We start from the raw sequence: 72,089 nt of genomic DNA, 5'->3' as shown, positions 1-72,089 counted from the left end.
TGATGGTCCAGCACCACTCTTTGCTTTCTTTGGAGTCAGTTCTATCTCGCCATGGGAATGGACAGTGGCCTGACCAGACCACCACGAACTTTCCCCCTAGAGGAAACATATCAATTAGGCGAAAAGTCCATTCTGCACCCGAGCTCATATGCTCCCGCATGAACAGTAAAATAAAAAATTCAAAAAAAATTCAAAAAATTCTAAGTTTTTTTTGAGAGAAACATTGACAAAAGTTCTAAGTGCCTGCAAAAATTCATCATGAAATCACATTCCTGTAAGGCGTGGCAAAAAAAGCAAATTCAGTGATTCAAAATGCATTTGAAAGTAGCTTTTTCAGAGTACTATTTTTGTTTTTTTTGCCATGCCTTCTAGGAATGTGATTTCATGACGAATTTTTGCAGGCACTTAGAACTTTTATCAATGTTTCTCACAAAAAAATTTTGGAATTTTTTAATTTTTTTGATTTTACTGTTTATGCGGGAGCATATGAGCTCGGGAGCAGATTAGCCGCGTCTTAGTTAGGTCAACTCTTACAGAAATGTACATGATGAAGAGTTCGAAACAGAGGCAAAGGCTGTGCATAGCTATGGCTGTTAGATCATCACAAGATTCTGGAGCTAGCACGACTTTTGAAAGAAAATATTTGCCGGCCCTATTAGAGTAGGAGCAATCCATATCACGTTATTTTCTTTTCTTTTAGTGTTCTTGCCAAATCCATTGATTAGCAAAAGAGGCAAAGTACAAAATACACCAAAAGGGCAATATGTAAATGAGAAAAGGGAAATACGGCACAACCGCTCGAAAAACTAGAGGAAAGCTTTTCAGCCCGGAGCAAACGGGATTTTGGTCCCAGGATGCTATGAACTTCGATCAGTTTGACAAACATCTCTACCGATGGTTCCTCGTGTTGGAAGACGCGCCAATTTCGTTCTTTCCAGATCTCCTGCGCAGTAAGGACAACTCAAATTGTCGCGCATTAAAATACCGCTAAATGTCCACGTATCTTCTTATATCCAACACCATGCATCAAATGTGTCTGGACGTCCAGGCATCCTAATGCCACAAACCACAAGCAAATCTTTTGCACGCGGTCGAATGTTTGCCATGTAGGCGCCCAACTGAGAGGACACATCCAAAACCTTCGCCGCTCATTAGTCTCTCAGAGCAGATGGGACCGGGTGGCCGCCTGCCGCATTCATGCTGGTCAGATCGACATGACCGGACGGTTGACCGACGTTGCTTCAATGGGGGCGCCGCGTCCAGAGTAGCCTCTCCGGCCGTTGTGCCCGCATTGAAGCAGAGCCGGTTAGCCTGCTCCGATTATTTAAGCCAGCCAACCACGCCGTCAAATCTTACCTCCTCTTCTCGACACAATGTCGTGATGGGCAAGTCCAACAATGGAAGCAGGTGGTTCTCCGCGTCAGTGGGAGGATCTGCGGAGAGTTTTGGATCATGGCACCGCCACACACGGTCACCGGCACACCACGATCCACCGCTTTGACGGTCAAGACGGATGCGGTGCTATCGTCGGACGAGGAGGAGCAGCAATATCAGCAAGCCCTCCTCGTTAAGATCTCGTGTACGGATGAGGAGTTTGCGGCGTAAATGTCGCTGCTCCTCAAGCAGTCTTACCACGATCACGGTCCGGCGCCGTCCTCACCACCCAATCGCGACAGCCAAATCAGATGTCACGTCAAGGAGGAGTGATGCGTCTCAAACAGGTTTTGTTTATTTTATGTTGCATGCCATTTTATTATTATTTATATGTGCTCTGGTATGTTTTTCTATCATTTTTTATTGAACTAACATATTAATCAAATGCTCAATGTCAGTTCCTGTTTTCTGATATTTCGTATTTTAAAGAAATTGTTATTTTAACACCTAGAAAAATTAGATTACGGAGTTTTGAACTGGGAGACACCTAGGAGGTGGGGCCCACACCTAGAGATGCCCAGGGGCTCTAGGTGCCCCTGTTGGCACGTAGAGGCTACAACAAGCTTTTAGAGTCCTCCTTTTATCACAAGCTTGTCCATGAAGTTTCTAAACCGTCATAAAATTTCAGATTTCTTCGGAGTTACGGATCTTCGGAAATATTAAAAACACAGCATGGCATTTTAATTCGAGATCATGGCATTTGTAAATTATATTTAAAGGGGACTAGCAAAAGAGCATGTGTGTTGCATCGGGAGAAGAAAATTTTGCCCGGCCCTAACCAAATAACCATGACATGGGTTTTATGCGATATTTCTAAAACCTAGACCTATTTCCAAATCATGCCCACAACCAATTTTCTTGGGTCACACATATTTCAAGGATCCCAAGAAATCTATCCCTTGCATAGATTCATCCCCTAACCCTCTCTATCTCATATACTTTTCCTTTTTTCCTTTTAAAGATATAAAGAAGAGGAGCAGCAGCGCAACACAGAGCTCGGTCTGCTCTGCAATCGGGTCAAGAGCGGCCGACCTAAAAAAACCTTCCTTAACCCTAGCCCAATCCCCTTTTCCCTTGTTACTCTCAAGCGCCGCCTCCAGGAGAGAAAACGTGCCCCGCCAGTGTCGTCGTCTTTCCCCCGCTCTGGTCGTGGCGATCCAAACCGCACCACCCTCTTGCCTCTTTCACGCGCCGTTCCTCGCGCCGCTGCCCCGCCTCTCTCCTCGCGCCCTCCTGCAGCTTCGCGGCCATGAATGGCCACCTTCGCATCCTCTGCTCCGGCTTCCAGCCTTTTAGCTCTTGCGCCACCGTCATGGCTCTTCTCCCATTGGCTGTCACCTGCCATGGCCGGCCATCAAGCGTCGCCTGCTTCCCGGCGCGCGCCACCACCTTCTCGCGCTCGCAGCCCCCTCCTAGTCGGCTTCTTACTACCATCTGCGGCCGTGTAGGGACACACAACATCCTGTATAGCATCGGTGCTCCTCATGCCTTTCCTTGTTGACTCTCGAGGCGGCTTGAAGATTTAAAATCAAATATGTATAACAATTGGTTCATCATGATGTAAGGAGGCGAGGTGGGATTATTAAAGAAGCGGACATATACACACAACGTGACTTGGCTCAGTGGAATGAGTGTAGGTGGGGAATTCGATCTTTAATACCACCTCAGATAACCACACTAGAAATAGAAGAAGGGACCTTTTTGTGAAATTAGCGACGGTGAACCGACAGAAGCAATAGGTGCTTTATTAGTAGATATAGATATAGATATCAATCTTTGTTGTGCTTTTCAACATATACTGTATTAGACAATCATGACTATAGATTTGTATTCGAATACAAAATGAATTTGAATTTAGTTGGTATACTAAACATGAATGCTTGGTCCCCAAAGTTTGAATGTACTGTCAAAACACCCTCTCCTTGGTTGAAATCTCACGCGCCCGATACTCCTAGGCCGAAATCGCCAGTGCCTAACATTTGGGACACGAGAAATTGGTAATGTATCCCCAACGAGCATATATCAACACGATGTCCAAAAATCTAAATGAGGTACTGTCGGTGTCAAAACCGGCGGATCTCGGGTAGGGGGTCCCGAACTGTGCGTCTAAGGCAGATGGTAACAGGAGGCAGGGGACACGATGTTTTACCCAGGTTTGGGCCCTCTTGATGGAGGTAAAACCCTACGTCCTGCTTGATTATTCTTGATAATATGAGTAGTACAAGGGTTGATCTACCACGAGATCGGAGAGGCTAAACCCTAGAAGCTAGCCTATGGTATGATTGTATGTTGTCCTACGGACTAAAACCCTCCGATTTATATAGACACCGGAAGGGGCTAGGGTTACACAAGGTCGGTTACGAAGGAGGAGATATTCATATCCGTATTGCCTAGCTTGCCTTCCACGCCAAGTAGAGTCCCATCCGGACACGGGACAAAGTCTTCAATCTCGTATCTTCATAGTCCAACAGTCCGGCTATCCTGAGACCCCCTAATCCAGGACTCCCTCAGTAGCCCCTGAACTAGGCTTCAATGACGATGAGTCAGGCGCGCAGTGTTGTATTCGGCATTGCAAGGCGGGTTCCTCCTCCGAATACACCACGGAAGAATTTGAATACAAGGATAGAGTCCGACCCTGCAAAATAAGTTCCACATACCACCGTAGAGAGAATAATATTACCACAAATCTAATCTGCTGACACGTTTTGGCAGCATGACATCACGCCACGGCCCGATAATTATTTGAACCGTTTTTCTTTAACCAAGCCCGCACATAACGCGAGACGGTTTCTTGACACGTCTTGTCAAAGCAGAGATCGTGTTCCCCTTATTACGGGATTCTCATCAATACGGACGTGGGTAACCCAACCGTGCCTAGGACTCCTAGATTTTAGGCAAGTCCCAAACGGCCACGAGGAGGACGCTTGATATTCACCCTCTTTATAAAGGGACAAGGTTGTTACTTGTTTCCCTCCCGTGCTCAATCGAATCCCTCCCCCGCCTCGAGTTCTAACACCCAAAGCCAAGGTCAGGTGCTTCGAACCTTCAATCATGTCCGGATCCAGCCTTCAAGGCCGGTGGATGTCTTCCTCCGTCACGGAGGAGGACATCATGAAGTTGAGGGAGGCCAGATATCTGACCGCCGAAATTTCGCATAGGCTTCCCACCCGAGGGCAGGTCGTCCCTACTCCCGTACCCAACGAGAGCGTTGTGTTCGTCTCCCACTTCCTCCGAGGACTAGGCCTCGCTCTGGATTCCTTTGCCAGGGGTCTTATGTTCTATTACGGACTGGATTTTCACGATCTGGCCCCGGACTCCCTTCTTCACATCTCGTCATTTATTGTTGTTTGTGAGGCCTTCCTCTGCATTACCCCTCACTTTGGCTTGTGGCTCAAGACCTTCGATCTGAAGTCGAAGATGGTCGAGGGATAGTATGCAGCGTGCGGAGGTGCTTTAATAAGCAAAATTGCTGATGCTCCATGGCTAAAGGGTTCCTTTCCAGAGGTGTCCGGATTGTGGCAACGGAAGTGGTTTTACGTCACAGCTCCCCGAAGTGCCAAGTGGGTAGCCGCCCCCACCTTTCGCTCGGGCCCTCCACCACGACTGATGTCATGGATCAGCAGGGGACTAAGCTGGGGTCCAGCCAAGGACGTGCCAATACTGTAGAGCCGTATCTGAGATCTCTTCGAGGGAGATTTCGGTCTGGTTATGGTAATGCAAGTCATGCTGGTTCATCGAGTCCAGCCTTGCAAACGCCGACCCCTCCGCATGTGGGAATTCAACCTAGAAGGACCGCGTACTATTCATAATTTCCTCGGCATGACGCACAAGGAGATGTACAAATCGTTCTTTGGACCCCAAATAGAGTGTCCGGACACTACCGAGGACGTGGGCCTGAGCAGCAACCGCACCGCTGCCCAAGTAAGTAATCCCATGGCCGAACACACCATCCTTTTATTTATCATGACATCATTCTGAAGAATCGCTCTTTGACCAGGACTGGATAACAAAGGCGAAGATGATCCGGTGTTCGGCCCCCCTTCCTAAAGGCTTGGATAATCCGGTGCCAGAAAAGATGCTCGAGCCAGCACCTTGTCCGGTGCCCTCAAAGGAAGACAAAGGGGGGAATAAAGAGGGCGAAAGCGGGCGTCCATCGCTACCTATTCCAACCGAGGGAATGAGCGCCTCCGCAAGGGACGATAACCGAGAGGAAGAATCTGACATTCCCTCTCCCCGGGGAAGGAAGAGGACTACCTCCGAAGATCCTGAAATCAAGGTTTCCAAACGGGAGAAGAAATCTCCGCCAGAGGGTCCTGCCTCGAAGGGTGTTCTTGCCGCACAATGTCCGCGCAGAGATCAGCCCTCTAACGAGCTATAAGTAATCAAAAGGTATTTAATAGTGAAGATATCCTACCTTACTTCTGAGGAAAATAACCGAAGTATTTATCTTGCAGTTCGGATCTTAGCCCTTCTCAGCTGAGCTCGTCTTCGGGCGATCTTCTTCCGGAGATGATGGAGAGTGAAATGCCTCCCCCTGCTACACCGCCTTACGAAGCGGGCGACCCTGAGGTGTCGTCGCGGAGGACTTCTCCTGATCCGGCAAGGCCAGAAGGTAATCCTATGGCCACCCGAAGTCCTCAGTATCCGGCTCTCGAAGAGAGCAATCAAAAGAGTCCGGCCTCATCTGGTGCGCGGTCGGATGTACGGAGGGATCTGCTGGAGAAGGCGGCTATCTCAGAAGAGCACCGCACATTGATGGGTACGGTGATTGAAAGGATTTCTTCCGCCGAAAGCGGGCTGCATGAAGCCTTTATGATTCTACTGACAGATTTTGAGGTACGTGAAATGATGTATATTTTTGAAAGTACCGCACATTTTTAGATGTGCCCTGTGTAGATGGTAGCCCCTGAGACTCTGGTTGTCGTCGAGAACGGCGGCAAATAGAGGATCATAGTCCCAGGCAATAACCGGACTGCCTTTATGTGCAGGTGGTGGAGGCTCTGGTGGCTAGCCGGACTGATGGGTATGCCGAACTAAAGCGGCAGCTGGATGCGGCAGATGCCGACATCGTGCTTGTAAACGAGCGGCTTGACGAGGCATAGGGTGAGTGGCCTTTCTGGTAATCGTCGAATAATAAGAGCAGCATGATGCCAGTATCTTTAATATGTTATGACTGCAGATGGAGCGGCCATCATGGAGACCCTTCGGGCGGAGCTTGCCCGAGCCAAGGAGCAAGCAAGGAGTAGTAATGCGGCTGCTTTGCAAGCGGCCGAAGAGTTAAGGGCCGAACAGGCCGCACATTGCGAGAGCGAAGAAAAAATTGCCAAGATGGCCGTGGAGTTAAAAGATGCTGCTGACCGTTACCGGATTCTTAAAGAGAAAAACCGGGCGAAGGCGGCGGACCTGGAGAAGGCCCGGGTGGCTGCCAAGGAAGCCCGCTCCAAAATTAGAGCGATGAAGGAGGAGCTGAATCAAGCTGCAGATATCGTTTCTGGGAAACCCTTCTTGTTGCGGACTAAGTTCGAAGATCCGAAGTATGCTCCTCTGGGCCGGCTATGGAGTTCTGTGGACACGTACATGGATTTGGCTGCCAGCGCTGCTGATGCCGCCGAGTACTTCAAGGATCAGAAAGGTCCCGAAGTGGAGAAGCTGTTCTGGTCACAGTTTCACGCTCCAGTTCGTCCGCTGCTGCTGAATGAGTGACTGACCGGTTGGGTCGAGCTCCATAGATTATCCGTACTGGCCATGAGGTCCGTTGTGGATCATTTGTAGCCAGGAGGGCCAAGGCCGAATAACTACTTTAGCTTAGTGCAACAATTCCTTGGCGCTGTGCCACGCATCGATGCTGTGAAGAGGTCGGCGTGCATAGAAGGCTCGCGGATGGCCCTTGCCCGTGTCAAAACATACTGGGCGGAGATGGATGCCACCACTGTTGCGGCGCAGGGTTCGGCCATAAGCCGAGTGGCTGCCGAGCACTATTTTGAAGAAGTTCTTGAAGGCGCTCGTTCGATAGAGGCCCATTGCTCGAAGAATATTATGTTTGAGTGACATGTATTCCCATTGTAAAACAATGTTTTATTAAGTTTATCAAGGTTGTATTTATACTTTTGCCCGAAAGTATTATGATGCCTCCTGTGCGGCCGTTTATGTATATATGTATACAACCTGAAAGATTGCAGTCGTCGGCTTCAGCCCCCACACATATAATGCGGGGGTGTTCACAGAGGACGCATGTTCACAGTTGATCCAACGTTTTGGTCCATTAAGGAGGTGATAGCACATCGAACTAGGCAACCAGACTAAATGCTTTAACACTTTCACTTAGCCAGAGGAGTTTGACAGTGGGGCTACTATATAGCCCCTGGTGGCTCCGCACTCATCCGAATTCGGGGTGCGTACATGCCTGGCCGAGAAACGACCCTTCGTTAAGGCGGAGGAATCCCGAAGATTCCGATAGGTCATCGAGTGGTTGACCAGTCTCACGCTATATCATGACAGTCAGTTTTCGGCTTTCTCTACTGAGGTGCTCGTCCGGATGAATCAGCGCAGTAGTTCTCCTGGTGTCGCCTTAGTCGATAGAGCAGAACGTAAGGCAGCAAAACACAGGAGCCGGGCAAACCCAACATTTGACCAAAGACATGATTCGGAGCTGATTCATATAAGGCCAAACTCGCGACGCCGAACACTCCATAAGGTATTCGGTCTTTATGGTGTAAACCGGGCCTAAACAGTGCCCTTTGCAATAAGCCCCTGGTGTCTAGGTACGTGCAATATTCTGACGTGGCCACATGCCAATACGTCAACATCCTTCTCAATTGTATTGAGAATCCGAGGGATGTTTATCAACAAGAGACAGTAAAAAAGGTTTGCGCAGGGCCTTAATCTAAAGAGAATCCTTGGAACGGGTCCCTGCTGCACGTCTACGCCTGTGTCTCCGTTGTGCCATATTCTGGACGGGTGTAGCACGATGGTCATCTGAAAAAGAGAGGAACTTAATTTGAAAGTTGCCGTGCAAAAGGTAAGTTATACTAAATAAACAATATGAGTAAAGTTGAGCCTGATTGTCACTTGTGCGCGCGCGTTGAGCCCCTTGTATTATAATAGGGGTATACCCATCAAACCTGTATCAATTACATATAGCAGTACCAGACTCGTCCAACCGTGTCCGTGGTCTTAACGACCTGTTAGATGCTTTAGTTGGTGAGGCCGTTTAGTGTGCGGCTGCCAAGGCAGCCGCACGGTCTTCCGCGCGCAAGGAGCGCTCAATATTTCCATTTACTGTAATGATGCCATGTGGACCGGGCATCTTAAGCATGAGGGAAGCGTAATGCGGTATTGCGTTAAAGCAAGCGAAAGCTTCGCGTCCGAGTAGTGCTTGATAGCCACTTTGGAATGGAGCGATGTGGAAGGTTAAATTTTCACTGCGGAAGTTATCGGGGAAGCCGAATATAACCTCTAGTAGCAGGGGAGCCCGTGCAATGGGCCTCTGGTCCTGGCATTACTCCTTTAAAGGTAGTATTGCTGCGGCTAATTTTTGTTGGGTCTATCCCCATTTTGCGGACTGTGTCCAGATATATCAGGTTTGAACTGCTGCCACCGTCCATCAGGACTCGTGTGAAGTGGTATCCGTCAATTATTAGGTCTAATACCAAGGCATCCCATCCTGCACGCCGGATACTTGCCGAGTAATCCCGATGGTCGAAGGTGATCGGTTGGGACGACCAGTGGCAGAACTCCATTGTGATAGGCCCTGGGACATGTGTCTCTAGGAGTGCCGCTTTGTTTCTCCCCTTTGTCATGTGTAACACGTTTACTGTTTTAACTTCTGGTGGGAATTTCTTCTGTTCCCCAGTGCTTTGCTTGCGAGGCTCGTCCTCGTCTTCGCTTGGTGTATCCTGCCCCTTGTGTTCGACATTGAGCTTGCCGGACTGCTCGAAGACCCAACATTCTCTATGGGTATGGTTTGCAGGTTTATCGGAGGTGCTATGGATCTGACATATTTGGTCCAGAATCTTGTTTAGGCTGGACAGTTCGTCTCTATTGCCTTTGGGGGGCAGCTTTTGCTGACCTGGCCGAGAGCTTTTGAATCCGGCGTTTACCGCTGTGCTCTTCGGGCTGTCTTCTTTATTCTGGTGCTTGTTTTTGCTGCGTCGTGATTTCCCATTTCCGTCCCTGACTTCGGATGTACTTGGGTCGCTGGTGCTGCATCGGTCTAACCAGCTGTCCTCGCTAGCGCAAAAACGGGTCATGAGTCTTGTTAATGCTGCCATTGTTCTCGGCTTTTCTTGGCCGAGGTGTCTGGCAAGCCATTCGTCTTGAACGCTGTGCTTGAAAGCTGCTAAGGCTTCGGCGTCCGGACAGTCGACTATTTGGTTCTTTTTAGTGAGGAACCTGTTCCAAAGCTTTCAGGCTGACTTTCCGGGTTGTTGAGTTATATGACTTAAATCGTCTGCATCCGGTGGTCGGACATAGGTCCCTTGAAAATTTGCCCGAAAGGCGTCTTCGAGCTCTTCCCAGCTTCCAATGGAGTTTTCGGGGAGGCTTTTGAGCTAGTGCCGAGCTGACCCTTTGAGCTTGAGGGGTAAGTACTTGATGGCGTGGAGATCGTCTCCTCGAGCCATATGGATATGGTGGATGTAGTCCTCAATCCAGACCCCAGGGTCTATCGTTCCATCGTACGCCTCTATGTTTACGGGTTTGAATCCCTCTGGAAATTCATGGTCCAGCACCTCATCGGTGAAACATAGGGGGTGTGCGGCACCCCTGTATTTGGGTGTACCATGGTATTGGGATGTTTGTTGTGTTGCATTGCGTGCTGGAGCGCGCTTGCGTGGCCCGTAGATGGATCTGGTTGCGCCGTACTTTTGATGCGAGTCCTCACGTGGATCGCGTACCGGCTTATGTGCGGCGTCGTTTGCCGTTCTATGTTGGCCACGAGGTCGTCTATCCGACTGGATGGCTGTTTTGTTTTTTGATTGCGGGAGATCTAAGGCCTCCTCATCGAATTCAGGTAGCAGCTTTCGCTTCGGGTAGCTCTTGGTGTGGTGATTACCGCCATACTTTACTGCAGTGTTGAGTACTTCACTCCATCTGATTTTGAGTGTGTCTTGTGCAGCCCTGAGCCTTTGCTTCTGCTTTTTCAGAATCCTCGCAGTGGCAACAAGCCTTTGATGCGCATTCTGTTGCTCCGGGTGCCTGTCCGATGTGATGTCGTCCGGACTGTTATCTTCGACGGGGTCGAGTTGTTCGGTTCACTGTTCAAGATATCTTTCGATATGCCGATAAATCAGTCGATTTATTGCTTACCGCTGTCAGACCGATAAGATAAATTGGCCGATTAATGCTCCGATATGGCGATAAATCGGCCGATATGCCGATAAACTGGCCGATTTACCCCTTATCATGGGTCGACTGATAAGTTCCCGATAAGCGATATCCCCAACATTGGTTTGGTTTGATTCTTCGTGTTGCCCTGGTCGGGCGATGGTTCACCCTGCTCTATCGCTGGGTCTATATGACCGCTGTTTCTGCCGAGGCGGGATTTGGAGCGGCGCTTACGCCGCCGCTTTGATTGCTTCTCGAGGGAACAACCCTTTGTTGCGTCCTTCTGTTCCTCGTCGTCGTTTTCTTTGGGTGTGTCCACCATGTATACATCATATGATGAAGTGGGCGTCCAGTGCCCTGCGGGCAGTGGTTCCTGTTCGTCTCCTGCATCGTCGTCCATACCGTCGATGTCTTCGGAGTCGAAGTCGAGCATGTCGGTCAAATCGTCGACAGTGGCTACTAAGTGGGTGGTGGGTGGGCAGGGACTTTCTTCGTCATCCGCATCCCAATCCTGCCGGACATAGTTCGGCCAGGACTCTCCTGACAAGGAGAGAGACCTTAATGAGTTCAGTATGTCGCTGAAGGGCGAGTGCTGAAAAATATCCACGGAGGTAAACTCCATGATCGGCGCCCAGTCAGATTCGATAGGCACAGGCGCAGGCGGTTCGGAGTCCGTGGCCGGGGAAGAATCCGGTAGTTCGGCGTCACGGCTCCCATGAAGGGTAAGGTCGATATTCGGCTCGATCGCCGATGAGAGTGCGGCCTCCGTGGTAGGGTCTATCCACCCGTCCATGGATGGCGCATCTGGCTCCGAATTGAGGGTCGGAGTGGTTGCCGACACAATCTCCTGAACACTGTCCGATGGCAGAGCTACATCATGCTCATCGTGACCGTGTGGCGCACTAGGCAGGGGCTCGAATCCGTCGAAGATCAAGTCTCCGCAGATATCGGCCGTGTAGTTTAACCAGGGGCGTAACTCTCGATCTACTCCAGATGGCCAAGCGAGTTGGCCCGCAGTGCGAAGCCGCCGAACACAAAGATCTGTCCGGGGAGAAAAGTCTCACCCTGAACTGCATCGCTATCAATGATTGAAGGAGCCATCAAGCCTAACGATGACGACACAGAGGAACTCTCAATGAAAGCACCAATGTCGGTGTCAAAACCGGCGGATCTGGGGTAGGGGGTCCCGAACTGTGCGTCTAAGGCGGATGGTAACAGGAGGCAGGGGACACGATGTTTTACCCAGGTTCGGGCCCTCTTGATGGAGGTAAAACCCTACGTCCTGCTTGATTATTCTTGATAATATGAGTAGTACAAGAGTTGATCTACCACGAGATCGGAGAGGCTAAACCCTAGAAGCTAGCCTATGGTATGATTGTATGTTGTCCTATGGACTAAAACCCTCCGGTTTATATAGACACCGGAAGGGGCTAGGGTTACACAAGGTCGATTACAAAGGAGGAGATATACATATCCGTATTGCCTAGCTTGCCTTCCACGCCAAGTAGAGTCCCATTCGGACACGGGACGAAGTCTTCAATCTCGTATCTTCATAGTCCAACAGTCCGGCCAAAGGATATAGCCCGGCTGTCCGGAGACCCCCTAATCCAGGACTCCCTCAGGTACGTTTGTAAGTTTCATCATATTTCAGACAAGCGCATCGCGAAGACATGTTTCCCCATATCGTGGCCTTTTTCTTGATAAAAACGTATAAAATGAAGCATAGATGAGACAATGTTTAGTGAGGAACTTGTGGAAGGCTTGGGCTATCCTCATACTCTTTGGCCTCCAATTCCCTCCCATTCCACCATTCATACACCATGGTCGCCAAAACACCCTCTCCACCAGCTGTCAAACCCCAACCTCCTCCATCTGTCACCCCACTGTTGGGGAACGCAGTATTTCAAAAAAAAAATCCTACGATCACGCAAGATCTATCTAGGAGATGCATAGCAACGAGAGGCGAGAGTGTGTCCACATACCCTCGTAGACCGAAAGCGGAAGCATTTAGTAACGCAGTTGATGTAGTCGAACGTCTTCGCGATCCAACCGATCCAAGCACCGAACGTACGACACCTCCGCGTTCAGCACACGTCCAGCTCGATGATGTCCCTCGATCTCTTGATCCAGTTGAGGACAAGGGAGAGTTCCGCCAGCACGACGGCGTGGTGATGGTGATGATGAAGTCACCGGCGCAGGGCTTTGCCTAAGCACTACGACGATATGACCGAGGTGTGTAACTGTGGAGGGGGCACCGCACACGGCTAAGAGAAGACTTGGTGTCCCTTTGGGGTGCTCCCCTTCCACGTATATAAAGAGGGGGAGAGGAGGCCGGCCCTAGAGGGGGCGCGCCAGAGGGGAGTCCTACTTGGACTCCCGGTCCAAGTAGGATCCCCCTCCTTTCTTTTCCGAAGAAGGGGGAAAGAGGAAAGAGAAGGAGGATAAGAAGGAAAGGGGGGGCGCCCCCCAACCCTAGTCCAATTCGGATTGGGCCTGGGGGTGCGCACGCCTCCACCTGGCCGCCGCCTCCTCTCTTCCACTAGGGCCCATGAAGGCCCATTAACCCCCTGGGGGGTTCTGGTAACCCCCCGGTACTCCGGAAAATGTCCGAACCTTTCCAAAACCATTCCGGTGTCCAAACATAACCTTCCAATATATCAATCTTTATGTCTCGACCATTTCGAGACTCCTCGTCATGTACGTGATCTCATTCGGGACTTCGAGCAAACTTTGGTTCATCAAAACACATAACTCATAATACAATTCATCATCGAACGTTAAGCGTGCGGAGCCTACGAGTTCGAGAACTATGTAGACATGACCGAGACAAATCTACGGTCAATAACCAATAGCGGAACCTGGATGCTCATATTGGATCCTACATATTCTATGAAGATCTTTATCGGTCAAACCGCATAACAACATACGTTGTTCCCTTTGTCATCGGTATGTTACTTGCCCGAGATTCGACCGTTGGTATCATCATACCTAGTTCAATCTCGTTACCGTCAAGTCTCTTTACTCGTTCCTTAATGCATCATCCCGTGGCTAACTCATTAGACACATTGCTTGCAAGGCTCATAGTGATGTGCATTACCGAGAGGGCCCAGAGATACCTCTCCGACACACGGAGTGACAAATCCTAATCTCGATCTATGCCAACTCAACAAACACTATCGGAGACACCTGTAGAGCATCTTTATAATCACCCAGTTACGTTGTGACGTTTGATAGCACACAAGGTGTTCCTCCGGTATTCGGGAGTTGCATAATCTCATAGTCAGAGGAACATGTATAAGTCATGAAGAAAGCAATATCAATAAAACTAAACGATCATTATGCTAAGCTAACGGATGTGTCTTGTCCATCACATCATTCTCTAATGATGTGGTCCCGTTCATCAAATGACAACACATGTCTATAGTTTAGGGCTGCATTTTCTCTTCAGCAGTCCAAACTCCAAAATATGGACTAGTGTACGTTTCCACGTCTTAGGTTTCTTAGAGCATCTCCAACACCGACCCTTAAATCGCTTGCATATGTCTGTACTGTGCGGTCCGGACGTGTTCTAGCGTCCAATGCGGGCCTGTATCGGTCCGCCAAGTGGTCCGGACACACTTTTTCCCATAAATTGGAAGCAAAGTTGGGGGAGGGGGGCTTTGCGAGAGTCCGGACAACAGCCATGTAGGACTCCGACACCCCGGCCCACTAAATCCTCCTCCCGGTCCCATTATTTTTTTCAATTCGCCCATCCCCCCCCCCCTACTTTGCATCCACACCCTCTTCCAACGATGTTTTTGTACCTCTCCGTCCGCCACATAGGCATTGCTGGATGTCTGCAACCAGTACCGACATGCCTGCTTGCCTTTTACGATGGTGTCATCCACCCAGGACCCGTCCTTAGCCAGGTACACTCTGTCCCCCTGTCGACGACGTCCATGGGACGCCACGCCAGACAGGTGTTCAGTCAAATGCCATTGAGCTTATTTTCAAATGTCATGTCGTTTTTTAGAGTACGAAGGATGGCGGGGTACTCGACCATGGAGGATGAGTTGTTGTCTGATGCTTAGTTGGCCGTATCCGCGGATTTAGTAGGCAGGAGCACAAGGGGTTCTTCTAGTCGCGCATGCATGATTGATTTCACGCGTGAAAGCACATTTCGCCCTACGACATGCGCATCATCCAACAACACAACGTGAGCTCGTTATCGTATCGATGGTACGCCATCCAGACCACCGTCATCAAATTTTGTGCACGTGGCAGCGGAGGAGATCGTAAGTTTTGCTTCTTCTTGATCAACTTATTGATTGAATCATTCATTCACTCAATGTTGCTCTACACATTGTGTAGCCCGTACGCGCTGCCGTGGTGTACTACGGAATAGAGGGACGACTATTTACGTATATACACTGTCGGATGAAGTTGAAGGGGCAGTATGTGTGGGACGACATGACCCGTTCATGAAAAACTTGTTGAACAACATGTTAATCTCGTTGAATTTGAACTATTGTTATACTAGACTTATTTGCATACTATGTATAGATGATTTATACTATTTTCTATCCAAACTCTGATGAATTCCTCGGGTTTGCATGAATTTCGTCTGTCTATTAAAATGCGGTTTAAAATGTATGCGGGTAACGTTGGATAGTCGACTCCTGCTTCCGTGTCTGTGGACTGGTCTCCCCTGTCCGTGGACGAATGTGGAAGCAAATTTACAGATCAGCATTGGAGATGCCCTTAATACATGTCTGAAGAGAGGTTTTTCTGCAAGCAGCAAAGAGGACAGATACTTCTCGGAAAGATACACATTTACTCTCTCTGTTCTGAGTTATAAGATGAACTGATGTTGTAGTGTTTTTCTGAATCGGATGTATATTGTAAGTCATATAGAAATATCCAAAACATTATAGTTTGAAATGGAGGTGATGGTTCATTTCATTCATGAGAACACAAGGCACATACATCTTTGACTTTGTCCCACTCCCATCCATAAGCCATTAAACAAAATGGGATAAGATCACGTAACTAGGGACAACATGAGCCCAACATCAGGCTTAAACATCACATCGTCACAACCACCATGGCTGACACTTGCAGCTACTAACATGATCAGGAAAGCTTTCTCACTCTCATACTCGAGGGACCCTTATTTTGCCCTACCATGGAGCAGCACAAACATTAACCAAAGCAAGGAGCCAAAAATCACACCCCCACTCGGACCATTCCAGAACTAAAACCTTCTGGAAAATTAGTGTTCCGCAACGAAAATAAATAAATAGTAAAACCATTCCTGCTCTACTAGTTAGGGCGGCGATATGGCAGACCGCGTCCTACACCTAGATAAAAAGCTGACGCGGGCTTTGCGCAACCTGTGCCGCGACCGCTCTCGCCATGCGGAGCTTCATATCCTTGAGGGCAGGGTCCTCGAGAAGGAGGACCTTGTCCTTGTCCCTCACCCCAACCATGTGGAGGTGGTCGGTGTCCTCCCTCTCCTTCCTCTTGAACAACAACCTCTGCTCCCTCGGCTCCAGCCCGGTCACCATGGACAGCATCACCTTCAGTTCCCCTGCAATTTGATAAACAAGCTTCCTCTTACATTGTGAAACCCAAAATATATCCTAGGCTTTGCACACACACACACAAAAAAAAAAACTGTATCCTAGATAAGGCATAAACCGTTTGCTTGCTCGGAAACAAAAATGCAGTAGGAAGGTTCGACCATGTGTACGGTTCTGTATGCCTCTCATGCGTGTTATCAGCCACCGGCAGATGCATACTAACTAAATGTGTATGCGTGTCAGTTGTATGCATTTTTTTTATTCTCTTCTGCATCAACATTGCGTAGTCCCGCAGGAGTAGTGTACTGTACTGTACTAGTCCTGACTTCTGAAGAAGACGGACTGGGCGGTGGCAAGTATCCTTTTTATTATCTAGAGCAGGACAACCTTGCATTCTGAGTTGTCAACTGTTGGTATTTTTAGAGTAGAATAAAAAAAGAGGGAAAGGTAACGTTATGACTTTCGCTTCAATCTCACACTACTTTTTATTTTATTTTACAGGGAAACAACATGACTCTGCAGCGTATTCATGAGCAACACATCTGGGAGTAAACGGTCCTTTATTTGTCGAATTACGTCGATCTACAGAGGCATTTTTGCAAGTGAAGATGTGAAGTAAAACTTGAGTGGTGCATGCTACTGTATTTGACATTTACTTCACACCAAACTGCTATTATGGGTGATGGGTTCTTCTCAACTGCATCGTGCAACATCTACCAAACAACAACACTCATTGATGCAGGAGAATGAGAAAAAAAGAGGCTGCGACGTTATTTGATTTGTTCTCTTACACTTAAGCTCATACTCTCCAAAATACGGAGCAGGACAAAAATGAAAGATATCTGAAACCTATCAGTTATAAGTTTCAAATACCCAAAAGTACTAAAAAAAACCTGTCAGTTATAGGAACTACTCGCGTAACCTCTAAACCCAAATACTAGAATACAAGAAAAATAAATCGAAAAGAGTTCTCTCAAGAAAACAGATTATGTATACTCACCAAAAGTGCGTGTGGCCCCAATGGAGACATCATGCCATGAGAATCCAGTGGACACCCTCACCATGATCACCTCCTCCGCACGCCCGCCGTCCCTCTTCTGCACCAGCATCCCTCCCGGTCTCACCTCCCACTCTATCTCCCCGCCGCCGCCGAGACCGCCGGCCACATTGCCATGGCCGCCGTCAGTACTCGCCTTCGACCAAGAGCTCCTCTTGAACAGCCTCTTGGAGTACCTCAGCTTGATCATGGTTGCCTTTGTTGGAAAATTAGGCAAGTTCATGATTAATTCCAGTAAATAATTCATGACTAGAAGAGATACTAGCATGCAACAATCTAGCAAACTAGAAGAACAGCAAGACATGCATAACAGCAGCAAACACGTAACAGTAGCTGTAGAAGCAGACATGAACAGAGGATGTTGGACGTACTGATCGTTAGCTATTATAGGTGCGACAGTGTTGATGACGATGTTGGCGACGATCTGCTGCTGTGAATACGACGATGAGTAGCACCGCCCGACTTGGACGGAAGACGACCCGTGATGACGAATTTGAGCAGTCGCGCACAGCGCTTCCCAAAAACCTAATTCGTCCTCTCCCGGTGCAGGATCGCAAAGACGAAAGGTTCCGGAGACCTGCTCTCCCACGCGCCGATGCACGCCGGCGTTTGGGATGGAGTAGACTATGATGGCGGCGCAAGTTGTGAGATGAGGCAAAACCCTAGGTGTTTTTCGGTGTGTCTCTGGCCGCAGCCGGTAGCTGTATATATATTAGGACCAGAGGCGGTATTGTGTCGCGACCACAATCCCAAACCGACTCGGTTTCTAATTCGTATACTTACCGGACAAGAAATCAAAAGAAACTTGTCTGCCAAGACATAAAAATAAAACGGCAAAAGGAAGCTGCGCTCCTGCAAGGAGACGGACCGGATTTCGGCGGACCATTCACGCGCATGTCGCATGTACGCGCCGCCTCGCCTCGCCTCGCCTCGCCACGGCCCGGCCCGGCCAGGCCAGGCCAGGCCAGGCGAGCGAGCCGCGCGCGTGTGGTTTTCCCTTTCTCTTCTCACACATCACTTAGAGTGGTAGAGAGAACCCACTATATAAAGAGGTCCAACTCTTCTTCAACTTCCAAGGTGGGACTAAACTTAGCACCACCACTTGCCATTTTACACATGGGCTTTGAGATTTCAGAAATTGCTATGGGCCTAGCCCATTAATTCTAACAATCCCCCACCAGATCTCAAATACCCATTTAGAGATTTGCCTTCTCTCACCACTTGTTTAATATACCAGTGTTTCAGCAGAGACTGTTAAGTTGAACTTCTGCCTAGAACTTTAACCTACATCCATTCACAACTTGACAATGGACTATGCCTTGAATTGCTAGTTTTGTGTGAACAGGTTTCACTCAAAGTCTTAACCAGTACCTGACCGCCAGTAGGCTACCCCGCGGTTTGGAGCTTATACGTCATACTCCCTGGTCTCTTCGTGAGTTTACTAGAGATCACCCAAATCTCATAGACTGCGACGTTTACAGTCAGAACTCATATAGGTGTGTTCTTTCAAGACTGCTCTGTAGGATAGCATCTTTGCTAATTATAGCCAATAGAACCACATTAAGGCATGTTGCCGACCTGCCTTACAGATCTGAGCCTTACAGCTCTGAGAGTTTTGCATCTTCACTTGGAGACGATCATAAGTTATTACTCTCCTCAGTTAACCAATAGCTTGTTCTTCCCAGATCCTAATTCACGGGATCTCCGATCACAAAGGTTGGGTTACTACTATGGTGTAACATCTATGGGTCTCATACCCATCTCCCTCGATGCAAACGTCTTTTCACGTGTCTTGATGACTTTGCATTATCTTTAGAATTGTTCACTTTAGCGATAACCGTTTGGTTATCACAATTCATAAGAATAGCCGGTACAGGTTTTTCAACAACCGGCAAGTCCATCAAGAGCTCACGCAGCCATTCTGCCTCAACAGTAGCTGTGTCCAAAGCAGTTAATTCTGCTTCCATAGTTGACCTCGTCAATATGGTTTGCTTGCAAGACCTCCATGACACTGCGCCACCACCATGAGTAAATACATACCCACTTGTTGCGTAAAGTACATCAACATCGGAGATCCAATTTGAATCACTATATCCTTCTAGCACAGCAGGATGCCCTGAATAAGTAATTCCGTAACTCATAGTACCTCTCAGATAGCGCAAGACCCTTTCTAGTGCATGCCAATGATCATCACCCGGGTTGGACATGAACCTACTCAGTTTGCTCACAGCAAAAGAGATATCTGGTCTTGTAGCGCTAGCTAAGTACATGAGTGAACCGACAATTTGAGAGTATCTTAATTGATCTCTCGTTTCTTTCTTGTTCTTTCTGAGTGTCACGCTGGGATCATAAGGTGTTGGAGAAGGCTTGCTATCCATAAAACCGAATCGGTTCAAGACCTTCTCAACATAGTGAGATTGCGTTAATGTAATCCCACTCTCATCCTTAATAAGTTTGATGTTTAGAATTACATCGGCTTCTCCCAGATCTTTCATGTCAAAACTTTTTGATAGAAAAGACTTGACCTCATTAATTGCATTAATGTTTGTACCAAAGATCAGTATGTCGTCCACATACAAACATAATATGACACTATTGCCCCCACCATGGCGATAGTAAACACACCTATCAGCCTCGTTAATGACAAATCCTGGAGAAGTCAAAGTTCTTTCAAACTTCTCATGCCATTGCTTAGGTGCCTGTTTCAGACCATACAAAGATTTTAACAACTTGCACACCTTTCTCTCTTCACCCTTTACCACAAACCCGTCAGGCTGATCCATATAGATCTCCTCCTCCAACTCTCCATTGAGAAAAGCTGTCTTTACATCCATTTGATGAATGATAAGACCATAAGAGGCAGCCAAGGAAAGTAACACTCGAATGGTGGTCATTCTAGCAACGGGTGAATAGGTGTCAAAGTAATCTTCGCCTTCTTTCTGAGTGTAGCCCTTGGCCACTAGCCGCGCCTTGTATTTATCAATAGTACCATCAGGCTTTAACTTCTTTTTGAACACCCACTTACAGCCCACAGGTTTACAACCATATGGTCTATCAGTTAGTTCCCAAGTTCCATTAGAAAGAATTGAGTCCATCTCATTATGAATAGCTTCTTTCCAATCATCTACATCCGGAGATGCATATGCTTCTGCAATCGTCTTGGGTGTGTCGTCCACAAGGTATACAATGAAATCATCACCAAAGGATTTTGCAATCCTTTGTCTCTTGTTCCTTCTAGGAACTTCATTGTTATCCTCCTCAAGGACTTCCTCATGTGATTGTTCGAAATATTCATCAGTTGTACTAGATTCAGGAATTATCTCAGAAGAAAATCTAGCAATGCTATGCATATCTTTCATAGGAAATATGTTCTCAAAAAATGTTGCATCACGAGATTCCATTATAGTATCAACATGCATATCAGGTACTTCAGATTTTACCACTAAAAACCTATAAGCAATGCTCCGTTGAGCATACCCTAGAAAGACACAATCCACTGTCTTTGGTCCAAGTTTGCATTTCTTAGGAATAGGAATATTGACCTTTGCCAAACATCCCCAAGTGCGCAAATAAGAAAGTGATGGTTTTATCCCAACCCACTCCTCATAAGGGGTTTTCTCTTTATTATTGTTGGGAACTCTATTCAGGACATGACATGAAGTCAATAGAGCCTCCCCCCACCATGCCTTAGATAAACCAGCAGTGTCTAACATGGCATTCACCAAGTCAGTCAAAGTGCGGTTTTTCCTCTCGGCCACTCCATTTGATTGAGGTGAATAGGGAGGCGTCCTCTCATGAATAATACCATGTTCCTCACAAAATTCATCAAAAACTTTTGGAAAATACTCTCCACCACGATCGGACCTAAGACGCTTGATCTTTCTCTCTAGTTGATTTTCAACTTCAGCTTTATAGATTTTAAAGTAGTCTAATGCTTCATCTTTAGTTTGCAACAAATAAACATAGCAAAATCTAGTCGCATCATCAATCAAAGTCATGAAATATCTCTTTCCACCTTTTGTCAACACACCATTCATCTCACAAAGATCAGAATGTATGAGTTCTAGAGGTGCCAAGTTTCTCTCCTCGGCAGCCTTATGAGGCTTTCGAGGTTGCTTAGATTGCACACAACTATGGCACTTAGAACCTTTGGCAACTGTGAAGTTCGGAATTAAACTCATGCTGGATAGCCGAGACATTAAACCAAAATTAATATGACATAAACGAGAGTGCCAAATACTTGCATCATCATTAACACTAGCACAAATTTGGTTTATTGACTTATTGCAAAAATCTGAAAGAGAAAAGCGGAACAAGCCTCCGCACTCATAGCCTTTTCCTATAAATTTTCCAAATCTTGACACGATTACTTTATTGGACTCTAAAACTACCTTAAATCCATCTCGACATAGAAGGGAGCCGCTAACTAGATTCTTGTTCATAGTAGGGACATGCTGCATGTTCCTTAGTTGCACGATCTTTCCCGAAGTAAACTTCAGATCCACCGTGCCAATGCCACGAACAGAAGCATGTGACCCATTCCCCATTAGGACGGAAGAATCCCTTGCGACCTGATATGAAGTAAACAGGGAGATGTCAGCACACACATGAACGTTAGCACCCGAATCAATCCACCACGAAGATGATTGAAATACTGAAAGCACAATAGGTAAATTACCATACCCATCAGTATTGCTAGCGGTCACCATGTTGACAGTCTTGGAGCTTGTTTTCCCTCTGCGGTCTGCACGTTCAGGGCATTCCTTGGAAAAGTGTCCAGGCTTCCCACAGGCGTAGCACTCTAGCTCAGCCTTGTTGAACTTCTTCTTCTTGAAGGTAGTAGTCTTGGTAGGCTTGTTGGAAACAGGTTTGTTCTTCCCTTTGTTCTTGTTCTGTGGGTACCTCTATACCATGTTAGCAGTAGGCTGAACCTCACCTCCTTTTTCAGTGGTATCTTTAGCCCGAGCTTTTTCTTCAACATCAAGAGATGCAATCAGATTTTCAACTGATATCTCCTGTCTCTTATGCTTCAGAGTTGTGGCGAAATTCCTCCATGAAGGAGGCAACTTTGCAATCATGCACCCAGCCACGAATTTGTCGGGTAGAACACACTTAAGGAGTTCAAGTTCCTTCACAATGCACTGTATCTCATGAGCTTGTTCAACCACAGAACGGTTATTCTCCATCTTGTAGTCATGAAAACTCTCCATGATGTACAGTTCACTGCCTGCATCTGTTGCACCAAATTTTGCATTCAGTGCATCCCACAAAATTTTTCCGTCGTTTATGTGCATGTACACATCACACAGACGGTCAGCAAGAACACTCAGAATGCATCCCACAAACATAGTATTGGCTTCCTGGAATTTTCTCCGATCTTCGTCGGTCATTCCCTCTGGAGCACCAACACTAGCGTGGAAAACTTTCAGAGCAGTAAGCCAGAGCGTGGTCTTCACCTGCCACCTCTTAAAGTGCACACCGGTAAACTTATCCGGCCTCAGTGCATCAGCAAATCCAGCCATAGTTAACTCAGGGAATTGCCTACAATTAGGTTTTTTGGATTGTTGGAAAATTAGGCAAGTTCATGATTAATTCCAGTAAATAATTCATGACTAGAAGAGATACTAGCATGCAACAATCTAGCAAACTAGAAGAACAGCAAGACATGCATAACAGCAGCAAACACGTAACAGTAGCTGTAGAAGCAGACATGAACAGAGGATGTTGGACATACTGATCGTTAGCTATTATAGGTGCGACAGTGTTGATGACGATGTTGGCGACGATCTGCTGCTGACGGCGATGAATACGACGATGAGTAGCACCGCCCGACTTGGACGGAAGACGACCCGTGATGACGAATTTGAGCAGTCGCGCACAGCGCTTCCCAAAAACCTAATTCGTCCTCTCCCGGTGCAGGATCGCAAAGACGAAAGGTTCCGGAGACCTGCTCTCCCACGCGCCAATGCACGCCGGCGTTTGGGATGGAGTAGACTACGATGGCGGCGCAAGTTGTGAGATGAGGCAAAACCCTAGGTGTTTTTCGGTGTGTCTCTGGCCGCAGCCGGTAGCTGTATATATATTAGGACCAGAGGCGGTATTGTGTCGCGACCACAATCCCAAACCGACTCGGTTTCTAATTCGTATACTTACTGGACAAGAAATCAAAAGAAACTTGTCTGCCAAGACATAAAAATAAAACGGCAAAAGGAAGTTGCGCTCCTGCAAGGAGACGGACCGGATTTCGGCGGACCATTCACGCGCATGTCGCATGTACGCGCCGCCTCGCCTCGCCACGGCCCGGCCCGGCCAGGCCAGGCCAGGCCAGGCGAGGCGAGGCGAGGCGAGCGAACGCGCGCGTGTGGTTTTCCCTTTCTCTTCTCACACATCACTTAGAGTGGTAGAGAGAACCCACTATATAAAGAGGTCCAACTCTTCTTCAACTTCCAAGGTGGGACTAAACTTAGCACCACCACTTGCCATTTTACACATGGGCTTTGAGATTTCAGAAATTGCTATGGGCCTAGCCCATTAATTCTAACAGCCTTAACTTTCTGTATCATGCAGCAATCGATTAAAGCTGCGTGTGGTCGTAGTGGTAGTCATGGTGCCAAGGCATGTGTGTGTATATATAGGACGAGGACGAGGAGCCAGGCTTGCAAAAGGGCGAGGGCGAGGGGGAGGCTTTGGAAGCGTGCGTCTACGCAAAGAGGCCGGCCAACGAGGAGGATGCAGGCAATCTTTGGGAAGTCCATAGTGGGACCCGATGAACAAGCAAAGGAGGACCCATGTTACAGTTCTTGCGATGTGTTCTGCATGGAAAGGGCTGCACATGGGAGGGTTGGCGCCAAAAATGACGAGCTTTTGATGACACGACCGGGGCAATGACATGATAATTGTGGTGGTCGGTTTAGCTTAGGTAGCTAGGCATAAGCCTTTCTTGATTACAGTATTGCCCATCATGCATGGCTGGCCACCACAAGTTGGATAGTTTAAGGGGCCGTGCTCGCTTGGTTGCTGTTGTTTGGAACGCAAGGAAAGATGGTGACGATGATGGCGAGCGGTGTACGTGCACAGTGTGCGTGTTTTGAGTAGCCCCAAAGGTATGTGTGATCTCAGTTTCTGGTGACGCTTTAGGGGTTGTTAAGGTGGTTTTAGCGAGGCCTTTGAACCGTTTTGGGATATACTTTCTCCATCACAAATTAGTTAACACTCAAACGGATGTATCTAGATGAGGAAGTCAAAGATTTTAGAGCACAGTTAAAAAATCAAAAGTGATGGGGACAACACTTCTGACATCCATGGTGGTGCTACTCGAGCACACGGTCTCGAGTTCCGGGGTGAAAACCTAGGGCTGACCCAAGTTGGTTATACCTGGCAATGGCGACGTTTTTACATCGTTACCTTGTCGAAGGCATTGTTCGGATATACTCAGACTGATTCTTCAGGGTGAAAACCTAGATTCTGACCTTGATTGGTTGAATCCGGTGACGGCGGCGAAGGCGTTGCTGTTGAAGAACCACGGAGTCCGTGTGGTGACATGAGATAGTTGGTGCGGATATGATCATTGTTATAGTTTGCCAATTGCTGATCTGATCGCTTTAATCTTTCTTTCTTTTTTTCCCTCGCCTACACATAGCTTTGATCATATATGATTTTGCTATTTGTTGGTGTGTGTTTTGTGCGCGTGTGTTGGTGTTGGCTGTGTGCATCTTAGTTATGCAGAGGCCGGATGCGTGCTCATTGTGTTTGTATCCACTTGATGCTTCATTTTGAGTTAATAAAATCCATCCTTTATCGAAAAAAGTTAAAAAATCAAAGAAGGATGAAACCCTCGCCTTCTGCATTATAAAGGTGAAGTACAAGATTCAAAGCCGACTTCATCTTGAAGGGAGACAGTAACACATGATACTTTCAATTGGTCGCCAATGGTCGGCATAGGAAGAAGTGCATTTTTAGTCTCCAACAAGATGAAGGGCGGATCAAAGGTCAGGAAGAGCTCAAGAGTTATATCACCAAATACTACAAATCTCTGTTCGGGGCATCGGAAGAATGGAATTTCACCCTTGATGAGACCAAAACAGATGATACTCCACAACTCACAACACAAAAGAACGATTTCCCCACGACACCTTTCTTGGAAGAGGAGGTGAGAGTCGCGGTGTTCCAAATGGAATATAACAAAGCTCCAGGTCCTGATGGCTTTTCCGCAGAATTCTATCAGAATTTCTAGGATGTCATCAAGACTGATCTTTTGGAATTGTTCAATTCTCTTCACGCCGACCAACTTGACCTATTTAGACTTAATTTTAGCGAGATTGTTTTGTTGCCAAAAATTAAGGAGGTTGCGCATATCCATTAATATAGACCCATATGTCTCCTTAATGTCATCTTCAAAGTGGCTACTAATAGGCTCAACACGGTTGCCGACCATGTCATCCGACCATCTCAAACAGCTTTCATGCAAGGAAGAAATATACTCGAATGGGTAGTAATCCTACATGAGACCGTTCACGAGATGCACTGGAAAACATGAGTGGAGTAGTTTTCAAGATTGACTTTGAAAAGGCCTATGACAAGGTCAAATGTTCATTTCTTCAACAGGCCCTGAGAATGAAAGGTTTCTCCGATAAATGGCAGAGTGGATCCAATTTTTTTTATTGGAGGTAGTGTGGCTGTCAAAGTCAATGATGACGTAGGCCATTACTTTCAAACAAACAAAAAGGACAATGTTAGGGCGACCCCATGTCTTCAATGTTATTTAACATTGTTGCTGACATGTTGGCTATTCTGATTGAATAGGCCAAGTAGGACAGTTAGATTGCAGGATTAATGACACACCTCATGGATGGTGGCCTCTCTGTTTTTCAATATGCTGATGATACGATTCTTTTATGTAACATGACCTGGATAAGGCTCGAAACCTGAAGCTTTTGCCTTTAGCATTTGAGAAATTGTCTGGTCTTAAAATTAACTTCCATAAAAATGAATTGTACTGCTTTGGAGAAGCCAGTGAGGTGGCGGCTGATTATTCTAACCTATTTGGTTGTGCGCAAGGCCAGTTCCCTATTAAATATTTGGGAATCCTAATTTATTTTCGGCGTCTCACTAACGCGGAGTGGAAACATGTAGAGGAGCGCTTAGAGAAACAGTTGATTAGTTGACAAGGCAAGTTACTCTCTTTTGGAGAACGACTGGTCTTGATAAATTCTGTCCTAACAAATATGGTTCTCTATATGCTTTCCTTTTTCCAACTCCCTAAAGAGGTCTTGCAAATGTTGGATTATTTTAGATCCAAATTCTTTTAGCAAGGAGATAGTGAACAGAAAAATGCAGGCTGGCCAAATGGAGTGTGGTTTGTAGGCCAAAACACCAAGGTGGTCTTGGTATTCATGACCTTCAAGTCAAGAATGGTGCCTTACTTAGTAAATGATTGTTCAAACTTCTTACAGAGGATGGCGTTTGGCAAATCCTGTTGCGTACGTAATAAGTGGCCAAAAAGTTGTTACGGGCCTATGGAAAACATGGTGACTCGCACTTTTTAGCTGGTCTAATGGCGGCAAAGAAACATATTTTCCCCTTTGGATCCTTCGCTATAAAAGACGAGTTGGAGGTTCATTTCTGGGAGGACAACTGGTTAGGCAATGCCAGCCTCTGGGAATAATATCCATCTTTGTACGGCATTGTTTATGATAAGAATGATACTCTTGTGCAGGTGCTCAATTCTTTCTTGCGGGATATTTCTTTTAGGCGGGATTTAATTGGCCGCCGTCTTATGTCATGGCAAAATCTCCTATCCCGAGTCATTTCGATTAACCTTACACAAGGGCGGGGATGTTTTTCGCTGGAACCTCACTACATCTGGATCCTTCATAGTCTACTCTATGTACCATGTGCTCATGCAGTCAGAGGTCCTAGTGGATAATAACGTGAAAGTCTGCAAGTCCAAGATTCCACTAAAATTTAATTTTTTTGTGGTATCTTCAAAGGGGAGTTGTGCTAATGAAAGACAACCTCGCCCGCCACAACTAGCAAGGAAGCAAGAAGTGTAGTTTTTGTACTCACGATGAGACAATCAAACACCTATTTTTTTTCAGTGGTTTGTGTGTTCTACATGGTGAATCATCCAAGTAGCATCCAATTTGTATCCGTCCACAAGTGTTGTCAATATTTTTGGTCATTGGTTGGACAGTATTCCAAATAGGTTCAGAATGCTAATAAGGGTGGGAGTGCGTATGGCTTATTATGATCGCTGTGACTATGGAAAAATGATTTTTTTCAATGGCAAAAGCTCTGCTCCTTTGCAGGTAATTTTCTGTTGTACACACTGCTTCGTACATAGTTTATGCTACACTGAACGGAGTACCAACTGTTATTCAAGATGGTGTGTATGCGGTCGGAGCGGGTGGTCGGGGAGGTTTTCACCCAACATGGGTGGTAGCATAATCTCCGGACGGTCCACCACCTTCTTAGACATAGGCATAATGTTGGTCTTTTACGACTTTATTTTTGCCAATATGTTGGTTTTTTTCTTTCTTGTGTGAGACTTTCCGCCATTGGTTGTGTGCATTCTAGTTATGTAGAGGACGGGTGTTACTCATTATGCTTTGTACCCGCTTGATGCTGCATTTTGAGTTAATAAAAGCGCCCTTTATCAAAGAACAAACATAACACCTATGACAAAACCATTACAAGAAATGAATTTAACACCTATGACTAAGTCAGACTTTTTCTACAACACACCTCAAAAGGGATAAACACCCTCGAGTCACCGTTGTTCCGTTCTGCAGGATACGACCAGGACAAGGATTTTCATGCTGGTTGCCAAGATCAACCATTGAAGGCCAACATACCAGTAAAGATACAACACCTTCAATAGGGTAATAGCGTAAGTTTGTCTGTTGGGCCCGACCAGCGGTTTCTGAACCCCCCCTCCCCCACACACATAGAGGAAGATATAAAGCAGTGTTCCAATCAACATCATAAAGAAGGGTCTTCTGGAAGTAACATTAGCTACTACTCCATGCAAAGCCCAAGTGGGCTAAAGGATTGGTGGAATGTAATCCCACCATAGACCATCACCAAGCCCATTGGAAGGTTAGCAGATGAGGGCATGGTTATCTTGGATACGACCAAAAATATTACATATGTGTATATTAATTCATGAGGTGATTTCTAATAAAAATATGCAATAATTATTGTGTTCATCCAGAACAAAAGTACTTCATCTATTTTTATTTCATGCCTAATTACAGAATTATTGGACACTTGTACAAACCACATCTGAAGACAAAAGGAAAATGAAATGATTAGGTGTTTTCTGAAAAGTCCTCCCACACACTTTTCGCTCAAGAGAAGTTACAGGACAAATCCCCCACATTCTGGACTCAAACTCGGACTAACAGACATACCGACTTCAAACGCTTGGAACTTTTGCATCCGGGCTCAGAATTGGGTGAATACTTTTTGTTGGAAAGCTTATCTCGTGTATGTTCCAACACAATTTCATTCACCTTTAAATTCTTCCGGGTGTGGAGCTAAAGAAAAAAATGATGTGACGCCGCTGCAAAATCCAAGACAAAATTCAAGTCAACAATTATTCTGTCACCTCCACTTGGGCCCATGGGCCTTGTACGAGACAGGGTTAGGTTTTGGTTGCCTTGGGATGTGCTTCCACCCCCTTGGTCATCATCCCTTAGTCCTATATAAGTTGATCAATCTAGTAGCATTTTCTTTGGGTTTTTGCTTAGTTAAAAGTTAGCCATTGCAACTTTGTGTACTTCGTTTGTGTTCAACGACCAAGCAAAGACAGCTTTTCCAACCCCACTTTAATCAATACTTCATCTATATTCGCAATATTCAGATTGCTTTTTATCATATTGTTTCTCATTCTTCAATTGCTTAAAGAAATGGACCTTCATGGTCATGCTCCCAGCATCGTCAATAACCTCTAGGAGATTGGTTTAGCGATTGCTAAGGTGCAACGTCATTGCACATTTGTACTCTAGTCGTGAAAGTTGACCCCCACCAAATCGATAGTTATCATCTCATTGAAAGATCGGAACATCATTGCCCTATCACCGGTCATGTCGCGATGCGGATCTGATTGCCACCATTCCACACTGGCATGCCTCAATCTGCACCATCCACCATGCCCTCGTGGTAGTTGCCACAATCATCCTCCATATGAACAAAGGTAGATGCCATACTGTTTGATGTAGACGGGAGACCTCTAACGCATCCCATCCTCATCAGCACTAGGTGATTGCTTCGGAAGCCACATGTTCGCCCACACCCACCAAACGTGGCCACGCTGCCACCCGACGTCAGATTTGCCACACACAAGACCACTATTGTCACCACCACAACATCTCGACTCGTCTGAGCTGCTGCTCGCAACCAACGTGTGCGTCGTTGTTGAACTCAAGAACATTGGATCCCATCGCAATGCACTACCCAGCAGGAGCTTCGTTGTGATGATCGCCACGGACCCGACCCAACTGCAAGCCCATGGGGGCTCGGGTCTGGCCCAATAGCTCCTCCACACTGCTAGCAGGCACTCGACGCGTCAACAATATGCCTCTGCTCATAGCAGGGGCTCAGTTTCAGAACGACTTGGCACTTCCTAGGGAGAATCTCATGGAGTTATATGGCCGGAGGACCCTGTCCTTGTTGGCAGCATCACTAGGCTTGCCTTTTCGAAAGAAACACTATAGTGGATTGTTCTTCTTCCCTGGAGTGTTCCTGCACATCATTGAGGACCTCACTACCACTGCCGACAAAAGGGTGAAGGAGAGGGGTGAGGAGAGAGGCGGGGAGGGACATGCGGCAAAGCCCCAGAGTCGCCAAGAGCATCACGGGGGAGTGCTGAGAAAGGGGAGAATGGTCTCTCTGTATATTTTGGATCGGGCGATTTCTTCTCACAATGGGAAAGATACTTGGGCTTGGGGAGTCAGTCAGCATCAACCCATTACAATGCACATGCCTTTGCAAGGGTGTCACCCTTGTGCTTATAGGAAAAATTCAACCTATTAACCAAGACTGCTTTTATTCAAAGTTACAAGCATGTTAACCTATGATGCAAATGTTTAATGGGAGAAATAAAAACTGAGCTACATATGTTCCTTTTTATTCTTTGAACAAATAAATTCTAGATATCTTAACTTACTAAAAATCCTTACGTCTAAATGGTGCTAGTTGAAATAATGTTGCTGTGTAAATGCTCCTTGTTCTTGTACAAACAAGTATTAAAATGGGTCGGACCATGCTGCCCTATGGGATGTGAGACCACTCCATATTGGACCATTAGGTCAGCTCCATGTCCCTGGAGAGAACAGAGGCGCAGACAAGGACCATGTCCAAGATGGAGCAGGCCGACCCATTCCCACCTTGAATTTCTTCATCCCCCACTCCCCTTGGCTCTTCTCATATGAAGGACGGCATGAATTGATTTAGTTTAGAGACAAGCTTAGCTCATCTAAGTGTGAGAGTGAATGCACAACTCTAGCACCAGGTTCAAATCCTCACGGATTCAAATTTTAATTTTTATTGTTAACTATTTCCTAAGAAATGGTTTAACATATTACAGGAAGAAAATCATCATGTTTTGTGGTAAAAAAATGAGTCATGAAATCCTAGTGGTTGAAGTGTTGTTTTCATTGTCCTCTATGTTTCAAATGATTCTCCTTAACCGCTAGCGGCTCACCCAGCGACGGAAGCGAAGGAAGCATGGATGAACTCTTGGAGCCAGGGTGAGTCATGAAATCCTAGCCATTGAAGCATCATCTTCATTGTTCTTTAAATTTCAGGTGATTCTTCTCACTCTAGCAGCTCATCCAGCGGCAGGAGGCGAGAGAAACCTGGATCAGTTCTTGGAGCCTAGATTATATTTCACCCATGTTAGGATCTATCACTGCCCGGGTGTGGCCATTGCAGCCGATGCCTACACCAGGGAGTCAATGGTGTTTTGATCCATTAGATCGACAACTTTGAATCCAATGTATTGTTGTTCCCTTTTTTAGCCTCGGTTGGTAATGGTGGTGCCAAGTGATACGTCTCCGTCGTATCTATAATTTTTGATTGTTCCATGCCAATATTCTACAACTTTCATATACTTTTGGCAACTTTTTATACTATTTTTGGGACTAACATATTGATCCAGTGCCCAGTGCCAGTTCCTGTTTGTTGCATGTTTTTTGTTTCGCAGAATATCCATATCAAACGGAGTCCAAATGGGATAAAAACTGACGGAGATTTTTTTGGAATATATATGATTTTTGGGAGGAAAATTCCACGCGAGATGTTGCCCGAGGTGGCCACGCCTGCCCCCCTGGGCACGCCCCTGACCCTCGTGGGCCACCCATAAGGCGGTCGATGCCCTTCTTTCGCCGCAAGAAAGCTAATATCCAGATAGAGATCGTGTTAAAATTTTGAGCCCAATCGGAGTTACGGATCTCCGGGAATATAAGAAACGGTGAAAGGAGAGAATCCGAGAACGCAGAAACAGAGAGAGACAGAGAGACAAATCCAATCTCGGAGGGGCTCCCCTCCCGTGCCATGGAGGCCATGGACCAAAGGGGAAACCATTCTCCCATCTAGGGAGGAGGTCAAGGAAGAAGAAGAAGAAGGAGGGGGTCTCTCTCCCCCTCGCTTCCGGTGGCACCGGAGTGCCATCGGGGGCCATCATCATCACCGCGATCTACACCAACACCTCCGCCATCTTCACCAACATCTCCATCACCTTCCCCCCCTCTATCTACAGCAGTCCACTCTCCCTCAACCCGCTGTACCCTCTACTTGAACATGGTGCTTTATGCTTCATATTATTATCCAATGATTTGTTGACATCCTATGATGTCTGAGTAGATTTTTGTTGTCCTATTGGTGGTTGATGAATTGCTATGATTGATTTAATTTGCTTGTGGTTATGTTGTTGTCCTTTGGTGCCCATCATATGATTGCGCGCGTGGATCACACCATAGGGTTAGTTGTATGTTGATAGGACTATGTATTGGAGGGCAAGAGTGACAGAAGCTTCAACCTAGCATAGAAATTGATGCATACGGGATTGAAGGGGGACCAATATACCTTATTGCTATGGTTGGGTTTTACCTTAATGAACATTAGTAGTTGCGGATGCTTGCTAATAGTTCCAATCATAAGTGCATAGAATTCCAAGTCAGGGATGACATGCTAGCAGTGGCCTCTCCCACATAATACTTGCTATCGGTCTAGTAAAGTAGTCAATTGCTTAGGTGCAATTTCGCAACTCCTACCACCACTTTTCCACACTCGCTATATTTACTTTATTGTTTCTTTATCTAAACAGCCCCTACTTTTTATTTACGTACTCTTTATTATCTAGCAAACCTATCCAACAACACCTACAAAGTACTTCTAGTTTCATACTTGTTCTAGGTAAAGCATGCGTAGAGTTGTATCGGTGGTCGATAGAACTTGAGGGAATATTTGTTCTACCTTTAGCTCCTCGTTGGGTTCAACACTCTTACTTATCGAAAACTGTTGCGATCCCCTATACTTGTGGGTTATCAAGACCTTATTTGGCACCGTTGCTGGGGAGCAATAGCATGGGGTGAATATTCTCGTGTGTGCTTGATTGCTTTATCACTAAGTAATGTTTATTTGCTGTTCTTAGTTGTTCTCTATCTTTAGTTATGGATATGGAACACGAAATACCAAAAAAAATAGGTGTACTTGCTACTCATGGAGACGGGGAACCTCCTAAAACCCTCGATGTTGGTTATGTGAAAAATATTATGTACTACTTTAATAATCCTGAGAAAACCCCATTCAATTATGTAATGGGAGTAACGTTGGATCAACATGAATACTTTAGGGATTACCGCTTGACACAAAAAGGGAAACTATTATGGGATCAAATTCATATATTGAATTGGTATGCTAGGCAACTATGCTTGATATATGATTATACTTGTTGCTCTAAGGTGAAGGCTCCACACCTTCCCTTTTCATGTGAATTTAATGATAATGAAACCTTAGCTTCTTATGCTAATGGTATATATGATTACTATGATGTGGAACAAATAGAAGAATTTGTTGCTTTTAAGGGTGCTTATGAAATTGAATCTTTGTTTGAAAAGCATGAAGCTTATGATGATGATGTTTATAGGCCTGAAAATTTAGCTATCTTAAAATATTGCTATGATAATTATGAATATAATTCCTATATTAATGCGCTTATTGAGAAAGTCTCCGCTGTCCAAGAAGAGACTAATATTTTGCAGGAGTCTATGGAAGAAGAAATTGATGAAACTGTGAGCTCATTGGATGAAAAAGATGAGGAGGAGAGGGAAGAACAAAAGGAGGAAGAGCGGATTAGCTACCTGTGCCTACCTTCAAATGAGAGTAACTCTTCAACTCATACATTGTTTAATTTCCCTTCGTGCTTACCGAAGGATGATTACTATGATGATTGTTATGATCCTGTTGATTCTTTTGAAATATCCCTTTTTGATGATGCTTGCTATGCTTGTGGCCAAGATGCCAATATGAATTATGCTTATGGATATGAACTTGCTATAGTTCCCTATGTTAAACATGAAATTGTTGCTATTGCACCCACACATGATAGTCCTATTATCTTTTTGAATTCTCCCGACTACACTATATCGGAGAAGTTTGCCCTTATTAAGGATTATATTGATGGTTGCCTTTTACCGTTGCACATGATGATTTTGATGAATATAATATGCATGTGCTTGCTTGCAATTATTATGAGAGGGTAACTATATCTCCACCTCTCTATGTTTCCAATATGATAAAATTGTAAGAAACTGCTTATGCTATGCATTGGCCTTTACTTTGTGTGCATGAATTGTTCTTTTATGACATGCCGATGCATAGGAAGAGAGTTAGACTTCGTTTTTACATGATATATGTTACTTTGTGCTCACTACTAAATTACAAATCACTGTTAATTAAAATTGGCTTTGATATACCTTGGGATCCGGGTGGATTCACTACTTGAGCACTATATGCCTAGCTTAATGGCTTTAAAGAAAGCGCTGCCAGGGAGACAACCCGGAAGTTTTAGAGAGTCATTTATTTCTTTTGAGTGCTTTTATATTGTTTAAAAACAACAAAAATAAAGAGGCGAACCCAAAACTTTTTCAAAAAGGAAAGTGAAAGTGAGAAAGACAAGCATTGTTGAAGTGGGAGAGCTCCTTGAACTTTGTTCATGCTCATGGCAACTTTGTGAATCTTGATTACAGAAACTTTTCAACAAAAATAATTATTCACCTGTACAATTCCATTGTATTATAAAAATAATGTGCCAAGGTTTGCCTTTAGAATGTTTACATTTGCTTGATGGTTTGTACGGTGCAGGATAGAAACTTTGGCCGTAGTGCACGATTTTACATTTTTAGCTGGAACATCAAATGGTTCTGATTCTTTTTGCACTGTATTCCTATACAAATTTTTTATTTTTCCTAATTGTGGTAGAATTTTTCAAGTATCAGAAGTATGGTGAATGTTCAGATTATTACAGACTGTTCTGTTTTAGACAGATTCTGTTTTTGATGCATAGTTTGTTTGTTTTGATGAAACTATCGATTCATATCAGTGGATTTAGCCATGAAAAATTTATATTACATTAGACACAATGCAAAAACAAAATATGAATTGGTTTGCAACAGTACTTAGAGTCGTGATTTGCTTTATTATACTAACGGATCTTACCGAGTTTTCTGTTAAAGTTTTGTGTGGATGACGTGTTCGATGATCGAGAAGGTCTCGATGTGAGAAGAAGGAAGAGAGGCAAGAGCTCAATCTTGGGGATGCCCGAGGCACCCCAAGTAAATATTCAAGGAGACTCAAGCGTCTAAGCTTGGGGATGCCCCGGAAGGCATCCCCTCTTTTTTCAACAAGTATCGGTATGTTTTCGGATTCGTTTCGTTCATGCGATATGTGCAATCTTGGAGCATCTTTTGCATTTAGTTTTCATTTTTCTTTTATGCACCATGCTGGTATGAGATAGTCCTTGGTTTATTTATAGAATTCTCTATGCACTTCACTTATATCTTTTGAGTATGGCTTTATAGAATGCTTCATGTGCTTCACTTATATCATTTGAAGTTTGAATTGCCTGTTTCTCTTTACATAGAAAACCGCCATTTGTAGAATGCTCTTTTGCTTCACTTAGATTTGTTAGAGCATGGGCATACCTTTTGTAGAAATAATTAAACTCTCTTGCTTCACTTATATCTATTTAGAGAGATGACAGGAATTGGTCATTCACATGGTTAGTCATAAAATCCTACATAAAACTTGTAGATTACTGAATATGATATGTTTTATTCCTTGCAATAGTTTTGCGATATAAAGATGGTGATATTAGAGTCATGCTAGTGGGTAGTTGTGGATTAGTAGAAATACTTGTGTTGAGGTTTGTGATTCCCGTAGCATGCACGTATGGCGAACCGTTATGTAACGAAGTCGGAGCATGATTTATTTATTGATTGTCTTCCTTATGAGTGGCGGTCGGGGACGAGTGATGGTCTTTTCCTACCAATCTATCCCCCTAGGAGCATGAGCGTAGTACTTTGTTTCGATGACTAATAGATTTTTGCAATAAGTATGTGAGTTCTTTATGACTAATGTTGAGTCCATGGATTATACGCACTCTCACCCTTACACCGTTGCTATTGCACCTACACATGATAGTCCTATTATCTTTTTGAATTCTCCCGACTACACTATATCGGAGAAGTTTCCCCTTATTAATGATTATATTGATGGGTTGCCTTTTACCATTGCACATGATGATTTTGATGAATATAATATGCATGTGCTTGCTTGCAATTATTATGAGAGGGGAACTATATCTCCACCTCTCTATGTTTCCAATATGATAAAATTGCAAGAAACTGCTTATGCTATTCATTGGTCTTCACCAAGCAACTAGTTATATCCCCACCTTCCTTTACTTTTCAGTTTATCTTCATGAAGTCATTGCTTGCCTGTCTAATCTGACTAACTTCACTGTGTGAAGACTATTACCTGTTTGGCTTCATACTGTCTTCCATTCTGATCCTTTTTACCTAGCTGTTGATAGTCTTCATACTTTCACTTTATTGCTTACCTGACTATCTTGTCTAGTGTAGTCTATCTTCCGCTGCATATCAATAGGTTCATTTCATCTATTTGTCTTCAAAGACCTTGTGTTTTGAAGACTTTCATAAAAATCGCCTATTCACCCCCCTCGATAACTAGCACTTTCAATTGGTATCAGAGCAAGGTGCTCCCCGATATGTCCATTTTGCGTCATGCTTTTATATCGATATTTATTGCATTATGGGCTGTTATTACACATTATGTCACAATACTTATGCCTATTCTCTCTTATTTTACAAGGTTTACATAAAGAGGGAGAATGCCGGCAGCTGGGATTCTGGGCTGGAAAAGGAGCAAATATTAGAGACCTATTCTGCACAGCTCCAAAAGTCCTGAAACTTCACGGATGATGTTTTCCAAATATATAAAAAATACTCAGTGGAAGAAACTCACCAGGGGGCCACACCCTGCCCACGAGGGTGGGGGGCGCGCCCTACCCCCCAGGGCGTCCCCCTACCTCGTGGGCCCCCTGGTGGCCCTCCGGTGTCCATCTTCTGCTATATGGAGTCTCTCGATGGGAAAAAAATAATAAGCCATCTTCTCGGACGAAACTCCGCCGCCACGAGGCGGAACCTTGGCGGAACCAATCTAGGGCTCTGGCGGAGCTGTTCTGTCGGGGAAACTTCCCTCCCGGAGGGGGAAATCATTGCCATCGTCATCACCAACACTCCTCTCATCGGGAGAGGGCAATCTCCACAACCATCTTCATCAGCACCATCTCATCTCAGAACCCTAGTTCATCTCTTGTATCCAATTCTTGTCTCCAAGTCCGGGATTGGTGCTAGTAGGTTGCTAGTAGTGTTAATTACTCCTTGTAGTTGATGATAGTTGGTTTAATTGGTGGAAGATCATATGTTCAGATCCTATATGCATATTAATACCCCTCTGATTATGAACATGTTTATGCTTTGTGAGTAGTTACTTTTGTTCCTGAGGACATGAGAGAAGTCTTGCTATTAGTAGTCATGTGAATTTGGTATTCGTTCGATATTTTGATGAGATGTATGCTGTCTCTCCTCTAGTGGTGTTATGTGAACGTCGACTACATGACACTTCACCATTGTTTGGGCCTAGCGGAAGGCATTGGGGAGTAATAAGTGTTGGGAACGTAGCAATAATTCAAAATTTTCCTACGTGTCACCAAGATCAATCTAGGAGATACTAGCAACGAGAGAGAGGGAGTGCATCTTCATACCCTTGAAGATCGCTAAGCGGAAGCGTTCAAGAGAACGGGGTTGATGGAGTCGTACTCGTCGTGATCCAAATCACCGATGATCCTAGCGCCGAACGGACGGCACCCCCGCGTTCAACACACGTACGGAACAGAGAGACGTCTCCTCCTTCTTGATCCAGCAAGGGGAGAGGAGAGGTTGATGGAGATCCAGCAGCACGACGACGTAGTGGTGGAAGCAGCAGGATCTTGGCAGGGCTTCGCCAAGCACCAACGAGAGGGAGAGGTGTCACGGAGGGAGAGGGAGGCGCCAGGGACTTAGGTGCGGCTGCCCTCCCTCCCCCCTACTATATATAGGACCCCTAGGGGGGGCACCGGCCCTAGGAGATCCAATCTCCAAGGGGGCCGGCGGCCAAGGGGGGGACTTGCCCCCCAAGTCAGGTGGGGCGCCCCCACCCCTAGGGTTTCCAACCCTAGGCGCAGGGGTAGGCCCATGGGGGGCGCACCAGCCCACTAGGGGCTGATTCCCCTCCCACTTCAGCCCATGGGGCCCTCCGGGATAGGTGGCCCCACCCGGTGGACCCCCGGGACCCTTCCGGTGGTGCCGGTACAATACCGATTACCCCCGGAACTTTCCCGATGGCCGAAACTGGACTTCCTATATATAAATCTTCACCTCCGGACCATTCCGGAACTCCTCGTGACGTCCAGGATCTCATCCGAGACTCCGAACAACTTTCGGGTTACCGCATACTAATATCTCTACAACCCTAGCGTCACTGAACCTTAAGTGTGTAGACCCTACGGGTTCGGGAGACACGCAGACATGACCGAGATGACTCTCCGGTCAATAACCAACAGCGGGATCCGGAAACCCATGTTGGCTCCCACATGTTCCATGATGATCTCATCGGATGAACCATGATGTCGAGGATTTAATCAATCCCGTATACAATTCCCTTTGTTTATCGGTATGATACTTGCCCGAGATTTGATCGTCGGTATCCTGATACCTCATTCAATCTCGTTACCGGAAAGTCTCTTTACTCGTTCTGTAATACATCATCCCATGATCAACTCCTTGGTCACATTGTGCACATTATGATGATGTCCTACCGAGTGGGGCCAGAGATACCTCTCCGTTACACGGAGTGACAAATCCCAGTCTCGATTCGTGCCAACCCAATAGACACTTTCGGAGATACTTGCAGTGCACCTTTATAGCCACCCAGTTACGTTGTGACGTTTGGTACACCCAAAGCATTCCTACGGTATCCGGGAGTTGCACAATCTCATGGTCTAAGGAAATGATACTTGACATTAGAAAAGCTTTAGCATACGAACTACACGTTCTTGTGCTAGGCTTAGGATTGGGTCTTGTCCATCACATCATTCTCCTAATGATGTGATCCCTTCATCAACGACATCCAATGTCCATGGTCAGGAAATGTAACCATCTATTGATCAACGAGCTAGTCAACTAGAGGCTTACTAACATGGTGTTGTGTATGTATCCACACATGTATCTGAGTTTCCTATCAATACAATTCTAGCATGGATAATAAACGATTATTATGAACAAGGAAATATAATAATAACTAATTTATTATTGCCTCTAGGGCATATTTCCAATAGTCTCCCACTTGCACTAGAGTCAATAATCCAGTTCACATCGCTATGTGATTAACACTCCAGGTCACATCCCCATGTGACTAACACCCAAAGAGTTTACTAGAGTCAATAATCTAGTTCACATTACCATGTGATTAACACTCAATGAGTTCTGGGTTTGATCATGTTATGCTTGTGAGAGATGTTATAGTCAACGGGTCTGAACCTTTCAGATCCGTGTGTGCTTTACAAATCTCTATGTCATCTTGTAGATGCAGCTACCAAGCTCTTTTTAGAGCTATTCCAAATAACTGTTCTACTATACGAATCCGGTTTACTACTCAGAATCATCCAGATTAGTGTCAAAGATTGCATTGGCGTAACCCTTTACGACGAACTCTTTTACCACCTCCATAATCGAGAAAATTCCTTAGTCCACTAGTTACTAAGGATAACCTTGACCGTTGTCCTGTGATCCATTCCTAGATCACACTTGTACCCCTTGACTGACTCAAGGCTTAGCACGCTTCAGGTGCGGTACACAACATTGCATACTTTAGAGCCTACGTCTAAAGCATAGGGGACGACCTTCGTCCTTTCTCTCTATTCTGCCGTGGTCAGGTCTTGAGTTTTACTCAATATTCATACCTTATAACACAACCAAGAACTCCTTCTTTGCCAATCTATTTTGAACTCCTTCAAAATTTTGTCATGGTATGTGTTCGTTTGAAAGTATTAAGCGATTTTGATCTATCCTTATAGATCTTGATGCTCAATGTTCAAGTAGCTTAATCCAGGTTTTCCATTAAAAACACTTTTCAAATAACCCTGTATGCTTTCCAGAAATTCTACATCATTTCTGATCAACAATATGTTAACAACATATACTCATCAAAAATTCTATAGTGCTCCCACTCACTTCTTTGGAAATACAAGTTTCTCATAAACTTTGTATATACCCAAAATATTTGATCATCTCATCAAAGCGTACATTCCAACTCCGAGATGCTTACTCCAATCCTTAGAAGGATTGCTGGAGCTTTGCATACTTCTTAGCATCTTTCAGGATTGACAAAACCTTATGGTTGTATCACATACAACCTTTCCTCAATAAAAACGTCGAGGAAACAATGTTTTGACATCCTATATGCAAGATTTCATAAATAATGCAGTAACTGCTAACATAATTCCAACAGACTCTTAGCATCGCTACGAGTGAGAAAGTTTCATCGTAGTCAACTCCTTTGAACTTGTCGGAAAACATCTTAACGACAAGTCGAGCTTTCTTAATGGTGACACTTACCATCATTGTCCGTCTTCCTTTTAAAATCCATCTGCACCCAACAGCCTTACGACCATCAAGTAGTTCTTCCAAAGTCTATACTTTGTTTTATACATGGATCCTTTCTCGGATTTTATGGCCTCGAGCCATTCGTCGGAACCCGGGCCCACCATCGCTTCTCCATAGCTCGTAGGTTCATTGTTGTCTAGCAACATGACTTCCAAGACAGAATTACGTACCACTCTGAAGTAGTACACATCCTTGTCGACCTATGAGGTTTGGTAGTGACTTGATCCGAAGTTTCATGATCATTATCATAAGCTTCCACTTCAATTGGTGTAGGTGCCACAGGAACAACTTCATGTGCCCTACTACACACTAGTTGAAGTGATGGTTCAATAACCTCATCAAGTCTCCACCATCCTCCCACTCAATTCTTTCGAGAGAAACTTTTCCTCGAGAAAGGACCCGTTTCTAGAAACAATCACTTTTGCTTCCGGATCTGAAATAGGAGGTATACCCAACTATTTTTGGGTATTCTATGAAGATGCATTTATCCGCTTTGGGTTCGAGCTTATCAGCCTGAAACTTTTTCACATAAGCGTCGCAGCCCCAAACTTTTAAGAAACGACAGCTCAGGTTTCTCTAAACCATAGTTCATACGGTGTCATCTCAACGGAATTGTGTGGTGCCCTATTTAAAGTGAATGCGGTTGTCTCTAATGCCTAACCCATAAACGATAGTGGTAATTCGATAAGAGACATCATGGTATGCACCATATCTAATAGGGTGCAGTTATGATGTTCGGACACACCATCACACTATGGTGTTCCAGGCGGTATTAGTTGTGAAATAATTTCCACAATGTCTTAATTGTGTGCCAAACTCGTAACTCAGATATTCATCTCTATGATCATATCATAGACATTTTATCATCTTGTCACGACGATCTTCAACTTCACTCTGAAATTACTTGAACCTTTCAATAATTCGGACTTGTGTTTCATCAAGTAAATATACTCAGCATCTACTCAAATCATCTGTGAAGTAAGAACATAACGATATCCACTGCGTGCCTCAGTACTCATTGGACTGCACACATCAAAATGTATTACTTCCAACAAGTTGCTTTCTTGTTCCATCTAATTGAAAATGAGGTCTTTCGGTCATCTTCCCATGTGGTATGATTTGCATGTCTCAAGTGATTCAAAATCAAGTGAGTCCAAACGATCCATCTGTATGGAGTTTCTTCATGCATATCTACCAATAGACATGGTTCGCATGTATCAATCTTTTCAAAAACGAGTGAGTCCAAAGATCCATCAACATGGAGCTTCTTCATGTGTTTTACACCAACATGACTCAAATGGCAGTGCCACAAGTACGTGGTACTATCATTACTATCTTATATCTTTTGGCATGAACATGTGTATCACCACGATCGAGATTCAATAAACCATTCATTTTAGGTGCAAGACCATTGAAGGTATTATTCAAATAAACAGAGTAACCATCATTCTCCTTAAATGAATAACCGTGTGGCGATAAACACAATCCAATCATGTCTATGCTCCATGCAAACACCATATAACAATTATTTCGGCTTAACACCAATCCTGATGGTAGAGGGAGCGTGCGATGTTTGATCACATCAACCATGGAAACACTTCCAACATATCGTCATCTCACCTTTAGCTAGTCTCCGTAGCCTTTTATTTCGAGTTACTAACACTTAGCAACCGAACCGGTATTTATTACCCTGGTGCTACTAGGAGTACTAGTAAAGTACACAATAATATAATGTATATTCAAAATACTTCTGTCGACCTTGCCAGCCTTCTCATTTACCAAGTATCTAGGGTAGTTCTGCTTCAGTGACCATTCCCCTCATTATAGAAGCACTTAGTCTCAGGTTTGGTTCAACCTTGGGTTTCTTCACTAGAGCAGCAACTGATTTGCCGTCTCATGGAGTATCCCTTCTTTCCCTTGCCCTTCTTGAAACTAGTGGTTTAACTAACCATCAACAATTGATGCTCCTACTTGATTTATACTTTCATGGTGTCAAACATCGCGAATTGCTCAAGGATCATCATGTCTATCCCTGATATGTTATAGTTCATCACTAAGCTCTAATAGCTTGGTTGTAGTGACTATGGAGAACTATCACTATCTCATCTGGAAGATTAACTCCCACTTGATTCAAGCGATTGTAGTACTCAGACAATCTGAGCACATGCTCAACAATTGAGCTTTTCTCCCTTAGTTTGCAGGCTTAAGAAACTTGTCAGAGGTCTCATACCTCTTGACGTGGGCACTAGTCTGAAATCCCAATTTCAGTCTTTGGAACATCTCATATGTTCTACGACGTTTCAAAAACGTCTTTGGTGCCACAATTCTAAACCGTTAGTATTACGCACTGAACTATCACATAGTCATCAAAACGTGTATGTCAGATGTTTCCCAACATCTACAGACGACGCTCGAGGTTCAACACACTAAGCGGTGCATTAAGGACATAGCCCTTCTGTGCAGCAACGAGGACAATCCTCAGTTCACGGACCCAGTCCGCATAATTGCTACTGTCAACTCTCAACTAAATTTTCTCTAGGAACATATCTAAAATAGTAGAACCAAAGCATGAGCTACGACATAATTTTCAAAGACCTTTTGACTATGTTCATGATAATTAAGTTCATCTAATAAAATTATTCAATGAACTCCCACTTAGATAGACATCCCTCTAGTCATCTAAGTGATACATGATCCGAGTCAACTAAGCCGTGTCCGATCATCACGTGAGACGGACTAGTCATCATCGGTGAACATCTTCATGTTGATTGTATCCACTATACGACTCATGTTCGACCTTTCGGTCTTCCGTGTTCTGAGGCCATGTCTATACATGCTAGGCTCGTCAAGTTAACCTAAGTGTATTGCGTGTGTAAATCTGGCTTACACCCGTTGTATGCGAACGTTAGTACCTATCACACCCGATCATCACGTGGTGCTTCGGAACAACGGACCTTAGCAACGGTGCACAGTTAGGGGGAACACTTTCTTGAAATTATTGTGAGGGATCATCTTATTTATGCTACCATCGTTCTAAGCAAATAAGATGTAAATATGACAAACATCACATGCAAATCATAAAGTGACATGATATGGCTAATATCATCTTGCGCCTTTGATCTCCATCTTCAAGGCGCGGCATGAACACCATCGTCACCGGCATGACACCATGATCTCCATCATCATGATCTCCATCATCGTGTCTTCATGAAGTTGCCTCGCCAACTATTACTTCTACTACTATGGCTAATGGTTAGCAATAAAGTAAAGTAATTACATGGCGTTTTCATTGACATGCAGGTCATAAATAAATTAAGACAACTCCTATGGCTCCTGCCGGTTGTCATACTCATTGACATGCAAGTCGTGATTCCTATTACAAGAACATGATCAATCTCATACATCACATATATCATTCATCACATCCTTTTGGCCATATCACATCACATAGCATACCCTGCAAAAACAAGTTAGACGTCCTCTAATTGTTGTTGCATGTTTTACGTGGCTGCTATGGGTTTCTAGCAAGAACGTTTCTTACCTACACAAACCACAACGGTGATATGCCAATTGCTATTTACCCTTCATAAGGACCCTTTTCATCGAATCCGATCCGACTAAAGTGGGAGAGACAGACACCCGCCAGCCACCTTATGCATCAAGTGCATGTCAGTCGGTGGAACCAGTCTCATGTAAGTGTACGTGTAAGGTCGGTCCGGGCCGCTTCATCCCACGATGCCACCGAATCAAGATAAGACTAGTAACGGTAAGCAAATTGAACAAATCATCGCCCACAACTACTTCGTGTTCTACTCGTGCATAGAATCTACGCATAGACCTAGCTCATGATGCCACTGTTGGAGAATGTAGCAATAATTCAAAAATTTCCTACGTGTCACCAAGATCAATCTAGGAGATACTAGCAATGAGAGAGAGGGAGTGCATCTTCATACCCTTGAAGATCGCTAAGCGGAAGCATTCAAGAGAACGGGGTTGATGGAGTCGTACTCGTCGTGATCCAAATCACCGATGATCCTAGCGCCGAACGGACGGCACCTCCGCATTCAAAACATGTACGGAATGGAGAGACATCTCCTCCTTCTTGATCCAGCAAGGGGAGAGGAGAGGTTGATGGAGATCCAGCAGCACGACGGCGTGGTGGTGGAAGCAGCGGGATCTCGACAGGGCTTCGCCAAGCACCAATGAGAGGGAGAGGTGTCACGGAGGGAGAGGGAGGCGCCAGGGACTTAGGTGCGTCTGCCCTCCCTCCCCCCACTATATATAGGACCCCTAGGGGGGCGCCGGCCCTAGGAGATCCAATCTCCAAGGGGGGCGGCAGCCAAGGGGGGGACTTGCCCCCCAAGTCAGGTGGGGCGCCCCCACCCCTAGGGTTTCCAACCCTAGGCGCAGGGGGAGGCCCATGGGGGGCGCACCAGCCCACCAGGGGCTGGTTCCCCTCCCACTTCAGTCTATGGGGCCCTCCGGGATAGGTGGCCCGACCCGGTGGACCCCTGGGACCCTTCCGGTGGTCCCGGTACAATACCGATTACCCCCGAAACTTTCCCGATGGCCGAAACTGGACTTCCTATATATAAATCTTCACCTCCGGACCATTCCGGAACTCCTCGTGACGTCCGGGATCTCATCCGAGACTCCGAACAACTTTCAGGTTACCGCATACTAATATCTCTACAACCCTAGCGTCACTGAACCTTAAGTGTGTAGACCCTACGGGTTCGGGAGACACACAGACATGACCGAGACGACTCTCCGGTCAATAACCAACAGCGGGATCTGGATACCCATGTTGGCTCCCACATGTTCCATGATGATCTCATCGGATGAACCATGATGTCGAGGATTTAACCAAATCCCGTATACAATTCCCTTTGTCTATCGGTATGATACTTGCCCGAGATTCGATCATCGGTATCCCGATACCTCGTTCAATCTCGTTACCGGCAAGCCTCTTTACTCATTCCGTAATACATCATCCCGTGATCAACTCCTTGGTCACATTGTGCACATTATGATGATGTCCTATCGAGTGGGCCCAGAGATACCTCTTCGTTACACGGAGTGACAAATCCCAGTCTCGATTCGTGCCAACCCAACAGACACTTTCGGAGATACCCGCAGTGCACCTTTATAGCCACCCAGTTATGTTGTGACGTTTGGTACACCCAAAGCATTCCTATGGTATCCGGGAGTTGCACAATCTCATGGTCTAAGGAAATGATACTTGACATTAGAAAAGCTTTAGCATACGAACTACACGTTCTTGTGCTAGGCTTAGGATTGGGTCTTGTCCATCACGTCATTCTCCTAATGATGTGATCCCTTCATCAACGACATCCAATGTCCATGGTCAGGAAACCGTAACCATCTATTGATCAACGAGCTAGTCAACTAGAGGCTTACTAGGGACATGGTGTTGTCTATGTATCCACACATGCATCTAAGTTTCCTATCAATACAATTCTAGCATGGATAATAAACGATTATTATGAACTAGGAAATATAATAATAACTAATTTATTATTGCCTCTAGGGCATATTTCCAACAATAAGTAGATGATGGGTTGCTAGAGTGACAGAAGCTTAAACCCTAGTTTATGCGTTGCTTCGTAAGGGGCTGATTTGGATCCATATGTTTCATGCTATGGTTAGGTTTACCTTAATACTTTTGTTGTAGTTGCGGATGCTTGCAATAGAGGTTAATCATAAGTGGGCTACTTGTCCAAGTAAGGGCAGTACCCAAGCACCGGTCCACCCACATACCAAATTATCAAAGTACCGAACGTGAATAATATGAACGTGATGAACACTAGCTTGACAATATTCCCATGTGTCCTCGGGAGCGCTTTACATCATATAAGAGTTTGTCTAGGCTTGTCCTTTTTTACAAAAGGATTGGGCCACCTTGCTTCTCTTTATTTACTTTTGTTACTTGTTGCTCGTTACAAATTATCCTATCACAAAACTATCTGTTACCACTTATTTCAGTACTTGCAGAGAATACCTTGCTGGAAACCGCTTATCATTTCCTTCTGCTCCTCGTTAGGTTCGACACTCTTACTTATTTAAAGGACTACGATAGATCCCCTATACTTGTGGGTCATCAAGACTCTTTTATGGCGCTATTGCCGGGGAGTGAAGAGCCTTTGGTAGGTGGAATTTGGTAAGGAAAAATTTATATAGTGTGCTGAAATTTACTGTCACTTGTTACTATGGAAAGTAATCCTCTGAGGGTCTTGTTCGGGGTATCTTCACCCCGACCAGTAGAGCAAAGAGTTGCTCCTCAACCTAATGAACCTACTGAAAATGAATATGAAAATGAAAATGCTTGCTTTGAAGTTCCTGCGGGTATGATAGAAAAACTGCTAGCTAATCCTTTTCTAGGAGATGGAACAAAACATCCTGATGAACATCTGATATATGTGGATGAAGTTTGTGGATTATTTAAGCTTGAAGGTGTACCCGGAGATGTTGTTAAGAAGAAGGTCTTCCCTTTGTCTTTGAGGGGAGCTGCATCGACATGGTATAGGCTATGTGATGATATGAGGTCTTGGAATTACAAACTATTGAAATTGGAATTTCATCAGAAGTTTTATCCTATGCATCTTGTTCATCATGATCACAATTATATATATATATAATTTTTGGCCTCGTGAAGGAGAAAGCATCGCTCAAGCTTGGGGGAGGCTTAAGTCAATGTTATATTCATGCCCCAATCATGAGCTCTCAAGAGAAATGATTATTCAAAAATTTTATGCTCGGCTTTCTCGTAAGAATTGCACCATGCTTGATACTTCTTGTGTTGGCTCTTTTATGATGAAGACTATTGAATTCAAATGGAATTTATTGGAAATAATTAAACGCAACTCTGAAGATTGGGACCTCGACAATGGTAAGGAGTCGGGTATGACACCTAGTTTGATTGTGTTAAATCTTTTATGGATACCAATATTTTTCGTAAATTTAGCACTAAATATGGACTTGACTCTGAGATAGTAGCTTCTTTTTGTGAATCTTTTGCTACTTATGTTGATATCCCCAAGGAGAAGTGGTTTAAATATCATCCTCCCATAGAAGTAAAAGTAGCCGCACCTATTAAAGTTGAAGAAAAGACTGTCACTTATAATGATCCTATTGTTCTTACTTCTTATGTTGAGAAACCACCTTTCCCTGTTAGGATAAAGGATCATGCTAAAGCTTCAACTGTAGTTCGTAAAAGCAATATTTAAACGTATACACCTCCTGAGAAAGTTAAAGTTGAACCTAATATTGTTATTGTTAAAGATCTCTTGTCTGATAATATTGATGGGCATGTTATTTATTTCTGTAATGAAACTGCCAGAATTGCTAAACCCCTGATGATGATAAACCTTGACCTGTGGTAGGCATGCCTGTTATTTCTGTTAAAATAGGAGATCATCGTTATCATGGCTTATGTGATATGGGTGCTAGTGCTAGTGCAATACCTTATTCCTTATACCAAGAAGTTATGCATGATATTGCACCTGCTGAAATAGAAGATATTGATGTCACAATTAAACTTGCCAATAGAGATACTATTTCACCAATGGGAATTGTTAGAGATGTTGAAGTCTTGTGTGGGAAAACTAAATATCCTACTGATTTCCTTGTTCTTGGTTCCCCTCAAGATAGCTTTTGTCCCATTATATTTGGTAGACCCTTCTTAAATACTGTTAATGCTACCATAGATTGCAAAATAGATGTTGTTACTGTCGGTTTAGATGATATGACTCATGAATTTAATTTCTCTAAATTTAGTAGACAACACCGTGAAGAAGAATTACCTAGTAAGGATGAAATTATTGGTCTTGCTTCTATTCCGTGCCTCATAGTGATCCTTTAGAACATTATTTGCTAGACCATGAAAATGATATGCTTATGAATGAAAGAAGGGAATTAGATGAAGTATTCTTTAAACAGGAACCTATTCTGAAAAATAATTTACCTGTTGAAATCCTAGGGGATCCTCCTCCACCCAAGGGTGATCCCGTGTTTGAGCTTAAACCGTTACCTGATACTCTTAAATATGCTTATCTTGGTGAGAAAAGGATATATCCGGTTATTATTAGTGCTAACCTTTCAGAGCATGAGGAAGAGAGATTATTGAAAACTCTAAAGAAGCACCGTGCTGCTATTGGGTATACTCTTGATGATCTTAAGGGCATTAGTCCCACTTTATGTCAACATAAAGTTAATTTGGAAGAAGATGCTAAACCAGTTCGTGATCATCAACGCCGGCTGAATCCTAAAATGAAAGAAGTCGTAAGAAAGGAGATACTAAAGCTCCTTGAGGCAGGTATAATTTATCCCGTTGCTGATAGTCAGTGGGTAAGTCATGTCCATTGTGTCCCTAAGAAGGGAGGTATTACTGTTGTTCCTAACGATAAAGATGAATTGATTCCTCAAAGAATTATTACAGGTTATAGCATGGTAATTGATTTCCGCAAATTAAATAAGGCTTCTAAAAAAGATCATTACCCCTTACCTTTTATTGATCAAATGCTAGAAAGATTGTCCAAGCATACACATTTTTGCTTTCTAGATGGTTATTCTGGTTTCTCTCAAATACCTGTGTCAGCCAAAGACCAATCAAAGACTACTTTTACATGCCCTTTTGGTACTTTTGCTTATAGACGTATGCCTTTTGGTCTATGTAATGCACCTGCTACCTTTCAAAGATGCATGATGGCTACATTCTCTGACTTTTGTGAAAAGATTTGTGAGGTTTTCATGGACGACTTTTCCGTCTATGGATCTTCTTTTGATGATTGCTTGAGCAACCTTGATCGAGTTTTGCAGAGATGTGAAGAAACTAATCTTGTCTTGAATTGGGAAAAGTGACACTTTATGGTTAATGAAGGTATTGTTATCGGTGTCAAAACCGGCGGATCTCGGGTAGGGGGTCCCGAACTGTGCGTCTAAGGCGGATGGTAACAGGAGGCAGGGGACACGATGTTTTACCCAGGTTCGGGCCCTCTTGATGGAGGTAAAACCCTACGCCCTGCTTGATTATTCTTGATAATATGTGTAGTATAAGAGTTGATCTACCACGAGATCGGAGAGGCTAAACCCTAGAAGCTAGCCTATGGTATGATTGTATGTTGTCCTACGGACTAAAACCCTTCGGTTTATATAGACACCGGAGGAGGCTAGGGTTACACAAGGTCGGTTACAAAGGAGGAGATATCCATATGCGTATTTCCTAGCTTGCCTTCCACGCCAAGTAGAGTCCCATCCGGACACGGGACGAAGTCTTCCATCTTGTATCTTCATAGTCCAACAGTCCGACCAAAGGATATAATTCGGCTGTCCGGATACCCGGGACGTAGTCTTCCATCTTGTATCTTCATAGTCCAACAGTCCAGCCAAAGGATATAATCCGGCTGTCCGGATACCCCCTAATCCAGGACTCCCTCAGTAGCCCCTGAACCAGGCTTCAATTACGATGAGTCCGGCGCGTAGTGTTGTCTTCGGCATTGCAAGGCGGGTTCTTCTCTAAATTTCGAACGTTGGCTAAGCAGTGTCCGGTCCCATAAATGTTGAACCTCTTGGCTTCTGCGCCCAATAAGGGCTATATTCCACACGTCGAATGAATGCGAGGTGCCAGGGCATTTTTACATTCGCCCCCCTAGCCAGATAAATAAATTGTCTATTAAAGGGATGGGGATCCTTTGATCCAATCCATACCATCCTCCGCCAGCGAGAATCCATCGGAGCGTGCTTCGCAAAGATCTACTCCAGCATGGCCGACCTCCGCAGCTCCTCATCCCGCCCCCGTAGCCCTAAGCCCGGTGATTGGGAGAGGTGTTCAGTCCCACACAGTCAATTAGTCGAACTGCAGACTAAGGGATTTCTCCCTCCGGCATATATGGTGCCTGTCCGAGCCGGGCTCGCCACCTACAATGGCGGGGAGCAAGCGGAGAGCTTCCCCAGCCCCTCTACAGGGGAGCGGGTATGCCTTGTCCCTTACTTATTGAGGGGACTCAGATTTCCGATTAATTCGTTCCTCCGCGGGCTCCTAGAGTTTTACGGCCTCCAACTGCATAATTTCACCCCTACTTCCATTTTACACATCACCGGCTATGTTGCTCTCTGCGAGTTATTCCTGGGCTGCGATGCTCATTTCGAGCTGTGGAAAAGGTTATTTTGCCTCGTCCCTCGCACACAGAAGGGGTCACTTTATCAAGTGGGCGGAGGCGAAATATGGCGCATCGCCGAAACCGGATACCTTTCCGGTACTCCGAAGAAGATGTCCGAAGACTGGCCTTCGGAATGGTTTTATATGGAGGACGTCCCCCTTCTGGACCCTGTTCGGTGGGCTCTTCCTGAGTTCAACAATGCTCCTCTGAAGAAACGCCGAAGTTGGCGCCCGCGGAGCCCCCAGGAGGAAGACAACGGAGAGGTCCTCTACCTGATGAACCATATTAAAGCACTGGCTCAATCAGGATTGACAGTAATCGAGGTTATGTCAATATGCATAATGCGGGGAGTGCAACCACTTCAATATCGGGGGCACCCCTTGTGGTGTTTTAACGGGGAAGATGACGCCACCCATTGCGGGCGTAAGGGTCCGGACAACGCTGCCGCCTTAGCAAAAATTCTGTCTGAATTGTTCAAGGGAGAGGAAGAGGAGTTCATCCGCCTCAAGCCACGAGATGGATTCTCCATGTACAACCCTCCAAGTTGGGTGAGTTATATCTCCTTACTCCCATTCTTCCCGCATTCTCTGTCATAGGTACTCACCTTGCCATTTTGCGGCAAGAACTGCGAAGAGCCATAAGGGAGGTCAGCAGCCCATCTCCACAACCAGAGGACCCTGACAGGGCCCTCGGTCCCGGACTCGAAGAAGATCCGAACATATTCATGGAGCTGATAGACCGGCAGTTCTATCAACTAAGCTATGATGACGCCATGGTGGCCATTACGGCCGACTATCCCGGACTTCTTCCTGCGTCGCATGTAAGAAAAACCAAAAATCCCAACTCCAAAAACTAGGATCCCCTTTTAGACACTTCACCTACCATATACATATGGTGTTTTGCAGGGAAGGCATTCGGGACGCCACGCCGAACCCACAGCAACTCGCCAACAAGAGGCACCGAGGCCGGGCAGGACAAAAAGGAAGGCGGTCAGGACGGAGACGCCGGCGCAGAGGTATGACAGAAACCCCGCTCCGTGGTTGTCGTCTTTCTTGAAATGTAATGACGTCCATGTTTCTTTAACAGAAAAAACGCTCGCCGGAATATGTCCGGTGAGGCTGCCGATCACGCTTCCACCAGTCGGGCTCCAGGACCAGACATAGAGGCGGAAGCCGACATGGGGCGGACGCCGGATACTCTCCCTGTAGAGGATGCGGATAGGCTATCCGCTACAAATAAGTGGAGAGCGCCATGAATCATAGGCGCCATCAGGCCGTACTCCGCGATGCTTGCTTCTCACTAGAGGCATTTGATGCTTTCAATTCTGGAGAGGCGTACCTCCGTGCTGCTCAAGATGGTCTAGCCAGAGCCACGGACCAGTATGTAAAGGATGTACGGGTAAGTAAATCTGATGTTATATGTATCAGTAGCCCCTGAGACTTGAAACAGTTAGCAGAACTGATTTAAGGATCATCTTATTGTGCAGGCTCTTACAGAGAAGAATAGTCGACTGTCACAGGAGCTGGAGGAATGCAAGACCCAACTTTGGGCCGCTGTTGCTGCATTGAAGGAACCGAGAAAGTCCCCAGCTGGTAACGTTTCTTTCAAAGAATGATAGGTGTCGTATAGCATGCGGCATGGTTGCAGGTCTAACAATAGATGCTTTGCAGATGAATCCGGAGAGAATCCGAAGGAGCAGCGTGCCGTACGACAGCTAAAGGCTGGCGAACGCGTGCTGACTGAGGTCAGGCGGGAGAAAAACAATCTCCAAGACGCCAATACCAAGCTGAGCGTGGAACTGAAAGATGTTCGAGCCCAGCTTGCAGACTCCGAGAAGGAGAATAAGCGGCTTCGACGCGGCATATTTAGTAAGTGCTTGAACGAACCCTTAATAAAGGGGACGGCGGAGAAGCCGGCTAACAGAATTATGTCTGCAGGTATGCTGATGGGTCATCCCGCGGAAGAGATGCCCGGGTCTGCAGGTGATCTTCTATCCGAGCTCTCACAACTGCACGAACAAGTTCGGTAGGTGATGCAAGGCATTGCCCATGCCTTGTGGCCATCCGTCTCCCTGCCAGAAGGCGTTGGAGAGCTTGTGGAGAAGCTCAAGGGAGCGCGGCGGCACTTCCGATTATGGAAGATATCTGCCTGTCGTCAAGGTGTCAGGGAAGCCTGGGCCATGGTGAAGACGTGGTATACCAAGGCTGACCCAAATCACATGGCCGAGGTCGGACCTGTGGGGCCCGATGGGAAAGAGATCCCCGTTAGCTTAGTCTATGGGCAAGTAGAATTAGCCGCAAAATATTCCCAATAGGATTGTAGGCTAGACCGCCTGTTGGATGGTATAGAAGAGGAATTTAGTCAGTCTACATGACTATGTAATCAAAGTGACATGTATAATGCTTTCTAGCCGGATTGTAGATCATTTGTCATGGCGGACCTTTTCGCTTAAACCTCGGGACCCGATAGTCCGGAGTGTATCCAAATACCCGCTCTGTTATATAAGAACCGGGGTATGCGTGGAGACTAGGCGTAGGGGTCATTAGTGCTTGAACAGACAAGTGCCCAACTAGTTATGTTATATTACATGGGTAGTAAGAAACATCTTCCACGGAGAATAGTTCCGTTAAGGGTTCCTTTCCCTGGGTACGCATGCCCTAAAGTGCATGTCCGGACTGCGAGAGGAAACGCAGGAAAAAACATCTGGGGGCACATATGGAAAATAAATAAATAAAAATCATCTTCTGTTCACCGACCGAATATTCCCTTAAGAACGCTAGCTTTCGGCTTCACCCAGTCTGAGGTACACATCCGGCTGACCCGGCAGTAACAATCGCAGAGGTGCTCCCCTTATGCCCTAACCAAATTAACGGGAACGTAGGGCACAAATACAAGAGCCAGGCAACCCAGCTTGGCCAAAACTTAAGTCATATCGATGCATATAGTGGCGAAGAAAAGGTACATGCGGAAGAATAACACATGTGCGGGGCGTGAAGCCCAGATAGATAATTAAGCTTCTATCTAAGAAGCCCCCAGGTACAATGAGCGCGGTTAGCGCATCTATAATGTGCAAGCGAGGCACAAGGTGGCCCTTGAAGGCCTAGAGAAAGAGTAGAAGAAAGAAAGAGAAATAAGACAGATAATGTATATGCAAAAAATGGACAGAGGAAGGAGACGGACATAGAGTCCGGCGCTAGGCGTAGAATCTTCGGAGTCTGGCTGCGTTCCATGGGTTCGGCTCAAGTCTATTATTCGATGCATCCCGCAGACGGTACGCTCCACCGGTCAGAACTTGGTCAATAATGAAGGGACCTTCCCATTTGGGCTCGAGCTTGGACTTTTTCTTCTTCGGCAGGCGTAGAACTAACTCGCCAACGTTATAAGTTTTGGCCCGTACTTCTCTGCTTTGGTGTCTGCAAGCCTGTTACTGATAAAATGCGGAACAGGCTTTTGCCACGTCGTGCTCCTCCTCCAGGGTGTCCAGACTGTCCTGCCGATCGAGCTCGGCTTCTCTTTCATCGTACATGCGCACTCGATGTGAGTCATGAATTATGTCGCGGGGAAAAACTGCCTCTGCTCCGTACACCTTAAAGAAGGGTGTATATCCGGTAGTGCGATTCGGTGTGGTCCGCAGCCCCCAGAGTATGGAGTCGAGCTCCTCTACCCAGTGCGTGTTAGAATCCTTTAAGGACCGCACTAATCTGGGTATAATGCAGCTCATGATAAGACCATTTGCTCGCTCAACTTGGCCGTTGGTTTGTGGGTGATAGACAGAAGCATAATCGAGCTTGATGCCCATGTTGCTGCACCAGAGTTTTACCTCGTCGGCCATGAAGTTCGTGCCGTTGTTAGTGATGATGCTGTGGGGGACGCCATAACGGTCTACAAACCCAAATATGAAGTCTATCACCGGTCCGGATTCAGCTGTTTTAACAGGTTTGGCTTCTATCCATTTGGGGAATTTATCTACCATGACCACTAAGTATTTTTTTCTTATGGGTTCCCCCTTTAAGGGGTCCAACCATGTCAAGCCCCCAGACCGCGAAAGGCCAGGTAATGGGGATTTTTTGGAGGGCGGTGGGTGGTATATGGCTTTGGTTTGCAAAAAGCTGGCAACCAGCGCAGCGTTGGACCAAGTCCTGCGCGTCTGCCTGGGCCATCGGCCAATAAAAACCTGTACGGAAGGCCTTGCTTACAAGGGCCCGGGCTGCGGCGTGGTGGCCGCCGAGTCCGGCATGACTTTCTGCCAAAAGCGTCCGCCCTTCCTCTTCGGAGATGCACCTTTGAAGGACTCCGGTACTGCTTTTCTTATATAGCTCTCCCTCATGGACCCTATAGGCTTTAGATCGCCGCACTATGCATTGTGCCTCGTTTTGGTCCTCGGGAAGTTCCTGCCTAGTTAGGTAGGCCAGGAATGGTTCCTTCCATGGGGCAATGACGACCATTATTACATGGGCTGAAGGTGTTATTCCGGTGGCAGAGCCTCCGATTATGTCAGAGTGTTCGGTATCGGGCGTTTTGGCCGGGTCCGGACTATTGTTACCGGTGTCCCCTTCCCATACCACCGATGGCTTAAACAACCTCTCCAAAAAGATGTTGGGGGGACCGCGTCGCGTTTTGTGCCGATGCGGGCGAGGATATCCGCTGCCTGATTGTTTTCCCAAACCACATGGTGAAATTCGAGCCCCTCGAACTGAGCTGGCATCTTTAGGATGGCGTTTCGATAGGCCGCCATCTTCGGATCCTTGGCATCAAAGTCTCCATTTATTTGGGATATTGCGAGGTTCGAATCCCCATGCACCTCCAGGCATTGAATGCCCATGGAGACTGCCATCCGAAGACCATGCAACAGGGCTTCATATTCGGCTGCTTTGTTGGAGTCTATATACAGTATCTGCAGTACGTACTGAACGGTATCTCCGATTGGGGACGTTAGGACGACGCTAGCCCCCAGACCGGCCAGCATTTTGGAGCCATCGAAGTGCATGATCCAATTGGAGTATGCGTCGTACTCTTTAGGGAGTTCGGCTTCCATCCATTCGGCGACAAGGTCGGCCAATACTTGCGATTTAATGGCTCGACGAGGTTTGTATGTTATGTCGAACGGGAGGAGCTCAATGGCCCATTTGGCAATCCATCCCGTGGCGTCGCGGTTGTTTATAATATCATTAAGTGGCACTTCCGAGGCTACTATAATTGAACACTCTTGAAAGTAGTGTCGCAGCTTCTGAGATGCCATGAATACCGCATAGGCTATCTTTTGATAATGTGGGTACCGTGATTTGCATGGAGTGAGGACAGTGGATACATAGTATACCGGCTTTTGAAGAGGGAATTTATGTCCGTCAGCTTCTCGTTCGACGACGAGCACTGCGCTTACAACTTGATGAGTTGCCGCAATGTACAACAACATTGGTTCGCCGATGTTTGGCGCGGCCAGGATTGGGTTGGTCGCCAGTATGGCTTTTATTTCTTCCAATCCGGTTGTGGCAGCGTCCGTCCACTCGAAGTGTTCGGTGTGCCGAAGGAGGCGATAAAGGGGTAATGCCTTTTCTCCTAAGAGGGAGATAAAGCGGCTTAAAGCCGCCACACATCCAGTTAGTTTCTGGATTTGTTTGAGGTCCGTTGGGATAGCCAACTGTGACAGAGCTCGGATTTTGGCCGGATTAGCTTCAATTCCTCTATTGGAGACAATGAAGCCCAGGAGCTTTCCGGCTGGTACACCGAAAACGCATTTTTCCAGATTGAGCTTGATGTCGTATGTTCGGAGGTTGTCGAATGTGAGCCTCAAGTCGTCTATTAGAGAGTCGACGTGTTTGGTTTTAACGACCACATCATCTACGTATGCCTCTACTGTTTTGCCGATATGTTTCTCCAGACATGTCTGGATCATGCGCTGATATGTTGCGCCGGCGTTTTTGAGCCCAAAAGGCATTGTGTTGAAACAGAAAAGGCCGTATGGTGTGATAAATGCCGTTGCGGCTTGGTTGGACTCCGCCATCTTGATTTGGTGGTAGCCGGAGTATGCGTCGACGAAACACAATGACTCGTGTCCTGCGGTAGCATCGATAATTTGATTGATGCGGGGGAGGGGGAAGGGATCCTTTGGGCAAGCCTTGTTGAGGTCCTTGAAATCGACACATAGGCGCCAGGATTTGTCCTTCTTTGGTACCATCACCAGGTTTGCTAGCCAGTCCGGGTGTTTTATTTATCTAATGAACCCGGCCTCCAATAACTTGGCTAGTTCCTCTCCCATAGCCTGTCTCTTAGGTTCAGAGAAACACCGAAGAGCCTGCTTGACTGGCTTGAATCCCTTTAGGATATTGAGGCTGTGCTCGGCCAGCTTGCGTGGGATTCCTGGCATGTCTAAGGGGTGTCAGGCGAATATGTCCCAATTCTCGCGCAAGAACTCTCGTAGTGCGGCGTCCACGGTGGGGTTTAACTGTGCCCCGATGGAGGCTGTTTTTGTAGGGTCCATTGGGTGGACATGGAATTTGACTATTTCGTCCGCTGGTTTAAAAGAGGTGGACTTGGATCTCTTGTCAAGTATTACGTCGTCCATGTCCACCGTTGAGGGTAGCGCAGTTAATTCCTCGGCCGAGAGGGCTTCGGATAATGCCTCGAGGGCCAATGCGACTGTTTTGTTTTCGGCGCGGAGTGCTGTGTCCGGATCACTAGCGAGAGTGATGATTCTGTTGGGCCCGGGCATTTTGAGCTTCATGTACCCATAATGGGGTATGGCTTGGAAGATCGTGAACGCCTCCCGTCCTAAAAGGGCGTGGTATCCACTACTGAACGGGGCCACTTGGAATGTAATTTCTTCGGACCTATAGTTCTCCGGCGTGCCGAATACCACATCTAGTGTGATTTTCCCAGCACAGCGTGCTTCCCTACTAGGGATTATTCCTCTGAAGGTTGTGCTGCTTTGATCAATGCGGTTCCAGTCTATTTCCATTTTTTGAAGAGTTTCCTCATAGATGAGGTTTGATCCACTGCCGCCATCCATGAGTACTTTGGTGAGTCGAAAGCCGTCCACAATTGGACTGAGGACCAGTGCAGCTGGTGCTCGGGCAGTTTGGAATTTAGTTTCGTCACTGGTATTGAAGGTAATAGCCGTGTCACTCCATGGATTCATTGCTGCTACGTGGCAGATTTCGGCGAGGCTGTGGAGTGTTCGCTTGCGCCTATTATTTGATGCGAAGGTTTCAAAAACTATTAATACCGTATTGTTATCCACGGGATGGTGCTCTATGGCATTTTGGATAAGAAGATCTTCACCACTTTTGGCCACCTGCTGGAGTATCCAACATGCTCTAAGGCTGTGCGTTGGTATGGTATCCGTTGTGCTATGAATTTTGCAGGGTCCGTTAAGCCATCCCTCCAATACGGTTCCATGCCCTGTAGAGGGTTTTTGTTTCTTTGTAACAAACTCGGGTGTCTTATGATAGTGCACCCTTTTACTTCGGACTGGGTGTATATTCTTAGCCGGATTATCCCAAAATTTGGTTTCGGCTTTCCAGGTGCTTTCCATCGCACAGTACTTTCGTACTATGGATGCCAAGTCAGTGAAGCATGATATGTCACGGCGACTTAAGGCATTAAGGATTCCCTTGTCCGTGCAATTATTGCAGAAAAATGAGACTGCGTCTTCCTCGCGACAGTCCTTAACCTTGTTCATCACAAGGAGGAATCTGGCCCAATAATGATGTACTGTTTTATGGGGCTCTTGCCTGATGTGGGAAAGATCGTTTATGTCTGGGTGGGTGGGTGGAATTAAGTCCGAACCCCTGCCCAATCTGAGACCCAGGGGCCGAGGTGTTTCCAATATTGGAATTTCAGGTTCCGGTATGTTGCCCGATAAGTCTGGCCCGCTGCCTGACTCTAGGTTCAGGGCCTGGGTGGTGTCCTCCCGTAAACGGGTATCCGGCTCGGAGAGCTCAAGAATCCGGACATAGTTAGTCCTCAAGATAGAATAAGAATCGCCGCATTGTTCCTCCACCACCGCAACATGGTGGGTGACCGGTGGAGAGTTAATCTCCCTTTGATCGGGTTTAAGCCCAATCCGATCATAGTCCATAGCGACTCCCAAGGCAGCGATGCGATCCAAGAGCTCGTTTAGGGAAGAGAGATCCATTGGATCCATCTGCTCGGCGAATTCCGAGCCGACGTGGAGGTTGTTTTTGATGACCCGAGAAGTCATCGTCGGGGCAGCAGCCGAACGGGCGGTCATGATGAAACTTCCTAGCCGGAGAGTTTGGCCAACATCCAGGGCTCCCCCGGCGGTGATGTTGTTCTTAACAACAAGATGAGGCATCCTTCCTTATGGTGACGGCACAGAGGAACTCTCAATGAAAGCACTAATGTCGGTGTCAGAACTGGCAGATCTCGGGTAGGGGGTCCCGAGCTGTGCGTCTAAGGCGGATGGTAACAGGAGGCAGGGGACATGATGTTTTACCCAGGTTCGGGCCCTCTTGATGGAGGTAAAACCCTACGTCCTGCTTGATTATTCTTGATAATATGTGTAGTACAAGAGTTGATCTACCACGAGATCGGAGAGGCTAAACCCTAGAAGCTAGCCTATGGTATGATTGTATGTTGTCCTACGAACTAAAACCCTCTGGTTTATATAGACACCGGAGGGGGCTAGGGTTACACAAGGTCGGTTACAAAGGAGGAGATATCCATATCCGTATTGCCTAGCTTGCCTTCCATGCCAAGTAGAGTCCCATCCGGACACGGGACGAAGTCTTCCATCTTGTATCTTCATAGTCCAACAGTCCGGCCAAAGGATATAATCCGGCTGTCCGGATACCCCCTAATCCAGGACTCCCTCAATTGTCTTGGGGCATAAATTTTCTGAAAGAGGTATCGAGGTTGATAAAGCCAAGGTTGATGCTATTGAAAAGATGCCATGTCCCAAGGACATCAAAGGTATAAGAAGTTTCATTGGTCATGCCAGATTTTATAGGAGGTTCATTAAGGACTTCTCAAAAATTTCTCGGCCTCTGACTAATTTATTACAAAAGGTATATCATTTGTCTTTGATGATGATTGCGTAGAAGCATTTGAAATACTTAAGAAAGCATTGATCTCTGCACCTATTGTTCAGCCACCTGATTGGAATTTACCCTTTGAAATTATGTGTGCTGCTAGCGATTATGCCGTAGGTGCTGTTCTAGGACAAAGAGTTGATAAGAAACTAAATGTCATTCAATACACTAGTAAAACTCTAGACAATGCTCAAAGAAATTATGCTACTATTGAAAAAGAATTCTTAGCAGTTGTATTTGCTTGTGATAAGTTCAGACCTTATATTGTTGATTCTAAAGTAATTATTCACACCGATCATGCTGCTATTAAATATCTCATGGAAAAGAAAGATGCTAAACCTAGAGTTATTAGATGGGTTCTCTTGCTACAAGAATTTGATTTGCATATTGTTGATAGAAAAGGAGCTGAGAACCCCGTTGCAGACAACTTGTCTAGGTTAGAAAATGTGCTTGATGACCCACTACCTATTGATGATAGCTTTCCTGATGAGCAATTAAATGTCATAAATGCTTCTCATACTGCTCCATGGTATGCTGATTATGCTAATTACATTATTGCTAAGTTTATACCACCTAGTTTCACATACCAGCAAAAGAAAAAGTTCTTCTATGATTTGAGGCATTACTTTTGGGATGACCCACATCTTTATAAAGAAGGAGTGGATGGTGTTATTAGACGTTGTGTACCTGAGCATGAACAGGAACAAATCCTACGCAAGTGTCACTCCGAAGCTTATGGAGGACACCATGCTGGAGATAGAACTGCACATAAGGTACTGCAGTCTGGTTTTTATTGGCCTACTCTCTTCAAGGATGCCTGTAAGTTTGTCTTATCTTGTGATGAATGTCAAAGAATCGGTAATATTAGTAGACGTCAAAAAATGCCTATGAACTATTCACTTGTTATTGAACCATTTGATGTTTGGGGCTTTGACTATATGGGACCTTTTCCTTCCTCTAATGGTTATACACATATTTTAGTTGCTGTTGATTATGTTACTAAGTGGGTAGAAGCTATTCCAACTAGTAATGCTAATCATAACACTTCTATTAAAATGCTTAAAGAAGTTATTTTTCCAAGATTTGGAGTCCCTAGATATTTAATGACTGATGGTGGTTCACATTTTATTCATGGTGCTTTCGTAAAATGCTTGCTAGGTATGATGTTAATCATAGAATTGCATCCCCTTATCACCCTCGGTCTAGTGGTCAGGTAGAATTGAGTAATAGAGAGCTCAAATTAATTTTGCAAAAGACTGTCAATAGGTCTAGAAAGAATTGGTCCAAGAAACTTGATGATGCATTATGGGCCTATAGAACTGCATATAAAAATCCTATGGGTATGTCTCCTTATAAAATGGTCTATGGAAAAGCATGTTACTTACCTCTCGAACTAGAACACAAGGCTTATTGGGTAATTAAAGAACTTAATTATGATTTTAAACTTGCCGGTGAAAAGAGGTTATTTGATATTAGCTCACTTGATGAATGGAGAACCCAAGCCTACGAGAACGCCAAGTTGTTTAAAGAAAAAGTTAAAAGATGGCATGACAAAAGAATACAAAAGCGTGAGTTTAATGTAGGTGATTATGTATTGCTATACAACTCTCGTTTAAGATTTTTTGCAGGAAAACTTCTCTCTAAATGGGAAGGTCCTTACGTTATCGAGGAGGTCTACCGTTCCAGTGCCATAAAAATCAACAACTTCGAAGGCACAAATCCGAAGGTGGTGAACGGTCAAAGAATCAAACATTATATCTCAGGTAATGCCATAAATGTTGAAACCAATGTTATTGAAATCGTAACCCCAGAGGAATACATAAGGGACATTTTCCGGAACGTTTCAGACTCCGAAAAGGAATAGGTATGTGGTACGGTAAGTAAACCGACTCCAAAACAGTTTTTAAGGCAATATTTCTCTGTTTTGGAATATTTAGAAAAATAGAAAAATAAGCAGCAGTCCGGGAAGGACACGAGGGCTCCACGAGGGTGGAGGGCGCGCCCTACCCTACTGGGTGCGCCCCCTACCTCGTGGGCACCTCGTGTGCTCTCCGGACTCCATTTTCGTACATGACACGTATTTTGGTCAGTGAAAATTCATTATATAACCTCCCGGGGGTTTTGACTCCCGTATCACGCAAAAATCTCTTGTCTTTATTTCGAGCTGTTTTTCTGACAGATCTAGATTATCATGGCATCTCCAAGTGTTTCCAAGGACAAGTTCTTTGAGAAGGTCATCAACCCTTACCTCGCGGAGGTGCAGCGACACCCTCAAACCATTGAGATGCGTGATGGGTTGCTGCACATCCGTGATGCTGAGGGACCGAAGGGGACCGAAAGCGTGGAGACGAGGCTCGAAGCAATGGAGCAACAAGTTTTCAAGTGTCAGGGGATGGTGGAGCATGGACTCAACTCCAACCACATGATGATCGCAGAATTCACCAACAAACACAAGCTGGATGCCGACAACATCGGGGAGACCATCTTCAAGCTTCACGAGAAAATTGAGCACCTTCAAGCTCAAATCTATGACCTGCAAAACCAAAACTGTGAGTATGAATATATATTCAAAAGGATGAGTTTGGCTATAGATTTAAGGATCCCGGAGACCCGACCATCTTTCTATGATGGTGAGCCTATGCCTTGGAAGAAGGACGACAAGCTTACGCCATCAACAAAATCACCACCGTCTCCACCAACAAAGAAGAATTGAGTATCTGGTATGGGCACTCCACTTGGCAACTGCCAAGCTTGGGGGAGTGCCCCGGTATCGTATCACCATCACTTTTATCTTTACCGTTTTTCTTAGTTCGATCCTTTTGGTAATATCTTGATCTAGTAGAGTAAAAGTTCTTAGTATGATCTAGTCGTGAGTTTTGCTTTATTATCCTTCTATGTAATCGAGTCCGTGAGCTATATAATAAAGATTAGTGTTGAGTCAAGGGCTTGATTATTTTGCCATGATCCTAAGGGAATAAAAGAAAAGAGAAAGAAATAAAAAGAAACAAAGAGATCATGTGAGTCTTATGGAGAGTAATGAGCTCACATAGAAAGAGTATGATGAATAAAAGTTGTTGAGGGTTGACAAACACAGTTTTGGTCATCATTGCAATTAATAGGAAGTAATAAAGAAAGAGAGGTCTTTATCTTGGACATCTTTTATGATTGTGAGCACTCATTAAAATATAACATGCTAAGGAGTTGATATTGGACAAGGAAGACAACATAATGGGTTATGTTTTCTTACATTTGAGATAAATTATATTGTCTTGGATCTTCCAACATGATGAGCTTGCTTTTCCCCCTCATGCTAGCCAAATTCATTGCACCAAGTAGAGATACTACTCGTGCTTCTAAATACCCTTAAGCCAGTTTTGCCATGAGAGTCCACTATACCTACCTATGGATTGAGTAAGATCCTCTAAGTAAGTTGTCATCGGTGCAAGCAATAAAAATTGCTCTCTAAATATGTATGACTTATCAGTGTGGGAGAAAATAAACTTTATACAATCGTGTGATATGGAAGAAATAAAAGCGACAGACTGCATAATAAAGGTCCATATCACAAGTGGCAATATAAAGTGACGTTCTTTCGCATTAAGATTGTGTGCATCCAACCATAAAAGCGCATGACAACCTCTGCTTCCCTCTGCGAAGGGCCTATCTTTTACTTTTATCTCCTACATTGCATAAGAGTCATGGTGGTCTTCACCCTTCCTTTTTACATTTTATCCTTTGGCAAGCATAATATGTTGGAAAGATCCTGGTATATATGGCTAATTGTATGTGAGTTTTCATGAACTATTACTGTTGACATTACCCTTGAGGTAAAACGTTGGGAGGCAAAACTATAAGCCCCTATCTTTCTCTGTGTCCGATTGAAACTCCATACCCATAAGTATTGCGCGAGTGTCAGCAATTGTGAAAGACTATATGATAGTTGAGTATGTGGACTTGCTGAAAAGCTCTTATACATTGACTCTTTCCTATGTTATGATAAATTGCAATTGCTTCAATGACTAAGATTGTAGTTTGTTAGTTTTCAATGAAGTTTACGATTCATACTTGATATTGTGATTGAATTATTACTCTAGCATAAGAGATTATATGACAGGAATTATATAAGTTGTTGTTCTAAGAATGATCATGATGCCCTCATGTCCGTATTTTAATTTTTTATCGACACCTCTATCTCTAAACATGTGGACATATTTTTCGATTTCGGCTTTTTGCTTGAGGACAAGCGAGGTCTAAGCTTGGGGGAGTTGATACGTCCATTTTGCATCATGCTTTTATATCGATATTTATTGCATTATGGGCTGTTATTACACATTATGTCACAATACTTATGCCTATTCTCTCTTATTTTACAAGGTTTACATAAAGAGGGAGAATGCCAGTAGCTGGGATTCTCGGCTGGAAAAGGAGAAAATATTAGAGACCTATTCTGCACAGCTCCAAAAGTACTGAAACTTCACGGATGATGTTTTCCGAATATATAAAAAATACTCAGCGGAAGAAACTCACCAGGGGGCCACACCCTGCCCACGAGGGTGGGGGGCGCGCCCTACCCCCCAGGGCGCCCCCCTACCTCGTGGGCCCCCTGGTGGCTCTCCGGTGTCCATCTTCTGCTATATGGAGTCTCTCGATGGGAAAAAAATAATAAGCCATCTTCTCGGACGAAACTCCGCCGCCACGAGGTGGAACCTTGGCGGAACCAATCTAGGGCTCTGGCGGAGCTGTTCTGTCGGGGAAACTTCCCTCCCGGAGGGGGAAATCATCGCCATCGTCATCACCAACGCTCCTCTCATCGGGAGAGGGCAATCTCCACAACCATCTTCATCAGCACCATCTCATCTCAAAACCCTAGTTCATCTCTTGTATCCAATTCTTGTCTCCAAGTCCGGGATTGGTGCTAGTAGGTTGCTAGTAGTTAATTACTCCTTGTAGTTGATGCTAGTTGGTTTAATTGGTGGAAGATCATATGTTCAGATCCTATATGCATATTAATACCATCTGATTATGAACATGTTTATGCTTTGTGAGTAGTTACTTTTGTTCCTGAGGACATGGGAGAAGTCTTGCTATTAGTAGTCATGTGAATTTGGTATTCGTTCGATATTTTGATGAGATGTATGTTGTCTCTCCTCTAGTGGTGTTATGTGAACGCCGACTACATGACACTTCACCATTGTTTGGGCCTAGAGGAAGGCATTGGGGAGTAATAAGTAGATGATGGGTTGCTAGAGTGATAGAAGCTTAAACCCTAGTTTATGCGTTGCTTCGTAAGGGGCTGATTTGGATTCATATGTTTCATGCTATGGTTAGGTTTACCTTAATACTTTTGTTGTAGTTGCGGATGCTTGCAATAGAGGTTAATCATAAGTGGGCTACTTGTCCAAGTAAGGGCAGTACCCAAGCACCGGTCCACCAACATACCAAATTATCAAAGTACCGAACACGAATCATATGAACATGATGAAAACTAGCTTGACAATATTTCCATGTGTCCTCGGGAGCACTTTACATCATATAAGAGTTTGTCCAGGCTTGTCCTTTTCTACAAAAGGATTGGGCCACCTTGTTGCTCTTTATTTACTTTTGTTACTTGTTGCTCGTTACAGATCATCCTATCACAAAACTATCTGTTACCACTTATTTCAGTACTTGTAGAGAATACCTTACTGGAAACTGCTTATCATTTCCTTCTGCTCCTCGTTGGGTTCGACACTCTTACTTATCGAAAGGTGTAGGATCGAAAGTATGTCTAGAGGGGGGGTGATTAGACTACTTGACCAAATAAAAACTTAACCTTTTCCCAATTTTAGTTCTTGGCAGATTGTAGCTATTGTAGGACAAGTCAAGAAATCATCACACAATTCAAGCAAGCATGCAAAGAGTATATTGGCAGCGGAAAGTAAAGCATGCAACTTGCAAGAATGTAAAGGGAAGGGTTTGGAGAATTCAAACACAATTGGAGACACGGATGTTTTTCCCATGGTTCGGATAGGTGGTGCTATCCTACATCCACGTTGATGGAGACTTCAACGCACGAAGGGTAACGGTTGCGCGAGTCCACGGAGGGCTCCACCCACGAAGGGTAATGGTTGCGTGAGTCCACGGAGGGTGTAACACCCCGGATATAACTTTCCCAATTTGTACTCCAACTCTTGCCGTTTCCGGCATTAAGTTATATTTTATTTCCTTGGGTTTGGGTTTTGTCTCCGTGTGTTGTTATCATTGTCATGCATCTCATATCATGTCATCATGTGCATTGCATTTGCATACGTGTTCATCTCATGCATTCGAGCATTTTCCCCATTGTCTGTTTTGCATTCCGGCGCTTCGTTCTTCATTTCTAGCTTTCTTTCGTGTGTGGGGACTAAACATTTCCGGATTGGACCGAGACTTTCCAACCGGCCTTGGTTTACTACCGGTAGACCGCCTGTCAAGTTTCGTATCATTTGGACTTCGTTTGATACTCCAATGGTTAACCGAGGGACCGAAAAGGCCTCGTGTGTGTTGCAGCCCAACACCCCTCCAATTTGGCCCAAAACCCACCAAACTCTGCTCCATGTCCTAGAGCGTTCGATCACGATCGCGTGGCCGAAAACCGCACCTCATTTGGACTCTCCTAGCTCCACTTGTGCCTATAAATAGACCCCCCCGAAATTCGGATCTCTCCCCCACTCCGAAACCCTAGATCCATTCCCCACGCCGCCGCCGGACAAAATTTGCCGGGCCGGACGTGTCCGACCCTACCTCCGCCGCCTCCCGCAGCTAGTGGCGAGCCGCCACGTGGCCGCCGGGTCCCTCACCCGCCGCCGGCCCGGGAGGCCCAAACTGGGCCCCCGAGGCCCATCTTCCCCCGCGCCTGCGCCCGAGCGCCCCGCCGCCTCTTCCTCGGGGCCGGTTGCCTCCGACCGCCACGCCTCCTTCGCCAGCCTTCTCCGGCCGCCCGAGCCACCGGAGCTCCTCGCCGACCTCGCCGCACCGTCCATCGCCCGCGGCCGCCGCCTCCTCTCCCTCGCCGCCGGACGCCACCCCCACGCCGCTCGCCGCCTCACTGCCCGGATCCGGCCGGCGAGCCTCTCCCCGCGCCAAATCCAACTCCGGCGAGCTCAGCCCCTCTCCGACGATCCTCGGGCCGCGCGCCGCTACAGTACCCGGACTCGATCCAGATCTGGATCTGGGACGAGGGTTGACTTTTTCCTCCGAACCCTAATTTTTATGCAATCTTCGTCATGCTATATCTCCGCATCCGTAGCTCCGATTTGGACATATAGTATATCAAAATGTTCGTCTCGACGAGTACATCATTTCATTCCATTGCATCGTTTTCATTTGAGTGCATCTTGATGCCCGAAATGCTGTTAGAAGGAGGCTTAGTGAGTTAATTGTCAGATCTGCTAGTTCATCTTAGACTTTTGTCATTTTTGCCATGATTATTGTGTGCATGATATGCCTGTGAGTCCTTCATATGTTTTGTTAAGCATCTTGTTATCTCTCCAGAGGTTCAACCCATGCATTTTTAGGATGTGTGTGGTGACTTGTGCAAGCTTGCAAAGTGAGGCACCCGGTAAATCTGTTTTCAGGGACTTAGTAGTTTTCACCAAGTCTGGAATTATTTAGTTCATGATGCCATATGTCCATGCTGTTTCCTAGTGATCCGTGCCTCTTTTGAGGATGATCAGTAAGGGAGTTTTGTTAATCTTGTAGTGATCTATCCATCCATGTCTTTGTTTGCAATTATGGAGCACCCTAGCTTGAGTCAATCGAGCTCTACTTTTGCTTCGTTGTGAATCTGGGCAGATCGTCAACTTGTTTGCGATTTTGCCGATGTTGTTGTAGTTGATCTGTGCATGCTATGCCATTGTTCTTGCCATGTCTAGCTTTTATTTTGTGCCTTCTTTATGGATGTATGCTTGTCTTTCCATGACTTGCACCGTGGTGAGTGCATCGAGCTCGTAAACATGCCTTCATGAGTTATGTTTCAGCATGTCCCAGTTTTCACTAAGTCTGAAAACTGATTATGTTTTTGCTATGTTCGTGTGCTTGTTAGTATATTTTGTGATCCCTTTTGGCTCAAGGTCACTAAGGGACTTTTGTTAAGCTTGTTGAGTAGCTCCATGCCATGTCTTTCTTTGTCATGTTCAGGTCCTGTAGCATGTTGTTTTGTTGCTCCGAAGAGGGCTATATGATCTGAAATTTCAGACAAGTGTTAATTTCACTAAGTCTGAAATCTGTTTTGCATTTGCGTTTTTGCCATGCTTGTTTGAACCTCATAATGGATGAATTGGCCGTGGCTCAGTGCTAGTCTTTTGTTAAGCATCTTGAATGCTTCCCTACCATGTATTTTGTTGTCTTGTTTGGGTGCTGTAGCATGTTCATCTCATTGCATTTAGATGCCTACTTGCTGTAAATCACAGACCGGTGTCATTTTTGAATCGCTTGCCATTTCCAAACCGTAACTCCGATTCCGGCGTTCTTTATATCGTTTTCAAGCGATTTCATCTCATATTTCCAGTGGCACACTTGGAATTCCAGGTTGAGGCCAGGTTCATGCATTTTCTATCATATCTTGCATTTTGCATCCCGGATCGCATCCCGCATAGCATATCATCATTTCATCATATTGCTTGGTCTTGCACGTGGTTGATTGTGTCCTTGTTTCTTGTTTTTCTTGATTGGAGAGAGCCGGGAGACGAGTTCGCTAACGAGGATCCCGTTGAGTTTGCTCTTGAGGATCCAGTCAACTCTGACAACTGTGCAGGCAAGATGATCATACCCTCGAAATCACTACTATCTTTGCTATGCTAGTTTGCTCGCTCTGTTGCTATGCCATTGCTACGATGCCTACCACTTGCTTGCAAGCCTCCCAAATTGCCATGTCAAACCTCTAACCCACCATTTTCCTAGCAAACCGTTGATTGGCTATGTTACCGCTTTGCTCAGCCCCTCTTATAGCGTTGCTAGTTGCAGGTGAAGATTGGAGGCCGTTCCTTGTTGGAACATCTTTTATTTACTTGTTGGGATATCATTATATTATCTTGCTATCTTAATGCATCTATATACTTGGTAAAGGGTGGAAGGCTCGGCCTCTCGCCTAGTGTTTTGTTCCACTCTTGCCGCCCTAGTTTCCGTCATATCGGTGTTATGTTCCCGGATTTTGCGTTCCTTACGCGGTTGGGTTATAATGGGAACCCCTTGATAGTTCGCCTTGATTAAAGCTTTTCTAGCAATGCCCAACCTTGGTCTTACCATTTGCCACCTAGCCTCTTTTTCCCCGGGTTTCCGGAGCCCGCGGGTCATCTTATTTAAACCCCCCCGGGCCAGTGCTCCTTTGAGTGTTGGTCCAAACTAGAGTCCTGTGCAGCGCCCCCTCGGGGAAACTCGAGGTTTGGTTTTAGTTGTATGGAGCGCTCATCTGAGTGTGCCCTGAGAAAGAGATATGTGCATCTCCTATCGGGATTTGTCGGCACATTCGGGCGATGTTGCTGGTCTTGTTTTAACCTGTCGAAGTGTCTTGAATTACCGAGATACCGAGTCTGATCGGAACGTCTTGGGAGGAGGTCTATTCCTTCGTTGACCGTGAGAGCTTGTCATGGGCTAAGTTGGGACTCCCCTGCAGGGATTGAACTTTCGAAAGCCGTGCCCGCGGTTATGGGCAGATGGGAATTTGTTAATGTCCGGTTGTAGATAACTTGAACCTTAATTAATTAAAATGAATCAACTGAGTGTGTTACCGTGATGGCCTCTTCTCGGCGGAGTCCGGGAAGTGGACACGGTGTTGGAGTAATGTTTGCGCAGGTTGTTCTCTAGCTTCTCGCTCGTGCTTTGCCTCCTCTTCTCGCTCTCTTTTGCGAATAAGTTAGCCACCATACTTGCTAGTGGCTTGCTGCAGCTCCACTCATATTTTACCTTGCCTTACCTATAAGCTCAAATAGTCTTGATCGCGAGGGTGCGAGATTGCTGAGTCCCTGTGGCTCACAGATTACTATTACACCAGATGCAGGGCCCGATGATTCCGCTCCAGGAGACGCGTATGAGCTCAAGTGGGAGTTCGACGAAGACTCTCAACGATACTATGTTTCCTTTCCCGATGATCAGTAGTGGTGCCCAGTTGGGGGTGATTGGGACCGTGTCGCATGTTGGGTCTCTTTTATTTTGGCGCCGTAGTCGGGCCATGAGTGTTTGGATGATGTAATGTTATTTATGTTCTTGATTGACGTGGCGAGTGTAAGCCAACTATGTTATCTCCCCTTTTATTATTATTACATGGGATGTTGTGAAGATTTCCTAACTTGCGACAAATGCCTTCAATGCAATTATATCTCTAAGTCGTGCCTCGACACGTGGGAGCTATAGTCGCATCGAGGGTGTTACAAGTTGGTAATCAGAGCCTTCCCCGACCTTAGGAGCCCCATTGCTTGATCGTTTTTAGCGGCCGAGTTGTGTCTAGAAAAATGTTTTGAGTCTTTTAGGAATTATATATCGGAGAGATTAGGAATTCTTTTTACTTCCCAGTCTCCTCATCGCTCTGGTAAGGCTTCCTGACGTAGAGTTTTGACTCTTCTCTTCTCAAATTTCACTAAATTTTTTTTAGGATCACGCGGGTATCTTGGAATCGTTCCGATGGTTTTATGATGAGAACATTGTCTTGGTGCCTCCTGTCAGGGGTTTAGTGGAAGTGTCCCGGGGAGTTGAGCTCTGAGGTGTTGTCATCATAATTTTATCGTTGCAGTTCTGGAATACCTGAGTTTAGTACGCCGACATCGAAAATCTCTTTTATGCAGTTCGTTGGTGAGATAACCTCGACGCCACCCAGTACTGGGGCGGGAGTTCGGGAGTATCGCCATAACTTGTATAACAGATGCTTTTCGAAGGTTGAGGTAGATGGTTTCCGAAGTTTTTCTTGGTTATGTGTTGAAGGATGGATACAGCTGGATGTAGGAATTTCTAGTTTGGGTGAGATATTATGCTTCCCCTGTATCCCCAACACCTGATTGCATAACCGGAAAGGTTCGGGAGTTTCATAGGTGGGAATTCTAGTAGCTCTAGTTTTTCTTCCACGGATATTGGTTTGAGATTGGGATTTCTTACCAATTATTCGTTCTTGATCCGTACCTTGTTGATTTATTTCTCTACCTTAATTCTACGTGGCTTCTCAATTTATGGATATGTGACCATTTCAAGAGGAATGCATTCGTTCATTTTGTTCGGATGTGAAGACTATATGTTGCAATTTTCATTCCGTTGGATTCCGCTTCAATATTTATCTGTCAATGTGCTAATGGTGGTCAACCTCTTCAGGATGGCTCCTCCAACGCGCACGACTCCGAATCCTGATCCGCCACCGCCTCCACCCCCTCCGGAGGCATGGCAAGCTGTGATGGCCGCAACCAATGCAAATACACAGCTGATCATGCAAATCCTTCAAGAGCGCAATCAAGGCAGTCAAGGGAATCAAGGCAGCAACCAGAGTCACTTTGCTAAACTCAACCAGTTCCTTGCTAACGGGCCAAAGACTTTCAGCAATTGTGTTGAGGCAACCGATGCTGACGATTGGCTTGTGGATCTGTGCAAGCATTTTGAGTGCAGTAACGTTAGGCCTGAGGACTTTGTCAAGTTCGCTTCCTTCCAACTCAAAGATCAAGCTGCAGAATGGTTCCAGCAGTACAAGGACTCCAGAGGTGGACGTGTTATCACTTGGGATGATTTCCGTCGAGATTTCCGAGCTCATCATATTCCGTAGAGCGTGGTTGAAAGCAAGCGTGAGGAATTCCGCAATCTGAAGCAAGGCTCTTTGTCTGTCTATGACTACAACAAGTTGTTCCAGAAGCTCACCCGCTTTGCCAAGCAGGACATGCCTGATGAGAAGAGCATGATATATCAGTTCAGGGGTGGTCTCAGAGAAGAAATTCAGCTTGCTCTTGTCCTCTTTGAGCCCTTGAGGTACGATGAGTTCTACAACATGGCACTGAAGCAAGAGGCTGCTCAGTTGAGGTGTGATGCTTCCAAGAAGCGAGTCAGAGATGTTACTCCTTCCTCTACTCAAGTGGCCAAGCAGCAGAAGTTTTGGCTTCCTCCTCCTCCGTTCCGTCAGCCGTATCAGCAGAAGAGCAAAGGTGGCAGTGGTTCTTCCCACCCACCCAACCCTGGCTTTCAAAAAAAGACTTCGTCTCAAGCTCCAAGAT

General features: G+C 45.5%; 1 protein-coding gene across 1 annotated transcript; it reads right to left on the bottom strand.

Moving 5' to 3' along the window:
- Positions 1 to 15,867: 15,867 nt before the first annotated feature.
- LOC125516121 (BAG family molecular chaperone regulator 2-like) lies at positions 15,868 to 23,939 on the bottom strand. The gene is made up of 3 exons (XM_087526759.1): positions 23,922 to 23,939; positions 17,320 to 17,572; positions 15,868 to 16,327 (listed from the first exon to the last, which is right to left on the bottom strand). The coding sequence occupies exons 1-3, from the start codon at positions 23,937 to 23,939 to the stop codon at positions 16,098 to 16,100; spliced, it is 501 nt and encodes a 166-aa protein (XP_087382885.1). The 3' UTR covers positions 15,868 to 16,097.
- Between the last annotated feature and the right edge of the window lie 48,150 nt (positions 23,940 to 72,089).

This window comes from Triticum urartu, chromosome 6A, assembly GCF_056163025.1.
Source record: "Triticum urartu cultivar PI428250 chromosome 6A, HENAU_Tu73, whole genome shotgun sequence".
In the NCBI taxonomy this organism is placed as follows: domain Eukaryota; kingdom Viridiplantae; phylum Streptophyta; class Magnoliopsida; order Poales; family Poaceae; genus Triticum; species Triticum urartu.
This window is presented reverse-complemented; position numbering and strand designations above follow the sequence as displayed.

Coding starts and splice junctions, on each gene's coding strand:
- LOC125516121 (XM_087526759.1), bottom strand. Junction 16,328..17,319: donor TGGGGCCACACGCACTTTTG/GTGAGTATACAT, acceptor ATCAAATTGCAG/GGGAACTGAAGGTGATGCTG.